General features: G+C 38.0%; 2 protein-coding genes across 3 annotated transcripts; one reads left to right on the top strand and one right to left on the bottom strand.

Moving 5' to 3' along the window:
• Window positions 1-23,611: 23,611 nt before the first annotated feature.
• Window positions 23,612-42,563, bottom strand: LOC149083547 (uncharacterized). 2 transcript variants are annotated; one of them, XM_089235376.1, is made up of 7 exons: window positions 42,368-42,563; window positions 39,522-39,592; window positions 35,217-35,288; window positions 31,482-31,589; window positions 29,974-30,003; window positions 28,352-28,387; window positions 23,612-23,738 (listed from the first exon to the last, which is right to left on the bottom strand). In XM_089235376.1, exons 1-7 carry the CDS (start codon window positions 42,483-42,485, stop codon window positions 23,676-23,678), a joined length of 498 nt encoding a protein of 165 aa, XP_089091502.1. In that variant the 5' UTR covers window positions 42,486-42,563; the 3' UTR covers window positions 23,612-23,675. The 2 variants fall into 2 exon arrangements, with proteins under 2 accessions (XP_089091502.1, XP_089091503.1); XM_089235377.1 differs by lacking the exon at window positions 35,217-35,288 and having other exon boundaries at window positions 42,368-42,552.
• Window positions 42,564-52,859: 10,296 nt separating this feature from the next.
• Window positions 52,860-66,779, top strand: LOC149083546 (protein D2-like). Its single transcript, XM_089235374.1, has 4 exons — window positions 52,860-53,131; window positions 60,205-60,325; window positions 64,846-64,980; window positions 66,542-66,779. Exons 1-4 carry the CDS (start codon window positions 53,000-53,002, stop codon window positions 66,700-66,702), a joined length of 549 nt encoding a protein of 182 aa, XP_089091500.1. The 5' UTR covers window positions 52,860-52,999; the 3' UTR covers window positions 66,703-66,779.
• Window positions 66,780-72,089: the final 5,310 nt, after the last annotated feature.

Here is a 72,089-nt window from a genome sequence, read left to right as displayed (position 1 = left end):
TAAATTGAAGGCACTGAGCTAAAAACTTATGACGAGTTGAGAGGGAAAAGTGATCTTCCCCTTTTTCAAAAATAAATTAAAAATATAACAACCCCTTATATAAGGATAAGATTTTATTTTTCCCCTTTATTGGATCATGTAAATCACCTGAAGACGCATTAAACGGTCATGGTGCTTAAAATTATTTAGTTATTAATATTTTAAAAGAATTCGATCCGGCAAAACACATGTTAAGTATAGGGAAAAGAGCGGTTTGTTTGGGCTTACTCGTCAGCCCATAGGGTTGCCACAACGGCTTCAATTTTCGTTCCTGATGTCACCTCCTGTTATTCTTTCCTCCATGGGGTGACCCGGATGAAAAGATCCCAAATTCCGATCCCCAACTCCCTTCCACGTCAACAGATGGCGCTACCACCGCGGCGGTCAATTGTATTGTAGGTAAGGAGAAGGTAAACAAACCGAACGATGTAAACAATGTAGCGGGGGGCGGCGACGTACCTGAAGACCCCGACCCGGATAACCCGAACCCGTGGAATCTGGTTAAATGTTCTAAAGGGAAGATTCCCCCCTCTGCATATCACTAAGTGTGACAATTGGAATGAGATAAATGGGCTACTGAAAGAATTCTGCGAAGCCCGCTACTCAGCAAAAACAGCTGGGAAAGAACTGATATTAAATCTTCAATGCGAAAACGATCATAGGGCAGCGACAAAAGCCTTTGAAGCAGCTGGCACTAAGTTCAGCACTTACACGCTTCCCTCTGCATAGCTGGTAGGGACCACGAAGGAATGCTTAAAGCGCAAGCGCGAATGGGCGTGATTTCACGCGTGACGTAGGAGCACTTAAACAATAAAGTTAGCATAGGTAGGAGGTTGCTTTAAAATTGGCGTCTAAAATTGGCAAAGTGGCTTAAAAATTACATTCGCCCCCTCAGGGGGTTTCTCAGCTAAAGAGCTACAGGGGCCGTTATCCCAACCGGGAAATGGTTCTCCTACCGATTTGGCTTATAGAGCTCCCAAAAAGTGCCAAGAGCAAAGAGATTTTCGGTCTCGAACATATCAATAGTCTCGCAGAATACAAATGAATACAAATGAAAAATTTTCATTTGTATTCATTTTACCGACGAATAAAATACAGGGCCCCAACCAATTACCCGGGACACCAATTCGCATACTTTTAGTGCACCCCAGACTGACTTTATCTCGGGCTACCAATGTTGCAAATTTTACAATATTAAACAAAAACAACAAAAAAAAAATCAATGAGATTCATCCAGGGGCCCCAAAAATGGAACCTGTAAATTTTTCCATGGGGGCCCCCGACCTGGAGGCTTGTCGGACATCCTCTCTGTGAGAGGCCACGAAAATTTTTCGTTTTTATCAATTTTACAACGAATAAAATCGAGGGCACCACAACCAGTAGCGGAGACCCAATACGCAGATTTTTAGTGGGGGACCCAGACTGGATTTATTTCGGACTTCCGTTGTTGAACATTCTGTAATGTTAAACAACAGAAAAGAGTGAGATTCATCCAGGGCCCCCGAAATGAAATGGGGCCCTGACTGGGAAGCTTGTTGGGTATACCCTTGTGAGGGTCCCGGCAAATATTCATTTGCATTCATTTTACCAACGAATGAAATCCAGCCCCCTCCCGCACGCAATTACCTGTGACTGAATTCTCAAATTTTATGGGGCCCCCAGACCGGATATGTCTTAGGCTTACGCTATCGCAAATTTTTCAATGTTAAAGCAGCAAAAAAACTGAGATCCATCAAGGGCCGCTGGAAATGAAACTGTTTAACTTCCCCATGGAGGTATATGTGCAATCCCCCCGTACCCTGTATGTTGGGAGCACTGGTGATATATGCATATTACACGTATACATACCTCTTGGCATGTCTCCCACAAGGGCAGGGCTGACAGGGGCCGGAACGATTCCTACAACTTCTTGATTTTTCACACTATAAATTAACCACAGAGGGGGGCCCCCCGTGAGAAAGCTAGTTTGGGGGATCGCCAACTATCCCACACTAGGGGTCCTGCATTGACGAAATTGATAATTTCAAAATTAATGAAAGTGATAGTTCCGGAATTAATGAAAGATAATTCCAGCATTAATGAAAGATAATTTGGAATTAATGAAAGATAATTTGGAATTAATGAAAGATAATTTGGAATTAATGAAAGATAATTTGGAATTAATGAAAGATGATTCCAGAATAAATGGAAAAAAAATTCTAGTTTTAATGAAACAGATAATTTTAGTTCCGAAATAAATGAAAGCGATAATTTCAGCATTAATAGAATAGAATAGTTTATTAAGAAAGAAGGGAAAAAAACAAAAAACAAACACTATATAAATATATAAATACAGTATTCTACTCAAGGGCTAATTTCAAGCATTAATGAAAGATAATTTCAGCATTAATGAAAGATAATTTCAAGCATTAATGAAAGATAATTTCAGCATTAATGAAAGATAATTTCAGCATTAATGAAAGATAATCTCAGATTGATGAAAGTGATAATTCCAAAATCAATGAAGGAGATTATTCCAGAATTAATGAGATATAATTTCAGAATCAATGAAAAAAATAATTTCAGAATCAATGAAAAAAATAATTTCAGCATTAATGAAAAAAGTGATAATTCCAAAATTAATGAAAAAAGAGATAATTCCAAAATTAATGAAAAAAGAGATAATTCCAAAATTAATGAAAGAGATAATTCCAAAATTAATGAATGAGATAATTCCAAAATTAATGAAAGAGATAATTCCAAAATTAATGAAAGAGATAATTCAAAAATTAATGAAAGAGATAATTCCAAAATTAATGAAAGAGATAATTCAAAAATTAATGAAAGAGATAATTCAAAAATTAATGAAAGAGATAATTCCAAAATTAATGAAAGATATAATTCAAAAATTAATGAGAGAGATAATTCCAAAATTAATGAAAGAGATAATTTCAGAATCAATGAGATATAATTTCAGAATCAATGAGATATAATTTCAGAATCAATGAGATATAATTTCAGAATCAATGAGATATAATTTCGGAATCAATGAAAGTAATAATTCCAGCATTAATAAAAGAATTTTGGCGATAATTGACGATGTCCCGTATTTTCCCGTATTTCTCTCTACGAAATATGGTCAGTTTGTCTGTATCAAATATAACTAAACAAATCCACCTTCTACCAATGCCTAAAACGTTGTAAAAGCCCAATACACTTCTCTTAGCTCATGATAATGTCTCGACATGTAAAGACTCGTTAGATGTCACTGCAAACAGTTAGTTGTCTGTAACAAATATAACTAAACAAATCCACCTCCTACCAATGCCTAAAACATAGTAAAAGTCCAATACGCTTCTCTCAGCTTATAATAATGTCTTAGCATGTAAAGACTCGTTAGATGTCACTGCAAACAGTTAGTTATCTGTAACAAATATAAGTAAACGAATCTGACTGTCTACTAATTAATGACGGTTTTATGTTACGGAAGTCGGTGACGTTTTCTGAGTGACGGAAATCAGTTACGTTTTTGTGTTACGAAAATCGGTTACGTTTTTCTGTTACGGAAGTCGGTTACGATTTTGGGTCAAGTTTTCATTTAACTCCTGAACACACCGGGAACTGCTTGACCTGTAGGGACCAAGTTTTGTGCATGTACCCAGAGGTATGTGGAGAGGTGTACATCACAGTGTGTTGAGGTCCGGGTACCCAAAGCGCGGCATTGGGCATATATCATCAATTGATGGAGTCGAGGATGATTTTCATTGTTTTCATGCTTTTCATTGTTTTCATGCTTTTCATTGTTTTCATGCTTTTCATTGTTTTCATGCTTTTCATTGTTTTCATGCTTTTCATTGTTTTCATGCTTTTCATTGCGCATTGTGCTGCATTTGCTTATTGTGGTGCACTGCAAATATTGGTGCATTGCTGATTGTACGGTGCATTGCATTTTGCGGTGCATTGCTGATTGTACTGTGCATTGCTGATTGTACTGTGCATTGCTGATTGTACTGTGCATTGCTGATTGTACTGTGCATTGCTGATTGTACGGTGCATTGCATATTGCGGTGCATTTCTGATTGTACGGTGCATTGCATATTGCGGTGCATTGCATATTGCGGTGCATTTCTGATTGTACGGTGCATTGCATATTGCGGTGCATCGCGTGTTGTATTGCTTATTGTAATGCAGCGTTATTGCGTATTGTGGTGCATTGCGTACTATAGATCTTTGCTTATTACGATGCATCGCATAATGTGCCGTATTGAGAATTGAAGTGCATAGGGTATCATGCTGCATTGCTTATTGTGGTGCACTATATTACTGATTACACGCATCTGATTGTGATGCCTTACGTGCTGTAGTGCACTGAGTGCTGTATTTCTCATTGTAATGCAGTGCTTATGGTATATTATGAGTCATTGCGTATTATGGTGCTTTGCTTATTATGATTTTGCGTATTGTGCTGTATTTCGGTGCTGCATTGCTTATTTTGTGATTAGCGTGTGTAGTGTATTACTGCTTTTGCTTAACGTAATGCAGTGCATATTATTATGTATTGCGGTCCATTGTATATTATGAAGCTTTGCCCATTGCGATGCATCGCGTATTGTGCTGTACTGCGTATTGTGGTGCATCACTTGCCATGGCTCGCTACTTATTTTGCTGTATTGCTGATGGTGGAGTATTGCGTTTTGTGCTGTATTTCTCATTGTGGTGCGCTGCATATAATGGTAGTATTAGGAACCCATAGTATAGTGCTTTATTGCCGATGATGGTGCTTTGGGTGTAAATTCACCGCGTATAGTGATGCATTCCTTATTGTGATGCACTGCATATAGTGGTGTGTTACTTATTGTGTATCGTCTATCCTTGTGTATGACGCATGCATTGTGGTGCATTATGCGAGTATTATGTTGTATTAAGATGGCAGTGTATTTGGGAATTGAATGACTATTTTGGTGCACTGTAAATATTAGTCAATTGCTCATTGTTATGCATTACGTATTTCAGTGCATCACGTGCCATATTGCTTATTCTAATGCAGTGCTTATGGTGTATTGGGACTGATTGCGTATTGTGGTGCACTTCATATTGTTGTGCACCGCATAGTGTGGCGCATTGTATATTGTCTGGTATTGCCTATGGTGGAGGTGTATTTCTTATTGTTCTGTATTGCCGATGGTGGAACATTTCGCATTGTGTTGTTTTGCTTATTGCGATGGTGGTTTATTGCTTAATATGGTGCACTGAATAGTGTGCATTGCTTATTGCAGTGCACTGAATATAGTGGTGGTGCATTGCTTATTGCGGTGCACCACCATTATATTCAGTTATATGTAGTGCACTAATTATTTTGCTATACTGCCGATGGATGGTGGTGCAATAAGTATTGTGCTGTATTTGCCGATGATGGTGCATTATTTAAGTGCTGTATTGCTTAATGTGGTTCTCTGAATATAGGGATGCGTTGCTTTCTGCTGTACCCTGAATATATAGATTGCACTACTTATTGTGCTGTATTGCCTATGATGATTGGTGCATTGCTTATTGCACTGAATCGCTGATGGAGGTGCATTGCGTGTTTTACATGCCGTATTTCTTATTGTAGTGCATAGCAAATGATGGTGCATTGTGCATTGTAGTGCATGTCGTGATGTAATGCTTATTGTAATGCCGTAATGCAGTGCTTTTGCTTTTTGCGTATTTTATGGTGCTTCGAATATTGCGATACATCACGTATTGCGGTGAATTACAATTTATGCTGTATTGCGGTGTACTGTAAATAGTGGTGCACTGCTATTTTTGATGCATTGCATATTGTGTGTCATGCACCTTGTATTGCGCTGCATCACGTGCTGTATTGCTTATTATAATGCAGTGCGTATTACGTACCGTGCTGTATCAATACCTTCCAGAACACCTGCTCTAGAAGGTATTGGCTGCATTGCTGATTGTGGTGCGTTGTGTATTGTTATGCATTATTCATTAAAGTGCATTGTGTGCATTTCTAATTGAAATGCAGTGCTTATTGCGTATTGTGGTGCATTGCGTATTGGGCTTTATTGCTTATTGTAGTGCACTGCAAATAGTTGTGCATCGCTGACTATAGTGCATCGCTTTCTTATCATATTTCAGTGGTTATGGTCTATTGTGTAGCTTATTGCGATGTATAGTGTTGTATTGCTTATTGTGGTGTGTTTTGCGTATTGTTATGCATTACGTGTTGTAGTGCATCGCACGCTTTCTTGCTTATTATTTTATTTTATGCAGTACGTATTGCGTATTGTGGTGCATTACCTATTGTGTATTGCGTTTTGGGGAGTATTGCGTATTGTGGTGCATCGCTGATTGTGGTGCAATGTTTATTGTTATGCATTACGTAATTTAGTACGTCGTGTGCCATATTGCTCATTATAATGTAGTGCCTACTGCTTATTATGCTGTATTGCTTATTATAATGTAGTGCCTACTGCTTATTATGCTGTATTGCTTATTATAATGTAGTGCCTACTGCTTATTATGCTGTATTGCTTATTATAATGCAGTGCCTACTGCTTATTATGCTGTATTGCTTATTGTGGTGCACTGCAATATGGTGAATTGCTTATTGTGGTGCACTGCAATATGGTGAATTGCTTATTGTGGTGCATTGCGTATTTTTATGCATCAATGCATTGTGGTGCAGTGCAATATGGTGCAAAACAGGGAGGGCGTAGATGTACAAACTTGAAAAACAACATAGCAAGAAATCTATCAGAAATTTATAGAGCGAGTTGCAGTTAAAAATTATGCACAATGGGGATAATCACACATTCTGTTGGCATTGATTCAAAACAATATAAAAAACATATGCGAGGTAGGAAATTATTGCATGTACAAAAGGAAGCAAGACAGAATTGTATAGCGCTATAAAATTATTACGCTTTCAAAAAAAAGGTTAATCTCTTCATCGAAAACAATTAGGAACCTGACTTGAACAACCAGAATTAATTTTAATAATTATTTGAATCACCATATGTCTCGTATTTTCAGTGGTGCCTTCTATGTTTGAAATTGTGAATGAAGTGGAATGATTGAATATTTGTACCGTTGTATAGCCCTGTTGCTCTCTGCGGCGAGTATTTCGGCTTGCGTTCACGTCCTGTAATTGGAAACCACAGAAAACCAACTTTGGCCGACCACCAAAACCCAGCCCAAGCGAGTTTGTCTAAAAAACCCATGTTTTTTCGGGGGGGGGGGGGAAACCGCGTTTTTTGCGCAAAATGGGGGAAATTGAATTTTCTTCCCCCCCCCTCCCCCACAACCACAAAATATCTAATTTAAACATGTATGTACATCCTGTACATCCTTTATGTGAACATCTTATACATTATGTCTAAATATACATTTTTGGTGCTTGCTAAACTATGGAATTAATCAATAAAATTGACCATACAATAAGGGAACAATTGCTCACACCAACTTCTGCGTAATTGAGTTGCATGCAGAACTGTAGCAGGAAGAGTGTTCGTGGTAAAATGAATGAATTTGGATAATGAAAATTCTGAGAAATCTCAGGATGGTGCCGGCATTTTTTTCTGCCCAGTTTTTTCAAACCCCGCAGAAAATGTATCAAAAAGTTTCCTGATCCGTCAAAAACAAAACTTTTTAGCTATGTAACCAAGAACCCCATATTTTTTTTTAAAATCGAACCCAAACTTTCAGGACCTAAAATCACGTGCTTCCCTTTTTCTTGAATTCCTTACAAGAATATCCCCTGCTTCATTAAATTAAATTCTGAAATATTTTTAAACAGAAGTAATAATTAGAAAATCTTGTTGAGAGGAGGAGATAAGTCATTCTGAGGATTCATTACTGTGGAGGTGTTTTGCACTTGTCCAAATTAGCCATTTTTGGGAACTTAAAACTACAGAATAACTTTAATTATCATTAAATACAAATGCCAATAACATTATTGTGCACACTGACATTAATATACAGTAACATTATTGTATATTAATATCACTTTATACAAGGCAACCTTTCATCTACAGCAGTAGACCTTCAGAATGGCTTCACCTGGCTGATGATTTTAACAGGCCAATTTTCGGGGTCAGACTTATATTATGAGCATCTTGAAAAATCAAGCTAGGGCTTATTTTCTGGGTCAGAAAACTTTCCTGACACAGGGGTACAACAAAAACGACGACAAGACCGCAGGAAAAAATTGCTACCGCAAGGAGTCCCCCCATCGAGGGGTTAGCGCACCAACCCCCTCGACGAGTATAAAAACAAGCCTGCCGTTCGGAATCGGCAATAAATTGTAGGTCCCGGTCTAATTAGCCCTCGTGTTCAGAAAATGACCGTTTTGTGCCAAAAATAATCAAATGATTATTTTCTGGTTAGGTCTTAGTTTCGGGGAAAAACTATACTTTTTGTTCTGTTTCACTTGAAGGTTTTCGCGCGTTGCCAATGTTCAATTCAAGAACCCCGCAAAGTTATTTTCTTTTCGTTATGTTATTTTTGTCTCTTGATATTTCAGTCATGAAAGTCTGATGTACCTCCGTATAAAACTTACGAAAAAGTAATGCAAACATGTAAATATTTCTTGAAATGAAAATTTTCAGTTTACATACATTGGTTTACTTCTTCGCAGAGGCTTAAATTTATTTTTCAATGATTTGTGTGTGTGTGAAAAATTATTGTGTATCATAAATAAGCAATAATTTCTGTGGATATGCTTATCTCATGTTACATATCAGGTATATTTGCTAAATTAAGGTCCATGATTACATTTTCTGCTTGCGGTTTCTTGTAACATATTTTAATATGTGAATCTCGTACCTGAATGCTTACATAAAAAAGGATATGCAGCAATTTTTGGGATATATAAACTGAACTCAGAATAAAAGTTTAACCTGAAAGCAACACATTTTCTTCGAAAACAAACAATTTTCCCCCCCAAAAAAACCATTTTCCCCAAAAATCCCCCCCCCCTCCCCCGCCGGGATATGCGTATCTACCAGGGGAGCAAATTTGACAACCCTGCCATTGTGGCACCAGTGAGGTGTCATTTGGCCATCCTTCTCAAGCAGTAAAATATTTCAGTTGCTCAAAATCTTTTACGATTTTCTCTGCTCTTTTTTGTCTGATCATGCCGACGTTTATTAACGCATTTCTGGCTCATTCAGTATGAAACCATTGCTATTCAAATAAGGCAACACCATTGAAATTATATTTTCCCTTCTGATTTAGCTTTAAGTGATGATATGAAGTTGTTTCACCAATGTTCTTGGTGATCTTTAAAGATTTTTCCTGATCGGCATTATAACTGCCACGATGGAGATAACGCATGGAGGTATTTCGGGGTGACCAAAATAAAGCAGATCAAGTTTGACGAAATATCTCGGGATTGCCACTGTAACGGTCAATGTTTGATACCTGAGCTCGAGAAATCCCCCAATCTTCGGTAATTTCAGTTTGAGTGTTATTATTGTTTTTTATTGTATCTAAAAATTGTTTAATTAGTTGCACAACCTCAAATTCTTTCTTTTCGCTTCCATTTTTTTACGATATCAAGATGGTACTTTTGTGCAGATTTTTTTTTTAGACTTTTATCAACAAAAGAGTGCCTTCTATTGGCTCGGCACAAAACAATAAAAGCTATTTGGATTTCTTGAAGGCTCTATAAGTCTAGACCATAGTTTCCCAACCTTTTTTTTGTCCCATCGCCCCCTTCTCCAGAAATTTTTTTTCTCTCAGCGCCCCCCAACGCAATCTAACGCATAGAATCCTATACTATACCCGTAGCTTCTATCGCCCCCCCCCCGGAACATTCCATCGCTCCTCAGGGGGCGTTAACGCCCACGTTGGGAATCACTCTGGGGTCTAGACTTGTTATAATTTTTGAATGTGTTATCTAATAAAATTATTATGCACATAGTGGTTAATATTTATTTGAAATTGTTATTGTTATATATATAAATGTATAAGATATTTTATTACGTAATTTTAGCCAGGAAAATGGCTGCTAAAAATAATCTTATACGAGGGGGGACGTCTAGGTGTGAGGAATTATGCAAGCGTAATTACACACAATCCCTACATTCTTTGTAACACAAGAGGCATTAGCACGCCGGTGATTGGTTATTACGAGCAAGAAAGATAACAAAACGTCACGAGGGGCAAAGTTTTTGGTGAAACTAAATTTCGGAGTTCATCATAGAAAAATGAAGGCATTTTTTTGGTGAATCAATAAATGATAGCAATGTCCAGCTCCGCAAGCCGTTATTACTGTCATCATGATGCACCTGAACCGCACTCGATCAAATCAGAAAAAATAATTGAAGCATTTTTTTAGTGAATCAATAAATGACAGCGAAGATGGAAAAAGAAATCTCGAAAGGGAATCGAGCGCACAACCTTCGGTACATGCGTCCTGTTCTCTAACCATTGCAGTTCTCTCCAACTGCGAATATCGGGCTCAAGCACAATTAAGTATATCTATTTTCAACGTCACTAGCAAAAATTTCACTGGCGTAAGGGTTCATCACTCATTTCGGCCAATCACCATGCCCTAAATTTCCATAATGTAGCTGGGAATGTAGGACTTATTTAAAAGCCGCCCGGACAGTGAGAGGTAGGTGAATTTTCTTTCCGAACTTTATCTTCGCCATCCAGCAGGCTTTTGTACTTCGTAAGGTTTGTGTGTATGTGGTTTGTTCTTATTTTGCCTAAACAAGCCTGTTAATTATTTTCACATGTTAAACAACTTTACAGCAATTTTTTTGGAAATGAGATATCAGTGCCATCTTGTAGCTTTCAAGGAATAATATCACCACGTGCATTCATTTTTTGGGGTAGGACTTCAAATCATAAAAAATAGCGATAAAGTCTACGTATAACTGAGGAAAACCATTATACTCAAAACTTTCACACTCGTTTTTCTCAAAATCTAAGTTTTGCTGTAAAGTCGTTTTTCTCCTTGACCCTTCATGTGCATAAGTTGAATTCATGTTATCACATTGTCACAGAATAAATTTGAATTTTAATTAAATAAAAAACACAAATTACCACACAAAACCAGACAAAATTCTTGATGATCACAATATATATTTCTTTTGTTTGTGGTGTATGCGAGTGATTTTTTTACTATTTCTTATATTTCATTTTTCATAAATACAAATATTTGTATTTATAAAAAAATAAAATGCACAAAGAAGTAAAAAAAAAAACCACAAATATACAACAAAAACAAAAGCAAATTCCTCCGAAATAAAACATGGAAGATTCAGAAGGCAATCAGTGTAAGTCAGTAAACATTATAAATGAGACAAAAAGAAAGTGTTTTTATAAAAATGAGGAGTAAAAAATGCCAATTTTTCAGGTGTCATCTGCTGTTGCAATATGCAAATAACGACTTGAATGCTTTAGGAACTGAAAATTCTAACAATGAAGCACTTGCAATACCAAAGTAATTTGCAGAAAAACATAGGTGGAGATAGACTCTGAAGTCTGGGGGGGGGGGGGCAAGGTCATTATTGCTGGGGGGGGGGGGCACGATGACAATGTCAATTCCTACACAACATATACATTAGATCTGCCCACTCCCTTTTTGATGCTGCCCCCCGCCACGCCACGCCCCGTATCTCCGCCCATGCAGAAAAATAAAAGACTTATAACTGACATTTTTGGCCTCTGAACCCTCTATGTACGTATTTGAACTTTTGGATTCCACTCCATAAGTACTTAATTGTTGGTGATGAGCAATAAAAAGACTTCCCATAATCTTGAGAAATTTATTTGGAGGTACAAAACACGCTTTAGAAAATCCCTAACTGATAAGAAGTTTTATACGTACGTAGATTCGAATGTTAATTTTTTAAACATGATATTTTTGGGCATTTTGCCTGTTGTGACCTTACATTTGTATTATACCGATAAATGTCCCTTTTTGTTTTAATTAACGGACACCGTAACCCTAGTTCTTAGGATAGTCAATAAATTAAAATTTAAATATTCTATTTTACACACACACACATTGATACACTGTGTTGAAATTTTTCCCATCAATATCTAACAAGATTCTAGGGAAACTAGATTATTCGAAATATAGTGAATAGATAGCAGCACTATAAGAGATTATTGAATCTTTTATTTCAGAGAAGAAATAGCTGAAAAAAGTATTAAATTGCTTATTTTATAATACATAGTTGTTAATATACTTGCAAGCTGGCAATTACATAAAATATGTAATAATAAGTAAATTATAACACATATATAACCCTATATAACACATATATACAGGGTGTTTCAGAAATCATGGCGAATACGTTGAGGGGTGATAGAACATAACGCATGGTCGGAATTCGAGTTGTTGAGCGCTAGAGTGCCGTGTCATGAAATGAAGAGAAACATGAAACAAAATGAAAGGACACCGAGGAATTTGAGGAATAACTTCCTATTGCACAGAGCCATCTCAGCAACTGCTCAAAATTGCGGCCATCAGCAGTGGCGCTGGCTTCAAGCTTCACACCATTAATGTAGCGTCGGGAAGCACCCTTCAGGGGTTAACCACTTGAGTTTCGGTCATGGGCTGTATTACATAGTGATTTGGCTCTTACCTAGTTTCTGTTCTATCACCATCTAACGTATTTGCCACGAGTCTTGAAATACTCTGTGTATTACATACATAACCTATATATTGCATATAGGCAATATATTACATACGTAACACAACGTCTGTCTGTCCCTCTGAAGGTGAAAAAATACTTGAATATTTTTATTAATAAAAAAGAATTTAATTAAGTATATTATAACATACACCACAGGGTAGTTAAGAAAGACCGTAGGCCTCATTTTACTGGTGAACCGTTGATCCTAGAAACTATACCTCTAGGTTTTTTTGCTCAGGTACAGGGCAACAACTTTCTAATTGGGTTTTTGAGGGCAGGGTGTCCGAATAAAAGGTTTGTTTTTGCATTTTAATAACTATGCTACCCTTTGCAACATGAATGACGTATCTGAGGTCTACACGTCATTTTGATACTTTTTCTAATTGGAAGTATGCCTCTAGGATCAATGGTTCGCCAGTAAAATGTGGCCTACGGACTTTCTCCTTCCTACCCTGTATAATAAAGAATATTTAAGGGGGTGTTACGAAGTCGATTTCTCAAAATTTACTTTAAAAGAATATCTCATTATATTGCAAATCGAATGCAAGAAAATAACAATGGACGCGGAATTTTTCCGCATTCGATTTGTATTTGAATGAAATGTTTTTAAAGTCATTATTAAAAGCACGATTTCAGGGTTCGTGACACCTCTTAACATGCACAAAATTCGAATTGGACAGTTACCCTTTTCATATAAATACTGTTATTCTAATGATATGGACTCGCAATATTAAATCAATTTACTCGCGGATTTTTTTTCAAATTACCTACTAATTATCCTGAATGAATATCACGGACTTTCCCGATATGAATTTCTGAATAACTCACCATCTATATCAACGGTTTCATTAAACTCTAATGAAAGCGAATTGTTTACGAAATTTGAAGTTCCACTCGCGTTGCTGTTGTTACCTTGAGGCGGTTGGAACTGGGTGATGATGAGCATAGTGTAACTGATAAAAACACCGGCGAACGTTAGGATAATGCTCTTGTTGATTTTGAACATGTCGGCGGCCGTTATGTAAACGACATCTCTGTCGACGATTGATTTCAATGCTTGTGAATAATCACCCTCCTCAGTGTTTCTTTGACCAAAGAAAATGTATTTCTCGTAGTTGTTTCTGGATGTTTCCTTCACCAGTTGCTGGGCATCGTGTATATTCGAAGACGCAAAGATCATCCCAATTATCGCGCAAACGTTGTACATCACGCTCATCACCAAATCAATCACAAATAATGGAGTTCGCACGTCATAATTGGAATCAAAAATTATCAAAAAAGTCATCAGAAAGAAGTAAAGGTAATTATGCATGAAAATAATGAATAAAGTTACCGAGAAAGCGTTTTTCATTTCACGCACGATGCATAAAATCTCTTTATGCAAATGTGACGTAACGTAGACGTTTCGATCCGATACATCGTCGAGATCCATGGAGATGGCTCTGAAAGCCATTAACATAGCATAAATTCTGTCGCTGAGCAGGCAGTACACCAACGTCAGAACCGAGGGGACAATAATCAAGAGATGAACATGCAAGACACTTCCTAATACAGTAGCAAAAATCTTCATCGTTCCTGGGCATTCCTTAAATTCGGAACAATAATATCGGAAGGAGAAATCTTTGTCATTTAGAGAATAAACGATCCTCAGCCCTATCTTTGTTACCACATAGAGCAGCGTGACGAAAAACATCTGATTAGATACGTAACATCTTGATGTTGGGAAATTGTCCTGCTTGAAAATTTCATCAACGTGAAGACAAATCTTGATTATTTTACTGGACTTGACCTGCATCGTCAACCAAGTAGCCGTGGAAAGCAACAACATACATGAAGAGGTGACCTCCAAGAAGAATGCGAAGAAATCATAAACGTATATGATCGATTTCGTTTGAAGAACCAGAATGTATATGTGACTCATCAGGCACAGAATCGTCAGTTTCGTAGAAAACAGTTTGCACCAAGTCATCTGAGGAAGATAGCGGGTGTCAATGCAACATATCCTCATCAATAGTTTAATACGACGAGTGTCCGTGCTGATCTCCGATTCTCCTAAGATGTCATTTGATTTCCACAGAAACTGAAGAGGATTCCTCATTCTGTATCTGTTGATGATTTCAATCCGCTTGGCAGCACTTATATTTTCTTCAGTGGATGTTGGGTACGATATACACTGGCTGAGACAAATATTGTTCATCGACGATTTTTTGGTGATCCTTAAAATACGATTACTGGAGGTGTTACCTCTGGAGATAAACACGTTCACTGTGTTCACATAAGAGAGAACACGAAAAGTATGAAAGAGTCAAGTTGTGTGTGCGTGATGACGGAAATGCTATCGTTCGTACTGTCAACGAAATATGCCATTTTCTGTGATTAATTATTGTTTCGTTAATTGGTTTGAAGGTAATGGTCGCTGGGGTGAGTAATACTAATAATTGAATGGACACTATTCTCACGGTATAATATGCATTTCGCTCTCATAATATAATCACCTAATCCAGTGGTTCTCAACCTAGGGCCATATGACCTCCCTGTGGTCCTGAGGTGTTGTATGGGGGCCACGGATGAAAATAAGATGAAAGAGGAAGCCACGACTAGTGGTGAAGTGGGCCACAGAGAGCTGTGAAAAGTAAAGCTTTCAAGTGAAATAGCGTTGGAAAAAATGTGGCTGCTTTTAGAATCCACAGCAGAGCTGTCCATAGAGCCAGGGCCATGTGGGCATGCATGATCAAATATGACACTATGATTTTCAAATATAAGTGTGTAAATATGTAAGCTGGTATTTTCAGCTAATTATAGGGGCCCAGAACATCACTTTGCATGGAAATGCATGATGTTGAGATGACCATGCATAAAACCCTCACAAGTAGGAAGCTCACTGAACTCTTCTAGGTCAGGGCAGGTGGTTCTAGCCCGGGGACCCTACAAGGGTTGGAGCTAACAGGGCCCGGAACGATTCTCATCATTTTTTTTTCACTACATAGAGGGCCAACCAGCCTAGGGAACCTTCTCCATTATGTAGAGGTCATGGTAAGTAACGAACTCGGGGGAATGAGTCGAGAACTTCGATTTATTGTGTAGGTTCGTTTTAACGTTAGACTTATTTTACTCACATAACTCAGCTCTTGGAAGGGATCATCCTCTCCCCTTCCCCACTCCTTCTGCATCAGTGTCTGGCCCAGGGCCTCCACCGTTCATTTTTATTTTAAAAATGTTTGTTCATTATGAATTTGGTTTTGATTACTTGCAATTCGATAAGTAGAAAGGATCCTGGATGGGAGTGGTTTGGGGGGGAGGATGGATAAGACATTGGGGCCACGAGAAGAAAATATGGTCCAAAGGAGGCCGGAGGCCATGGGCTTAAAAAAGATTGAGAAACACTGATCTAATCTACATTTATGGGAGAAATGAAAACAAAAATTTAATTAATTGTATGTTTGGAGACACACCCACATTAACACTTCGACGTCATATTTTCATATTTTAGTGGTGTTTAAGTGTTGTTACAGTGTCGTCTGCGATGCACGAGTAAAGGTTCAAGGTGAAAATATCATTTCTCGTTTTGCGTGCGTGTGAAAGAGAGAAGAGACCCCCTCCCTCCCGTTTATATTTTATTATATTACTTTTTTCGCGGGTATGCTGAAGTGTTGCGCTTGATGTTCAAAGCCGGTGTTAGGTGTGTTACGGGTGTGGTCGCACCAGGACTTGCGGATCCGGCCCCCCCCCCACACTTACGGTAGAAGAAGTCAAAAATATAGTTATATCACAAATATATTTTCAATTTTGAGATTTTCTCTTATTAATTCCGAAATTTGATCATTTCTGGGACTAGAGAGAGATGGCTTTTTCTCAGTTCGAGATATTTTCCGGATATTATGCTGAGGTGAACTCGGAAATGACTTTTCTTTCCGATTTCACCTCAGCATAATATCCGGAAAATAACTGTTTCCTTGATTTATGGGATTTTTTTCTTGAATTTTCATTTCAATTCTGGGATTTTTTTTGTCTGATTAATTTTAAATCTTCATTGATGAGTAGTTATTTTCCAGTATTCCTGTATATTCTGTGATGATGCATGAATCGTCGCTGATTCTCTTCTCCTACAAAATATATAAAATCGGGGCTCAGAAATTATTTTCTCACCAGTCCCCGCGTCTGATAAGGGCGGCCCTGCATGTATTTATTGACTTCCAAGAACCCGACGCAAAAGGCACACCATTCGGAAAGGCGAGACCTTCCATAGGAACCATACTTGCCATAATCATCTAATTCGCGTTCATTCAGAGTGAACTCAGTCCGTTCTCAGAAGTTAAGCTTTTTTGCCGAAATCTCCGTACCCGTGGTACAGCATCTAGTCGAAATGAAGAGAGAAACGATGCCACTCTCCGATGTTTTGTACGAAACTAGCTGTTGCCCGTGGCTTCGCTCGCGGGGGTTCGGGTCGATGATTCCCCCATATAACATTTGTGTACGCCGCAATACGGGGGTTCTCCGGAGCGAGCATTTATTTTCTCAATTAAAAAAATAATAATAAAAATAAAATTCCGTATGTTTAAAATATATATTCATTCTATCCCCGGAGCACCATTGGCCCAAGGTTGACAATTCACCTTACGAAACAATTAACATTGCATTACAATTAAAATAACAGTGTAAAAGATTACTACTACTATTACAGCTTACATTATATACCTCGGGCAACACCATTAACATCACGAGAGCAGGAATTTGATGCTCCCGAGGTTATTACATTAAGACATCATTATTGCTTTGATGCAATGCGTTTTATCAGTCTCCCAAATGTTCAATATGTGATACATTCATATTACGTAACATGGACTGGAACATACTGCTACTTCACCAAACACCAACTCTGGCCATATCGCTATATTGCAGTTTACTGCCACTAGTGTGCCGCTGTCTATCGGTGGTCGCCTCGAGTTCGTTAGGGAAAATATCTTATCTATATCCTCCCTTGGGTTCGAACCCGGGACCCAGACAAAAACCTTCACGATGGTAGACGAGCATCTTACCACCATGTCACTCGGGCACCGGCGTTATTGGAACATACTGACGCAAACCAGTTCGAAACAATACAAATTTATTCAAATAATATGTCATGAATTAATAAAATTTCTATAATAACATGAATATATTCAAATATTAAAATGAAAATTAACAAAATTTTAACATGTTACTTGTCACCATTCACGCAACACTTGCTATATGCACATTGTTATATTCATATTGCTAAATGCATGTATACTGATAAAGAATATATACTGAGAAAGAATAATTATCAGGATAATATTTACACGTTATCCTGAGCCATATATATACAGTATATCTTTATTTGGGCATATATACACTGCTCAAAACAATTAGGGGAGCACATGGTTTTAACAAACTTACGCAAAGATGTATACCGATAAGTAACATAAAATGAATCATCCATAATTTAAAGCCTAGCAGGAAACGGAAGAAGAAAACTTCATATGCAAATCAAAGTTCATGACGTCAAAAACCAGAAAAGGGAGATAAGGGCAGAAATCGGGATGTTGCAGAAACGTCTGTTTTACTGCCGTAACTGGGAAATTCGATTGCGCAGTATTTTTTTTTGAGACAAGGTGACTTGAGGATGTCTCAACAACGTGATTTACCGGAATCCATGGCATGGCGTGTTATAGGCAGAATGGAATCCGGGCAAACACAACGTAGTGTCGCGGACGCTGTTGGAGTTGCCAGAAGTGTTGTTGCAAGGCTGTGGAATCGATTCCAAGAAACAGGAAATGTTAGACGTCGACCAGAGCAAGGTCGGCCACGCGCCACTACAGCAACTGATGACCGGTATATACGGTTAACAGCCCGTCGAAACAGAACAGATAATGCTACGCAGCTGCAAAGACGGTTGCTCTTGGCAACAGGACGAAGGGTGTCCAGCCAAACAGTACGTAATCGGCTTCATGAGGGACGGCTCTATGCACGTAGGCCAATGGTCTGCATTCCGTTGACCCCACGCCACCGTGCGGCCCGAAGAAGATGGGCTGCTGAACATCGAGATCGGGAGCAACATGATTGGAGCCAAGTGCTGTTTACAGACGAGTCCCGATTCAGTCTGGAGTGTGTCGCCCGACGTGTTCTGGTATGGAGGGACAGGGGCACTCGAAATAACCCCGCATTCGTTCGTGAAAGGTCACAATACAGACGAGCTGGTTGGATGGTATGGGGTGGAATCAGCATAGGCGGACGTACGGACCTGCATATCATTCGGAATGGCACTTTGACGGCCTGAAGGTATGCAGACGAGATACTGCGACCTCATGTTATCCCTTACGCTGGAGCCATTGGAGATTCCTTTGTTTTCCAGGATGATAATGCCCGTCCGCATAGAGCTCGTCTGGTGGAGAACATGCTTGAAGCTGAAACAATACAGCGTATGGAATGGCCAGCGTGCTCTCCTGACCTGAATCCAATCCCTGAATCTCAAACATGCTCGGACGACGCATTGCTGCGCGACCTGTTACTGTCCGAGACTTGCAGATTGCACTTCTTGAGGAATGGAACAGTATTCCCCAAAGTCTGATCCATAACCTCATCGCATCCATGGCAAACAGGTGTGCAGCAGTCTTAGCTGTTCGAGGAGACCACACGCCCTATTAAAACTCATGCATCATGTCTAAACAGTACTTTTTTTTATCGTTTACATGTAACCAAATTGTTGCCCTAAATCATCTTTTCATGTTTTTTCCATATTTTCAAAGAATTAAACCGTAATTCCAAAATTTTTTTACGTCTTTTTTCTGTATTGCGCATTGATACGCGTGTACTATCCATTGTATGCCAATACGTGGCTGTCTCGCACGGTTTTCTTCACTTTTTTGCTTGCTCCCCTACTTGTTTTGAGCAGTGTACTTTTATAAATATTTATTAATTACCACTTTTTTCAATCTATTTGCTTCTTTCGGGAACATTTCACTCTGTTCTTAAGTATTTTTGTATTTCCAAGTCCATTATACCAGAAAGAAGGGTTCTCGTTTTTTGATTTTTAATCAGTGCCGTAATTAGAATGTTAGTGCTTGGGAAGTTTATCTTCTTTCTCTGGCTCCCCCAATATTCACATTGATATGCAAAATGTTGGGTGGTGCCACTATCTTTGTTGCAGAAAATGCACATCGGGGACGTTCCATGAAACCTAGCTTGAGCAATTCCTGTGGCACCATGTTGTGTGATTGTAATTGATTTATATAAGTCTCCTCGAATTCTTGTGGTGCTAATCTTAGGGAAGATAGCATATGTGAACCTTCCTCCGTGTTGCTATCATCCCAATATTCTCGCCACTCTTTGAGGATGCCTTTCTTGATAACTTGCCGTAAATATACGATTTTGTATATTTGTTGTTGATGTCTACCTCATCCTTTTGCGTGGCTTGTTTTGCTCTTGCATCAGTATAGTCATTTTTAATGTTTTCGTGGTGTGATTTAATCCAATGTAGAGTTTTGTATTAAATTTTTTTTATAAGATCTTCTGCATTATGAGAAGCATATGTTGTTTTTGTAATTTGGATTACCGATTGCACATAAAGTTGATTTTGAATCTGTATAGATGTGGGCCTCGTATATTTTATTTTCAAGAATACGTTTTGCCACATTATATATATTGCTAATAATTCTGCCAAAAAGACGGTACTATTGACTGTCTGACAATCTGTACATTTTTTTCCAATGTTCTTTTGTTTTCATGATAGTACGTGTACGCACAGCCCACTCTGCTTAACATTTTGGAGCCATCTGTATAAAAGGAATGTGTGTCCCATTCAATCTTGATTCTATTCCATAGTGGAATATTTAGACAAGTCTGGCTCTTGTATTTGAGAGTGCATTATAGTTTTGTTCTTCAAATAGTGTAGACTCTTTCCATTTATAGCTCTTTTTATTTATAGGTTTAGGCTCGACGATGATGATTCCGTCAGTCATTTCAGTCAAGACATGGTATTTTATAGATATGACAGACTGGTTACCAAATGGAAATGAAGTTTGGAAAGGAAATTAACAATGCTTCTGTGGGGAATCGGACCGCCAACCTCTTACTTCTTTTTTTTTTTTTTTTGAAAAACTTTATTCATCGTGATGAAATATTACATGATAACGAGAAGTTTTTCATCACCGTAGACCTGTATTTTCTTTCAAACTGATCACAACTCAGGTCTATCCCCATGGGCAATTTACTTCCTAGTGAGTTGTGCCGGAAGTGTGATTGTGTGTACCTAACAGTCTGAATGCGTATCTAGTGTTGTGTTTTTGATTTATCAGTAGTGCCATCTATATTTCAGAAGTGAAGTGTAATGATTGGAGAACTGTTTGTAGGCATGGTGCTGCTTGCTTTCTGTGGCGAGACTTTTTAAAGGGGAGATCGGCTCGCATGAGCGCCTCGAAGTTGGGAACCACAGAAAGCCAACTACAGCCAACCACCACTGTGGCGCCGGTGGACTTCGAACCCGGGTTCAGCACATCACCATGGCCACTCGTATCACCATAGCGACCGTAGATCCATACTGATGAACACGAAGTATTGATGAAATATTACGATACAATTTCAAGGACAGAACAAACACTTTACACACTCACAGCGGCTGCAAATTTCAATTTTCACAACCGAACTCGGCCCAGGCTCTGTTGCCGTCGGACAATTTAAACCAAATGCAAATTTTAACTGAATATCGGTCCAAGATCTCGAAAAATACGGCATTCAGACGGCCGTATTCACCGACATGGTTTAAACTGTAGTCACAATGTTTGGATAAGAGACCAACATAGATTGGTTGAAAACTTGAATTTAACCAATCCGTGTCGATCTCTTATCCAAAAATTGTGGCTACAGTCTAAACCAGTGATTCCCAACGTGGGCGTTAACGCCCCCTGGGGGGCGATGGAATGTTCCAGGGGGCGACAGAAGATACGGGTATATCATAGGATCCAATAGGTTGGATTGCGTTGGGAGAAACAAATTTCTAAAGAAGGGGGCGATGGGACAAAAAAGGTTGGGAAACTATGGTATAAACCATGTCGGTGAATACGGCCTTGCCCTTAGAATCGTAGGATGATCCTGGAACAAAATGCGGGACAGCTCCTTTAAACCGGACGTATGGTCACGGCATTTTTGTACAGTTAAAATATTTGTGGCGTTTTTTTTTCTGCTAAAAAAATCTGGTTTATACCAGTGTCTCCTGGGCTATGTGTCCAGCCCCCGACAGGGTTGTTTTCAGCGGCGACACATAGGCGGAGATAGATTTGAAAGTCTGGGGGGGGGGGGCGATGATCATGTGATGTCAATTCATATATACAGTCGACTCAACCTTTGACGATGGTGGGGGGCCCGTATCTCCGCCCATGGCGACACATGAGGCTTTTGCGCCCAGGGTACAGATTGGCTGGAGCAGCCCCTGCATTTTAAGAATGCGTATCCACTATTTAATTATCAATTTTATCAACGTCACAGATAAAGTAGTATAACCGAGTTCTAATCTTATCATATAACCTGGTGTGTATTTTGAGAGATTGAAATTTTTTTTTTACAAAAATGCAGAAACATTGCTCTAGAGCAGCGGTTCTCAACCAGTGCTCCGCGGAGCCCTTGGAGCTCCGTGTGTACTCCACAGGGGCTTCGCGGCCGATCGAGGAAAGTAGAAAAAAAAAAACCCCCGTAAATTTGAAAAAAAAAATTGTTAAAAGTATTATTATCCCCTCCACTCCCCCTTGTCAGCAAAATTTCGTCATCAGCTCTGCCCCTCTGAATCCAACTCATTTTTTCATAAAGGATGGTTGATGACGCTAGCATTATCCAAACCCCCTCCCCCTTGTCATCATCCCTCAATCCCTCTTCCCCCCCCCACATCGATGATGACATAATACTTGAACGGCCCCTATATAAAAAGAACCAGAAGAGGAAAAGGGGATTTTCTCTCCCTCTCCCCCCCAAGATACGTGTAAGAACCAATTGTATCGAGTTTTTTTATCAAAGTAAAAAACTCGCATGAAAAAATGCTGCTTAGAGCGTTTACCGCCTTTACGGAAAACCATAACTTTGAAACAAATCAATAAGTAGCTACACAGGCCGACGCGTGCGATCGATATCTTTACGCTTTTTGCAGTACATCGAATGACTATAGGTGAAATAACTTCTCGAGTGACGTCACGAGCTTCGCGCGGAGGCCTTCTGCTATAGATGATGTTGCCTGCACCCACTATAGCTATGACACTGACGTTACACTTCGCACAAAGGTAGTGAATAAATCAGTCTGGGTGTCCAAGAGCTCTAGGGCCACGTATATACGCACACGACACTTACAGGCATCCCAGAAATTCGCACAGGAATGCTTACGAGGATTAGCGAGTCCAGAGATGGGACATGGGGCGATCGTCCCTCCAAAAAGAGACGAATAATATGGAGGAAATTTCTGTGTCCCGTAAAAGGATGATCCGATCCACCTACACAATATGTGACACACCGCCGTGGATTCGCCTGCTGTGCTCCATTCGTAGCTGAAGAGGTCTGTCTTCGCTTAAACGCAGATCCAGCCAATGGCGATGTGAACGACCGCCCTTCCTGAATAATATTGAAAAATGTGTTTGTCCCGTAAAATACGGGACGATCAAATCAACTTACAAAATACGCCCGTCCCGACACATCGTCCTGGATGCCTTCCCCCCCCCCCCCGTTTACAAGGTACGTTGTATCGTTTCGCCCCTCTTTTTCAACCAGAAGTTTGTAATAACATTTTAGTTTACAATTTCTATGCATTTTTTTTCATCTCAAAAAAGCAAATTATTGAAACGCGTGTGTCGTCGAATGCAAGTGTGGCGTGTGATACAATAACTGTGACAATAAGGTAGTGTTGTGGATGAAGGAAATTATGAATGAACAAAACAAGGCTCAAACATTTTGCCACTCAAACGTTTATTTCAGATCTTGTCATGTCAGGATTTCCAAATCATTTCCAGCTCATCCTGCTGTACTATAAGCAAAGAAGCATCCGTTTTGTTTAAGAAATCTTCTCAGGCATCCCTAATTCCAAATAAACATCTGAAATTAGTTAATATATTGGATTTCAACACTGGAAAGTCAGACACAGCACTATATACGCGTTCAGACACTCACACTTCCCGCAGAACGCATTCGGTAGTAAATTGCCCGTAGCAATAGACCGGAGTTGTACTCAGTTTGAAAGGAAGAAAAGCCCTAGAGCCACGTATACGGGGTGTCCTTGAACTGACGAGCCGGTCTTTAAAGGGAATGTAAAATACACACAAAGAAGCATTTTTTGTATAGCAGTATGGAGTCGGAAATGAAAAGTGTTAGCGGGAAAAACACGAAATACTGAGGAAATGAAAGGAAAAAAAAATTTCATTTTTACATCATTGTGTGTGAAAGTTCTGCTAAGAATGGTTCGGTACGCTAATCACTTGCTAGACGCTGCCAGGCCTGTATCCATTTTGGTGGTGGGACATTTGAGCTCTTACTGCAATTATCAATGTAAATAAAAAGCGTTTTTAAATTTCCACAGCATTTCGTGTTTTTCCGACAACTCTTTTCATTTCCGACGGCACATTGCTATCCAAAAAATGCTTCTTTATGTGTGTTTTGCTTTCCCTTAATGAAAGTTTGGTGCTTGAGTTAATGGACACCCTGTATACTTACGACATTCACCGGAATTCCAGAAACTGCCTTGAACGATGTTTACGAAGCACTTTTTACGGTTACTAGTTTCAGTTTTTTCAGTTCGTTTCAGTATGGAACGTATATTTTGTTCTTATCGCCACCTTTTCCTCTACCAAAATTTTTTTTACAAAATATTAGTTTACTATTTTGATGCATATAAATATACTAGCTATAATATCCGGCGTTGCCCGGGCTTTCTTCAATGAGGCTTTTTGGATCAAGCGATATCTCCCTCTTTCTTTGAAGGACATACAAACCGTGTCTAAGTTAACCAATATGGCGACTTCCTGCGTGACTCATAAAAGAAACAAATCTAGATTAAGGAAACGTGTAGAAATTAATTTCCCCCCCCCCCCCCCGAACTTCAAGTTATCTATCTCTGCCTATTTCACCTTTCAAAAATGCTTTATTAAAGCTGTGGAATTTTTTCGATGCACTTTTTAGGGGCCCTAAATCAATTTCAAAATATCCCAACCCACATGGATTTATGCAGTTGAATATCAAAAGACAATACGGAGACATTAATTTTCGTGCTTTAGAAAATATAAATAAAAAGTTGAAATCAATGTTATTGCATGGATATCCAACTCAAAAGTAGGTCCGGCTAATTACTTCATTTTTAATCTCCTGGGCTTCGTATATCTCTAATCGAACTCAATATTTCAGAAATCGAGAATTCTATACAATTTTTAAAATTATTGATGTGACAGAAAACACCACCAAATTTCCGCATTTCTACAGTAAAATCGGCAATTTTAACACTGATTTCTATGGGAATCACCCTTTTCCTGACCCTCAAAGCGATGCTGATGATGATTATGACGTCTATTCAAAAAGTCTCATTATTGGGAGTATTGAAAATGTGGCAAACCATTTATAAAGGCATAAACTATTGTAAATATACTGGCAGCATGAAAGAAGTGACAAACATTTGTAAAGGCATATACATGTCACAAACGCATTGCAAGGGAACCACGGTAAAAAAAGTAAACGTTCCGAAAGTGATTGTTGAGGCCCAAAAACCATTGTTGCCCGATAGTTTTTTGCCCATTTGGGGCATTTGCGCTGCTCTGACGATATTTTAAAGTAGCCTGTCGTTCAAGTCGGGTCCCATTTGCTATACTCTATATGCAAAATTTGGTGACGATCGATCTAAAATTTTAGATTTGTATAGAGAACATACGCACACACACAACAGATACACAGAAAATCAATTTTATATGTATAGATAAAACATGATAAATGTTTGCAAAATTGCAAATCACATTTTAGTTGTCATGCTAAGCATTCAACAACTTGTATTACATTCCTAAATCAATTTTCTGAAATCACTAAATGAGATTTCACACTCATTGCTGACACATAATCTCAGAACTCGAGACGGAACTCAAAAATAAATACAAATACAACGCCACAACAGGCAAAATGTCCAACGAGGTGGCTGAGAAAAAGATGCCCATAAAAATATGGATGTCATATATTTCAAAAATACAGCAACCCAATTAAAAATGCAATTAACACAAATTATAAACAATATATACACATGATAAAATATTATACAATGCCCATAAAAAATACTTATGGTTGTCTTATACTAAGTATGTATATATACTAAGTATAGCTTCTCGATTTACCCCAACATGTTTATCGTATTTCTTTGTAAACGTGTCAATTGCGTTACAATTTACTACCTCCGGGGGTAAGCTATTCCATTTATTAACAACCCTATTAGAGAAAAGTTCCCCACGACATCATAACCTTGCATTGTCCCTCACCAATCGATACTGGTGTCCCCTTGTAAAAGCAGTCGATTGGCGGTGTACTAAAAGTTCATGGTCCATCCTATCCATCCCATTGAAAATTTTGAACACTTCGATCATATCTCCTCGACACACACACACAGACAGAAAAATCAATTATATACATATAGATCAGCTTGAAAAAAATAAATGCCGAAATGTTCCTCCCCGAGTATTTATTAATTTTTTTGTAATTTTAAAAATTCTTTGCATATTTGATGCTGAAAAAATGTACCAAACATAAAAGTCGGCAAATCTTAGAAATAATTAACTTCGTTCACACACACAAATTTTTTCAGCCACGATGATGCAGGGAATATTCATCTTCAGATACAATTTACTTCAAAATTTTATTACTAAATTTTATGTAACAAATCACACTTTTGCAGGTGGCACTTTTTCCTTAAAGAGACCCATGAAAGTTCAACTTCAAGTGCTGCCCTCTGATGAAAGCTCCGAAGTTCTAATTCAACCTAAACTTAGACAATCCTTTGAGAAAGGGCTTAACTCTCTGAGGTCGAAAGAAACAATTCTACAGTGAGAAAAAGCGACCCACTCATTTGTGGCACCAGGGTCTGAAAGGGTTAGGACGGTATTCACCGGCATGGTTTAAGCTATAGTCACAATTTTTTGATAACAGATCGACACGGATTGGTTAAATTCAGGGTTTTAACCACAATCTATGTTGATCTCTTATCCAAAAATTGTAACTGCAGGTTTAAACCATGTCGATTAATACGACACTTAGGAACGTAGCGAAGGTGATGGAAGGAATTTCTTTGAATAAGACATGAATCAAAAAATATCGTGCAATTCAAACGTTTATTTCGGATCGTGCTATTTCAGGATTTTCCAAATCAATTCCAGCTCCTCATTTTGTAGCACATATAAAGGCGTATTTGTGTTGTTCCAGCAATTTTCTCAGACAGGCATCCCTAATGCTAAATTAATTTATGTAATTAGTTAATATCCATAATCGCTGGTATAATAAAATCTTGAGATGAGCACATACACAGAGATGCCCAGCGAAATGCCTACAACTCGGCGTAATGGAGTTCGAACCGACTTAAACAAGGCGTCACCGCCATTGCCACATCCACGCAATATCGCACCGTCTACTAAAGCACAGAAAGACCGCGTCCATATTCCTCTGTGGGAATTTCTAATGAATGAGTACATGTTGGAATGCGCGTGTGTTTCGTGAACCTAACGGGAAGTTTGTTTCTGTATAATGCTTGTTATAGTACTGCCATCTACCATCTGTCTGTCTCACTTGGGAAACGTACACGATGGTCTAAATCAGAGGTTCCTATAAACTTTTTGTTCTATCGCTCTCCCTCCCCACTTCTGAATTTTTTTATAACCCCTTCCCCCTCCCCTCTGGACCATTCCATCGACCCAGGAGGTTATATTTCCCAATTTGGAAAACAGTGGTCTACATGACTTACGGAAAATTCACCGCCATCCAAATAACCGAAAATGAAATTTAACGATAAGAAAATTCACCCAGATCAGTTCTGTTCCATGAATGAGGGAATAGAATGAGTGAATCACATTACACTCACTTCCTCACTCATTTACTTGTTCAAACAATTGGTATATTCGAAGTCGTTTTGAAAGCATGTTGTTGTTCTCATGAAGGGGAATTTTTTTAGTACAATTAAAAAATTAGTTCAAACTTTTCTCAACTGACGACACTGCACTTACGAAAATCGCAGGATTCTGTACCTGAGCCTTTCTTCAATCACTTCTGTGCCCGAAAAGTTCGTAAAGCTTCAGCCGGCTCGCGTGACTGGGGTAAAACAACTCCACCAATGGCACTATCTCACCAATGTCAGCATCGGAATGAAAACCTGATGTCAGCAACAGGGATATTCAGAAATGAGCTGTTGATCGTACCCCCTAAAATTTGTAGGACTCCGATTTGCATATATCCAGTCATTTGATTTCGTGCAGCGCTGTCTACCGACGAAAATTTGAACTAATTTTTTTTTGCAGTAAACAAAAAAATCCCCTTTCGTGAGAATTTCCAAAGAGACCGCATTCACCCAAATGTTCCATTTTTAATCATTTTCAAACTGTTCAAGAATTTATGTGAGACCACATTGTGTAGTTAACATAATTAAATGCAATTTATGATGATAGAGCAGCTATACTTACGTTGAATGGTTGTGGTGCCAGCAAATCTGTTACATTCTACGAAATAAAAAAATTCATGAATTTTCAATGATGGAAATTGCTAAGTTTTTTGGAAAAATACCGTAAACGCGGGCTACTTTGGCCCTAGGGTGTTACTTTGTCCCAAAACGAAAAAAATGATTGCAAAATTCGTGTTACAAGCTGATTGCTTCAGGTTCGCATGGCACCCGACGATTCCGCCAGGCCGTAGCACTAGTTAGGCAAGCCTAAGGATGGCTATAGGCAAGCCCACCTTCAATATAGCTCTAATATTCTCTGCTAGGGTGTTTCATAATCCTGTTAAAAACACGTGTTTTGTTGTTGTCAAAATTTCGTTTGTGCAAGGAATCCACAATATACGTGTTTCAGTTTAGGTAAGTACCAAATTTTAAGGCTAATATCATCATGATTAAGTATATACAGGGCGCGTAAGGTAACAGGGCGTATGACATTTTCTGGCGAACCGTTGATCCTAGAAGCATACTTCCAACTATAAAAAGTTTCCAAATAACTTGTAGTACTCAGATACGTCATTTATACTGCCCGGGCAGCACCTCCTAGAGATAGAAGGCGTCTGCACCGTTTGCCATAAACGTCATTCAGACTACCTAGCAAGTTTGCCACATTTTAAAACATGGCATCCTATTTCGTTTCTTCTTATTTTGGCGTAGAATTTTCCTGATTGGCTCACAAATACCACGCAGTGATTGGATGTGGGGCATAGAAATCGCCAATTCTGAGCCCCATCATTTCTTTTCCTCACAACGATGATACTGGCACGAGCAGGGAATTTTTTTCCCCCCCTGAATATTCTGAGGGAAAAAAGAACTACTTACTGACGTCACAAGTAGACTGCGGAAACCTTCTATCTCTAGGAGGTGCTGGCCGGGGAGGAGGGACCCGTGGAAAAGGATCGTAATGCGAGACTGTGACGTGAGACTGTTCGGTAAAAAAAAGGAGAAGGATTATGACGCCACTCAGGCTGACTTTTTTCCTACAATAGATTCTTTGTGAATATGCTAATTTTTAAAGAGTTGTTTCAAAAGTATATAAGAAGATTGTTGAATGCTGTTTTCTTGTTGCTCACTTGATTTTTATTTGTACTAGCGCTGGTCCGTCTTATTCAACTAGTAATTTTAACATTTTACAACTGTTTGATTAATTTTTTATTAATGCAATTTGTGTTCTTAGTTTGAATTAAATCCTTCTAATTACTATGGAGTCGTAGAGTGCTGCATTCCAACTCGAATTGAAAATGAAGTTTCGCACTTGACAACTTCATTGCGAACTGCAATAATGCAAACTACGTACGGGCTAGTTTGGCCAAAATAAAAATAAATTTCATAAAAATATTATAGAAAGTGAATCTGTTATATCACATTGTTTTAGAGAAAGGTTTGAATATCTAAAAATTGTCTTAAATCTCGGTGTTTATTATTCGGTATTTTCTAACATAAGATTAAACGAAAGTTTTATAAAAGTAAGCTAAAGTAACCCGTGTTTGCGGTACGTAATTATCGAAATATTTCAAATAGACCAGCAGTGTGATATGATGATCAACACATTACGCTTCAGTAAATTCGGAGATGTCTAAGTACACTTACTGGATGGAAATTGTCCATGCACAGGAGAACCTATTGGAACAAGAAATGCACATCATTAATGAAAACCTTCTATATATGAATTTCTGTACATCTTCGAAAAACACTAATGAACACGGCAGGTAAAAACTAGGATGTGCTGTGTTATTGAGCTCCTGAAAATAGACTTCCAACAGCAAACACTACGATCTATGAAACCTTTGGTAGGGATCGGACGCACTTTCTCGTGCTCCGAGTCAATACCTTCTATAGAGTCTGCTCTAGAAGGTATTGTCCGAGTACGATCTCTTCGTCCCATTGTTCGGGGATTAGCTGCTGTGCACTCGCGGAGATAAGGATCTGGTATCGGCACGAGTATGTCCGAGAAGTTAAGTAGTCCTATTTTTTATTCTATGCGCAACATTTTTCGCATTTCTTGCATTTTTTCTTGATATTTGGCTTTTTTAAAAAAATAAAGCATTTCATTTTTGGGGTTTTGTTTCTTCGGTTTAATTTAATTAGTGCTTATTAAGGGTTAATTTGTGAGATAAGTGTATTTCTTCTTTTAGTTTTCATTTGCATATTTTCCGATCGGTCCATATTTATTTGCTCTCTCGGCCTTCATTTAATTTTCTTTGTTCTTTGCCAGGTTGTTCCCGTCGTTTATTTGTGCATATTAAAATATACACGATACGCTAAACATAATTTCGAAAAATTCACACGTACATCAAAAAAATTTGTGTGTAAATTATGAGCATATCATACAATCCTTTAAATTTTGATTTCACAACCTGCATCATTACTAGCCAAATGTATTGTGAAAACAGCAAAGCATTTCATTCATAAAATTGATGAGCGTAGATTACAGTATCGCAGTAGTAGTGGAAATGTTCAAGACAAAGAGTCGAAACAAAATTATTTCTGGTCTTGAACAGCGAATGAATGAATGAATGAACGAACGCCAGAACTTTGCCAACTGGCCTTATCCCGTTGCCAGCTTCGTGGCAGAGTCTGGAACACTTTATTTTGTGTCAAAAAAAAACACACACACACAAAATAAAATTTTTACAACATATTTTCTCCGGACAACAGGGTACTGTCACGATTAACAAATTTTGTGTTGATTACAGACGAGATGGGGTTGGGAGAAAAGTTTCGGGGTTTCGTCAAGACGGGTGAATGTAGGTCTTGAACAGCGAGTAACTCTCACTACATGGAGCTTTTGCCTTTTCACAATCTATCTATTTTTCTTGGCTACTGAAGAAGGAACTCGATACAGTTCCGAAACGCGTCTAGCTGCTGTTCTCTTCATATTTTGGGTTTATTTCCGTTGTTTCTCATGTGTTGTTTCCAATCTCACCTAAAACGTGATTCATTTCCATCATAGTGTGTTTGTACGTGATCGAGCACTTGTTTGTCACGGGATATAAAAAAAAATTATATAAAAATCAACGATATTTAAAATGCAGACCAGAAAGAGTTTTAATAAAACAGAATCGAAGAATGATGGCAAATGAAATGAATTCTATCACCTGATTCACAAATTGTATGTCATCGGTCACCTTGTGGGAATTTTCGCAAATTTCTTTTATTACGCCCATTGAAGTGGATATTTTCACGTGACATGGCTTGTCTGGATGCTACAAAAAATAGAATGAATAGTATCAAAACTGGTTCCACCTATGGAGGAAATAATACAAAGTTACTCTTTCTTCCATGGGTGCCACCAAACAAAATGCCGTCCTTTGTGTGAAGTCAGCATTCAAATTTCAATTAGTTTACTTTGCAATCACAACTCCCGACCAGGGGCGTACGCAAGATCGACTTTTGGAGGAGGGCACAAAAAAAAAATTCCGAGAAATTCTGAGTTAAAACCTTTTAAAAAGCACATAAATCAACTGAAATGTGTTGGAAATAGCATTTAAACGGTATTTTATTTCGGTATTTCAATTTTCCCACCGAAACATTGAATTTGTTTTCTAATTTTTGGTTGGTTGGGGTCCGTACGCCTCTGCTCACAATTATCACGAAAGTACATGCCTGGATCATCAGCAGCCTGCTTGAGATTATTGGCATCGATGTCTTACGAAGGATTTAACAACTGGCTGTTGCGAAGATATATTTTGCATGGGCAGTTGAATTTTCTCTCTTTCCAAAATATATCTTCGCAACAGCCAGTTGTTAAATCCTTCGTATGGTAGCGGAGAGTGACGTCATCCTTGCATCGATGTCTTACAACGAATCGATGTGTTGAGCGATTTATTATCGGATGAATTCTGCCGGCGGTACGCATGTGGACCAAACAGTTTTTAATAACGTGTGAAGTGTTGTGCGTGATTCAAGTGCTGCCATCTACTTTTCAAACTGTGAGCGAAGTGCAATGATTGAAAATTTGTACCGCTGTATGCCTAGTGCTCTCTGTGGAGAGACACTTTAACTGGTAGATCGGCTGGCATTCACGCCTCGATGTTGGGAACCACGGAGAACGACCTTCAGCCGACCACCAACTGTGTTCCGGGGGGGGGGGGTTCCAAACCACGTCCCCGCGATGTGGGTCCGCCACTATGACCACACGATCATACAGTGGCTTCCATTACTTCCCGTCGTCAATCTCAGCTCCTTTCCGAAGAAGTAACCAGTAGTTTCAATAACGCGAAAATAACGAAAGACGCAGAGTTATCGGCACTCGTGAAAGGGGTTCACCATTCGAAGAAAGTTGAGTGCCGCTATGACCATAATGAGAGTATTGTTCACAGATAGTTGCAGTGTTTGTGTTCACTCAAGCATAGTGTGCTGAAAATTTATCACCAGCCATTCACCATTAGAAAATTCACTGAAAACAATTCATCGAAAAGAAAATTTACCGTCACACAATTTACCGAAAAGAAAATTGGTCACTGGGACAATTCATCGACAAAATAACATAATGAGTGAGTGGATGAGCATGTGAGTGAATCAGTGATCAAGTGAGTGAATCAGTGATCAAGTGAGTGAATCAGTGATCAAGTGAGTGAATCAGTGATCAAGTGAGTGAATCAGTGATCAAGTGAGTGAATCAGTGATCAAGTGAGTAAATCAGTGAATCAGTGATCAAGTGAGTAAATCAGTGAATCAGTGATCAAGTGAGTAAATCAGTGAATCAGTGATCAAGTGAGTAAATCAGTGATCAAGTGAGTAAATCAGTGATCAAGTGAGTAAATCAGTGATCAAGTGAGTAAATCAGTGATCAAGTGAGTAAATCAGTGAATCAGTGATCAAGTGAGTGAATCAGTGATCAAGTGAGTGAAAGTGAGTGCGAAACTGAGAAAGTGAGTGAGGGGAGTTAGTAAGTGGCACAATGAAGTGTGTATTGCACAGAAATGCTAAAAATCATCAAATGAATACAATAAACGAGCATTAGTGAAAATCCAGATATGAATGAAGAACATAATTTCAAAATCGATGAAAACCTAAAACCTGTGAAAGAAATAACTTCAGAATCGGTGGAGAAGCTTTTAAATAATTTGTGGCCTCTCTATTCAATTCTAAGCCTTAGGTATCAGGCCCCGTCGGTGCACCTGCTAAGACAACATTAACTGTTTCCACTAATTTCAGAAAATGAACATATTGTTAATCATAAATATTTAATGAGAATATCCCAATAAACAATAGGCAGAGGGGTCGCGAATGTTATCGTCCTATTTGTTTCGGGTTGCGGCTGAAAAAAAATATATATTAGGGAAACTCCCTTTTTTAGCAGAATCAACTTACAGACAGGCAACTGGATCAAATACTCCAAATATTGCAATCTTCAATCACACCTTTTTGTTTTTTGCAAAAGAAATTACGATCAATCTGTGATAGCAGAATACAGACGCCAATAGGATCGAGAACTGCAAATATTGTTATCTTCAATCATTCCTTTCTGTTTCCATCACAAGAGTTAACGATCAACCTGTGCATAATGTGTCATTTTTTTCTGCATGTCATCAGCAAATCAAGAATACAGGCAAATTGCTTGCTCAGCGGATACTACTACAACCATTGACGTTAAATGCATTCAATAACAGAGAGTTTACAAATGGCACGCGGTTACTCAAAATGTCACAAATTTCCCAGGGGAACGTATACGTAAAAGAAATAAATAAATACTTTTTAGTGTAGACCCTGCTTGCAAAAACTAGTGGAATGTAAATGCGGCAGTGAGAAGTCATTTACAAAAATTTATTTTTTTTTAGTTGCAATAATAACGATGATATTTGACTTCTAGGTTTTCAGCATTTATCGCTGTACCATTTGAGGGCATGGTTCACAAGTTACGAAACATGAATTCAAAGTTGTGAAAATCCTGTAATTATCAAAATTGTAAACAAATGTAATTTTTGTTTATTTGTGGATAAAAAAATGAATAAAAGTTGTGTGGTGTCAGCACTAGCTTTGGTAGAATGAAGCTGCTATTGGTTGTGTGCATTAGCGTTAAAATAAAAACACAAAGGCCACAACAAATAAATTGCCCAGTCAAATTTCAGCCTTCAGTCAGTTTTTGTCTTTTTTTATAGTGCTAATTGGTGTTTCAAAAAACTAAACTTCAAATTTTGGGCAGTTTCTAGAACGAACTATTCACTTCACGTAGAAGGTTTTGGTAAGAAATGTGGATTATCCTTATCTAACGAATCGGCGATAAATCTGGTAACCTTGTCGTAACCTAAGTTTTCTATAGAGAGTTCTCTTTCTCTCTTACATGTTATACCGTAGAAAGATGTAAAGAAAGGGGGAAAGAAATAGCAACTTCCGTAGAAAAGGTTGCTATAAAGCGTGAAGATGATGAAGAGAGAGGAAAGAACACAGAGAGCTGTTTGAATTTATATAATTTATTCCACTAGTGTTTGGACGTAATATTACGCCCGTGATCGTAAAGAGGTTAAACGATTTCCCAGAGAAACCTATAAGAAATGACGTTTCGACTAGCCAACGTGATTCCGGAACGAATCGTCTTCGCTAGCCGAGATATCACTGTACAAGTAAAACGTGTGGCTGAATGTGTAATTTACTAATAAAACGCTCTCTGGTGGCGAAATTATATATTTTTTTTCTTTCGCTGACAGAAATTCCCGTCCATTTATATATTTCTTCACAATTTTCTGGTTTCAGCTGTGGACAGCTTTGAAATAGGGTTCTTTAATTATGGATATACCCTGTATTTTTCTAAAGTCAACTTCTGCAGAGATATCAGCTGTGCAAACAATTTGGAACAGTATGCATAATGAATGAACGAGTATCTAAATTACGTCTGTGTGATCGTAGCAGAAATCTATCATTTCAGCCTCCTCCATGATGCACTTGTTACCAAGCTTTATGAACTAGGAGAAAAAAGAAAAGTGGAAAAAATAAATTGATAAATTCTATGAAGCCATCATCGTTCAGTACACAATACAGTAGAACATCGATTATCCGAATAACTCGGTCAACCGAACACCTTTTCAACCTAACTCATTTTCAGTTTTCTATAGTCAACGATGCTGAACGCAGTTGGTATTTTCTTGGAACTTAAGTCATCTCATCTCCCAACACTCGAGGACTTCGTTCTATTGTACAATAATCCACTTCCAAACAATTGTATGTACATACCGTACCTGTTAGCTATAGATGTAAACAATGGCGGATCCGCGGGTACAGTGTATGTACATACATACACTACATGGTTATAAACGGTTGGCAAGCAAACAAACGCGTGAATAGGAGCAGATTTAGCTGTGGATATGCCTTAAAGAAGGGGGGGGGGGGTCTTCTTGACAACAAAACTGTCTAGGGGTTATCTTTCCTGGCTTGCTTAAAAACAGATATTTTTGAATCTTTATCTTTACTAGTGCCAACGCTTTTCGTCTTTTTCAAGTGCAGAATGACGAAAAATGAAAACGCGTTGTTTCAAACATCGGAAAAAAAGAGTGGAAATTGTGAAAAGATTGAAAAAGCGGGTGATGGTAGAAACTTGCAGCTGAATACGGACTAGGTTTTGGCAACCATCAGTGATTTAAAAAAAAAAAATTGCGATAAAATAGAAAATTTTGCAGCCAGTTTGAAAAAAAGCAGATGGACCAAAGTCTCGCGAAGTTTTTTTTTTAGGAAGTTATGCCCGTGTGTATTTTCATGGTTTTCAACGCAACCGCTGAAGACGATCAAAATCTTCCAGATTCGAAAGAATGCTTTAGATATGCTCGAGGAACTCGCTGTATTCCAGTCCTGTCACGAAGAGGATGAGTCTCAGTGGTTGAAAATTGATAGTAACGATCCGGGGTATCATTTTTTTTGGATGACGGAGAAATAATTACGAAAGTGAACGATCAAGTTGATGAGGATGACTGCGAAAGTGATGAAGATGAACCACAACGATAGATGTAATTCCTCACAGTGAGGTTGGACAGCGTTTCACAAAATGCCTTGCGTGGGTAGAGAGAATCGCAGCCTAACTCTGACCCGCTTCAATTTTTAATGTTGAAACTATTACGGGATGAGACTGCATTTTACGCAAGTTGAAGCAATTACAGATGGAATCATTTTTTTTTTAATGGTTTGACTGCATTATTTACCATGTGCGTATTCGTTTTAGCATTTTATATTTTCCTTTACAATTTTCTCTTTTGTGATACGCAATCCTTTTTTCATTTACTTTTCAGAATAAGTCGGTTGATTTTAATTATTTTTAAAGTTTTCGTGTTGCTGAATTTCAATTTCTTCCATTGCGTTATCGAATTCGTTTCGAAATCGATTTTTTTCCGAACTTTTCACTTTTCCGAACACCCTTCGGTCCCGATATGTTCGGATAATCGATGTTCTTACTGCATACCACGGATGCGCGAATTTCTCAGTCTACGGTCCAGATATGCTGCACTTCTCCGGCTCGCGGGCCACAAACTTTGTACAGGGTGTCCCAAAAATTCGTAAGTACAGCCCACGACACTTAATGATTACATCGGAACTCGGGTTTCTGATAATAATAACCGAATGGTAACTGTATAGCAAGAAAGTCGCGTTTGCTAGTACGGTGACCAGAGTACGGTGACCAGCAGAGGAATGTGAATGAACTTATGTATGGTTTAGCAGATGTACGGCGATCATACATCCCGTTCCACCAAACGGGATGTATGGTATTGTCATTTGGTATGGTAAGCAGGAATTGGTGAAACGCGCCAACTCTGTCTTTCCCACATTGGTTGCACAATGTTCATTTTTTTTTTCTTTATTCTCTCCGAAAACGGGACTTTTTTTTCGCCCTTTTGAGATAAAATCGCGAATTTTTGTTACTTAGCAATTGTGAGGCATCTATGTTTTTTAAATGTACGATAAGTTACATAACTTTATTTTCCCTTGGGAAATCTCTCTCAAAAAGGAATTTGAATCTGGCCAACTGAAAGAAACTGGTCGAGAACTGAAGGAAAGAACACTTTTTGTCATACATTTGCCTTCTCTGTAGGAAGGCCGTTGCAAAAGCAGCTCCACACGTACATGCAAGCCTCCTACTTAGTTTTGCAGCCTGATAACTATAACATGCAGGGGAAAAATTAAAATTGGTGAAACCTTGGCTTCAGAATGCGCAAAAAACACTTTCGTGGGCCCGAAAATGGATGACATTAACCGGAAACCCGATAGTTATAAACAAATTTTTTTCCACGTTATGATACTGGTCCATTCTGTTTTTGCAAAAGTGATAACAATACCCGGATAACGATATATTTGATTATAATAAGCGGTGTCGACTGTAGTTTAAAAATTCACGAAGGACTGTATGTATATTTGAATGCCGTTTGCGAAAATTTCGGACGTCTGTCCAAGTCAAACGTCGTGGCAAGAATGAAGAGATTTCGTTCCGCTGAGCAACCGAGATTGAAGATTTGGTAATGAATCCAAGTGGAAAACTCGGTCAGCGTGATATTCTTATCCTCTAGAGAAAACTAGCAAATATGACTGAAAATTTTCATGTTATGCATATAAGTATTGTGTTGAAGGGCTGCCTGCTGTTTGAGGAGAGACTTCGCCGGAAAGCGGAAAGAGACATGAAAGGATTACCGTGAATTTCTGGTGAACGTCTGGTATTCCTCAGGGATCGAATCTTGGTCCGTTACTTTTTCTCATCTTTGTAAATGACTTACCGTTGTATCTTCAAAATAGCCATTGGCTCATGTTCGCTGATGACCTAAAATTTCATCGATCAATTCAATCCATAGAAGACTGCTTGGATCTTCAAAATGATATATTGCATCTGAATGATTGGTGTCGTGACAACAACCTTGGTCTGAATGTTTCAAAGTGCAGTGTCGTTTCATTCACGCGAAAATTACATCCATTGCTTTACGATTACACCGTAGATACAGCAGCTATGGAAAGAAAGAGCATGGTAATGGATTTAGGTGTAATTTTCAAGAGTGATTTGAACTTCGACGATCACGCGGAAAGTGTCTTGTCAAAGTCCAACGAGTCACTTTTCTTTCTCGTAAGGTCGTCTCGCCATTCACCTCAGTTCCAGCGATGGTACGATTTTATTTCGCAAATGTCTTGCTCTCACTTGAGTATGGCTCAGTGATATGGGGCCATATTCCTGCAGTGATGAACGTACGTATTGAACGTGTACAGAAAAAGTTTTTGAGGTCATTATTCCGGAAAACTTTTGGTGTGTACGTCCCAGATGCGCCTGCTTCGGATCTTCTCTCTTTTTTCAGGATGACATCTCTCGATAGCAGACGTACAAAGCGCGAGATCTATCATTCCTTCACAAAGTTCTTCACGGCAGAATCGAATCCGACAAGCCTAATTAATATCTCCGTGCCATCTCGAGAGCGATGGGTTCATAGTTCCCGAAATGTTTTTTATTTACCTCGTGAACATTTTACTTTGACAAAAATTATAATACGGGTGAATTCCCAGATATTTTTCACAAGGATTCCATGTTCTACTAGGTGCTGCTCTATGAATTTGTATATATTTTCTTGTTTTCTCATTTGTCTTCCTCATGCTGAATTCTCAATGTGTGCTTCCGTTGCGTGTGTATATTTTTGTATTTTAAGTTTGTTGATGATCTTATTTTTAACGTGTAAATTCGGTGAATTATTATTATTTACTTTTCTATTAATTCCCATTGCTTGTATTTTTGTATTCTTATGTCCGTGTGTTTCCCATCTCTGTAATTAGCCTGTTGAGATATGTAAATAAATAAATTTGGAAGACTGCGGAAAACCAACTTCAGCAGACCAACCTTGTGCCGAATCAGACAGAACCTTGGGAACCAGAACCCTGACGGTGAGAATCCAGCATGATCAGCCACCTATGAACTATACCGCCTTTCCCATCTTACTTATTTTCTTGACCAGATCACTCATTCCTCAAATTTTCTGCCCTTCCGGACTTGCTGCCCTGGCCTATAGCTCGCTAGCTTTCCCCTGCAAAGACATCTTTGCGCACAACGTGATGAAATTCAGGCGTTATACATGAGAACATCTTGTACTATCGTAGAAGAACGACAAAATGCGACAGAGTTAAGAATATTTAATTTTATAAAATTATAGAAAAAATTTGTAATTAGATAAAAAACAAATGCTTACGTCCGGATCCAATGATTTCACACATTCCTGGAACGGTTCTTGAAAGGCGACGCCTGGCGATTGTCCCTTGGCTGGAAGTAAATCAAAATTAAAGAAATTATTGACAATACTGGCTGACTCCAAATTCATGAAAGAAGTGATGAGAGACCCCTAAACCATTTTTGGTCATAGTAAAAATGTGTGGCGCGTGTGTCCATATAACATGTGAGTGACCGAAAACAGTGTGCAAACGTGTGAGTGAACAAAACCAGTGTGCAAACGTGTTAGTGACCGAAAACAATGTGCAAGCGTGGGAGTGACCTAAAACATTGGCTTAGAGACAGGTGTACTAGCAGGAGTGGGGGAGACCAAGAAAGCTATAGCAGAGGGCGGTGAATTCTAGGAAAGATAAGTAATAAAAATGTGAGTGGGAGAAGGGTGGCAAAATTGGTGTAGCTCACAGGCAGCAAAACCATGAATGCGCCTCTGTGTAAGATGTCTAAAAAAGCAATTTTTTGTCATAGGTCGAATCGCAGTAGTAAAGAGGCAGATATTTATTTCCCACACCCGTCAGAACTTTTCAGCAGTAATTAGCAAATTGCATTTGAAGCAATAAATAGCAATTTTTTGAAAAAAATTAAGTAATATCCCGTATTTAGGATCGCCATTTTCTGCATCCTCTTCGATAAGGTTTACGGAAACTTCACCGCCGGAAAATGAACAGCTAGGAAAATTCACCGACAACAGTTCAATGCGAGTGTGTGAGTGATTAAGTGAGCGAGCGAGAATAACGGGGGATTGTGTTTGTTTTCACCGAGTCACGTGATCTTCCGATGAATGATGTTGAGGGACACCGTTCTCAGCACTGCCAAGGTGGGGGACCGCTGACGTCATATTCTCTCCAGTAATATAAGCCCGATGGTCACCAGGTCCGAAGCAGGGCCATCATTTCAACTTTTTCCGAGGGGGGGGGGGGGCAAAGCACATGTACTCAATGCATATATATATATACACACACCATTTTTAGTGTATTTTCAAAAGCCAGGTCCCCCCCGACCTCCTCCCAAATGACGACGGGCCTGGTCCGAAGACGGAGAAAGGAGGACATCTGCGCGCCTCTTAGGGACGTCACTTATCCCAATTCCCAATAGATGGTGCCAGTACTGCGATTAATAAAACCAATCACAATATAATCATTTTCAACTCTTAAAACACAACCGCCAAAAAAAGCAGAAGCAGAAAATATTCTGGGAATTTCGACGGCTATTGGTGAATAAGTATGGGTAAAAAAATCACGAGAACACTCGTACAAATGAAGAACTATGTGTTTCAAAGTGGAGAAAAAAAATTTCCGAGAAAAAAATTAAACATAATTCCGGAAACCTGAAAAGGACAAAAAAGACGAATTTTCCGAAAGGTAGGACGACGCTCAAAATCACATAAAAAAGGAGGACAGTTGGTAACCCTAGCTTTAGAGGAACCACACATACTCAGAATACACATTATGGCATGTACCAATTCATTAGAAATTCAGCAGAGGAATGCATACAAGGTGCATGTAAAGTTTAGTAATAGTGGTTCTTAACCACGGGTCCTTGAAGAGGTTTCAGAAAGTCCGTGAGATTTGATGAGAAATCAATTGCGTTGTAAAACGCAAAAGGTTAAGGACCCCTGGAAGGAATATATGGTCCATGCTTGGTAAATTTTTCATTTTAGTGTACGTTTTGTTTTTATTTCAGTGCTTGAATAGTCCTACCAATAAGAATATGAACAAAAATCATCTGTTATACGTTACATTTCGAAGGAAACAAAATTATATACCTACAGCCAAAACGAAAATTACTTTCTTGTATTGGGTAAGAGATGCTTTTGTTTTAGGCGGCGCTGTGTGTGTGGCGGAGAATTGAAAGAGTATTGCATTATAGAAGAACAGGTGCTGAATCATTTTTGGTATTGATTAATGGTGCATTTTGAAATATCGTGGAAAAGAAACAACACTTCCTCGACATTCTGACCCATTTCCATTTGAGCGAAATGAGTTTCTCTGAACGAATTCGAGTCAAAACTTATTCATGGGTGTAAAAAACATAAAATAAATCATGATTCCACGGATATTATAAAAAAAACAACAACATGCACAAGTAGAGAGAAATATAATAAAAGGAAGAATAAAAGTAAGCAAAATGTGAAATTACGAAGCATAAGCATGACGTGTTTACACTGCGCAAACACTATAATGAGAGACGTTTAAAGAATCTAAATACAATAAAGCCCCTCTTAACGGACACCCCCCTCAGATGCGGTCACACCTCTTTTCGGGCCAAGTAAGGATTTCACTTTGTGTAATAAAAGAGCATGCATTTGAGTGCATGTATGTTGGGGTAAATCGAGAATCTATCCATACTTATAATAAGACAACCATAAGTATTCTTTATGGGCAATGTATAATATTTTATCATGTGTATATATTGTTTATAATTTTTATTAATTGCATTTTTAATTGGGTTGCTGTTTTTTTGAAATATATGGCATCCATATTTTTATGGGCATCTTTTTCTCAGCCACCTCGTTGGGCATTTTGCCTGTTGTGGCGTTGTATTTGTATTTCAAACTCTTTATTAATGGTCACCCCCTTTTTCAAGGACGAATTTTTTAGTCCCGCCGGTGACCGCAAAAGAGAGGTTTCACTGCACAACTATTTCATCAACTATTCATCTAATATCGACTTAACCCTGTCATTTTGAACATAAATATTCGGCCATTTACGATTTATTCTTAATAAATGGGCTCGAGAAATCAAAATACATCGATTTCAAATCATTTCTCGGTGAAAGGAATAGTCGGAAAAAAAGACATCAGTTACTTACGGCAAAGCATGCACGGGTAACTTTCAGGCATCATATAAATTTCATCTAAGGTGTGATTGAAGCCGTACAGCAACACCGGAAGCATGATCAGAAACGCGACGCACAAATTGCCGTTCATTTTGCGACTTCGATAAACCAAGCGATAATCGAGTACCGAACTCAACTCCGCTCACAGATATGAGACACGCAATAACGTGGCTTTTAACACTTTCCGAAAGCCGTAAGGTGGTGTTTAGGTCAAGTGCGTACGCTGTCTCAGCTGACGTCACATAACTGAGCGTCAAAATGTCTGCGACGCCTCTCTTTTCTTATCATTCGTCTGGCGATTCAAGCTAATACAGTCACGCTGCATAATGTGATCACATCAGGACTTGAGGTTTCTGAGAACAATAACGGAATGATATGTACAGGGTGGTTATAATTGAAGTTCCCGTACCCCAGGGCCGTAACTTGGGGGTGGGGGGTGAATTTTAGGAAATCGCCATATTGGTTACCTTGTATGTCCCTGAGGAAAGAGGGAAATATCACGTTAAAAAGAAGAAAAACCACTCATTTCTATGTTTCTTTAATTTAGATTTGTTTCGTTCATGAATCGCACAGGAAATCGCCATATTGGTTACCTTGTATGTCCCTGAGGAAAGAGGGAAATATCACGTGATCCAAAAAGCCTCATTGGATAAAAGTATGGAATATTTTTATCAACGTGTCTTATTTGTTTGACTGAAAGTCGATTGCCCTTGTAAATGATTATGGTATTAAGGAGTTTTTCAGTTTGGTAGGTCTGAAAAGTATCTATAAATTCAAAACAAGTTCAGACCTAATGGATGCTTTAGATGTGTTAGTCAAGTTTGAAAACAATATTTTCATAATATCACACGAGGTAAATACTAATCTATTTCACACATATTCAGAAAACAAATCATTCGTGTGAATCGTTTAATTTCTGAATAACGTTCCACAAGCAATTAGAGCATGATTCCAACAAATGCAACATTTCTGATAATCCCTTTCTCGTAGAAAAGCATTTTTCTATTGACTTAACATTGCATGAATGAGCTCGGAAAAACATCTGTCAAAAATCAAATATTCTTTCCAAAAATTTTAAATAAATGTCTTTTGGTGATGGAGGACATTTGAGGCGTCTGCTCAAAAAAAATTAATAATATTTAGAGCATAATTACTCTGGTAAAGAAATCATCAATAAACAGTGGTTTTACGTTGCTTTATCATTAGAAGACGTCGCGCGATGAATCTGATGACGTCACTCGAACTTCGAAAGCGAAAATTAAAAATCCAGTTTTACGGCCCAACTGACGAATGACGTCATTAATCTCTTCAATGATTCGTTCCTCGTTTCTTCGCCCCACCCGCAATTGATGACGTTGCACGTTCTGCGTCTCTCATTCGTTCGATGATGACGTCATGAAGTCCTTACGCTGAAGCTCGACTCAATGCCAGTCTTTTGGGTCACTTCATTAATTTGAAAACTTGTGGAACACGCGGACCACTTAATCAAGTGATCTTATAAAAAATGCTGTAGATCAATTAAGTCATCAGCCTCGGGGTCACTTGAGTGATCTGGTGATGTGCCGCGGTGATCTGTAAATACGCGACGACTCACTTTACTCACCTGGGAAAGGGCCGACGAATATTTTAGGGGTCTGGAACTGTGCCGCGATCACTTAAGTGATCTGAAAATGTGCTGCGCTGATTGAGTGTTCTAGAACTGTGCGCGGTGATCTTCAAATGTCCCGTGGGTCACTTGAATGATCTGAATCCACGGATCACTTAAGCGATTTTTAAATGTGACGTGTGTGGGTTGCTTGAATGATCTCGATCTGTGCTACAGGTCACTAAAGAGATCTGGAACTGTGCAGCGGGTTCAATAACGTGGTCAGGAAATGTGCTGTAGGCCACTTAAATGATGTTGAACTGCATCGCAGGTATTCGTGAAGGGCTCCGGAAATTTTGTCCCTGACTCTTCGTTCCTCTCAGTGACTGTACGAGTATATGAACATGAGTGAGTGAATATTCATGTGTGAACGACCAAGTGACTGACCATATGAGTGACCGAATGATATGATTGACCATATGATTGACTGATTGACGACCTGATTGATCGTATGAGTGACCAATTGAGTAAATGAGTGAGTGGCCGATGGATCGACCATACGAGTGACCAAGTTGGTGACAGTATTTGACTGTATGAGTGACTGAATTATCGACCATATGAGTGACCAAGTTGGTGACTGAGTAATTGACTGTATGAGTGACTGAATTATCGACCATATGAGTGACCAAGTAACTGAGTGAGTGTCTGAGTGATTGACCATATGAGTGACAGTGTTGATTGAAAGCTGGAGACCGAGTAATTGACTGTATGAGTGACCAAGTAAGTGACTGAGTGATTGACTATATTAGTGACTGAGTGATTGACTATATTAGTGACTGAGTGATTGACTATATTAATGACTGAGTGATTGACTATATTAGTGACTGAGTGATTGACTATATTAGTGACTGAGTGATTGACTATATTAGTGACTGATTATATGAGCATATGAGCGACCAGGTGAGTGACTGAGCGATTGAATGACCAAGTGAACACAGAGATAGTCTAAGTGACCTAGCCTATGAGTGACCAAGTGAGTGACTGGGTGAGCGTGAAATCGACTTTATATGTGAGTGAGTGACCATATAAATGACGAAGTGAGTGACTGAATGAGTGACCATATGTGTGAGTGCGCAATTTACTCACTCAGCCACTTGGTCACTCATACGGTAAATTACTCAATCACTTAGTCACACATACATTCAGTCATTCATAAGATCAAACGTCGCATCTTTTCCAATTCCAGAGATATTTTGAAACAGTTGGCATTGGAAATCTTGTGCCGTATTTCCGGCAAAATTATAATGAAAATGGCATGCGTATTTCTTATCACTTATAACTTTCACCGTTAGGCGTCCTATTGCTTATCGCGTTTCGATAGAAAGAGTCATCTTCACTACAGGGAATACCCTTAGATGCTGAAAATCCTATATAATAAAGTCAAGTCAAGTCAATCCCACAAATAGGGCCGGAGCTGTCACACTGCAACAAGTTGCAGTGTCTCAACGTTAAAGTTTATTTATATATATTTATATTTTATATATATATATATATAATATTCACACTTTTTTTTAATATAATGAATCACAGATGGCGCTGTATTAAGACAATACCACCATAACCATGTCTCTACTGTAGCTTGTTTCGATAATTTTACATATATATATATATATATATATAATGTATATCATATACATATATATATTAATATTATATATAATTATATAGATATATGTTACGGTAAAACGCCGGAAAACGCTTGTAAACAAATACATTTCGGACTTTCACCACGCACTTTGGTAAATGCTGTGAGTTTTCTGATTTTTTATAAATTTTTAAATCTTAACATTCCTTAATCACAGTGATCCTGATGCTAATTAAAATCATAATTAACTAATTACTCATTCAAACTCGTGAAAATTAGTGATGCGATTTATCCAACTTTCATAAATTCGAAAGATTGTCATTTATCAATCACAACGATCCCGATGCTAATTAAAATCATAATTAGTTAATTCATTAGTCATTGAAATTCGTGAAAATTAGTAAAATTGTGAATTTTCTGATATTTATAAACTTGCCATCCCGATGAACGCAGGCGTTGGGGAGATATGATCGAAGTGTTCAAAAAATTTTAAACGAGATGTGTAGGATGGACCATGAATTATTACTACACCTTAAATCGACTGCTTTGACTTCGGGGACACCAGTATCGATTGGTAACGGACAATTCTAGGGTATGGTGTCGCAGGGAATTTTTCTCTAATATGGTTGTTAATAAATGGAATAGCTTACCCCCAGAGGTAATAAATTCTAACATAACTGATACGTTTAAAAGGGCATACCATAAACATGTGCGGGGAAGTCGAGAAGCTATCCATACTTAGAATAAGACAACCGCAAGTATTCTTTATGAGCATTGTATAATATTTTATCATGTATATATATATCTTTTGTAATTGCAATGTTAATCGGTTTGCTGTATTTCTGAAGTATCACATCCATATTTGTTATGGGCATATTTTTCTCAGCCACCTCGTTGGGCATTTTTCCTGTTGGGGCGTTGTATTTGTATTTGTATAAATTTTTTTCAGTGGATCATACCACAAAAGTTTAATAAATGTTCTTTTATAAAACTTCAAAAATGCAACCAATGAGCGCATTGTCTACATTCGAGCGAATGCAACCATTAGGCTTATTGGTGATTTTTTTTTAAAGTTTTATTACATAAAATCTTTTATTAAACTTCGCAGCCTAAGAAAACTACAATTTCAAGGAGCGACAATCTTTTGAAAGCAAAAGCCTCCGCAAGTATGTTCATAAAAAAAAAAGAAAATCTTGAATGATGATGTAGCATTCTATTCACATAATAATAATTAATAATAGTATAAATCAATAACTCGAGGTGTCTCCGTACTTTTCGAGAAAAGAATCAATCAATTCTTTTAAGAAACGTATTTTCAACATTTTATTAAATTTTGTTTCTGTCTGCGGGAACATCGTTTCCGTGATGAGTAGTACAGACGTAGATAACCTGCCAGCCTACTGGCTGCCGCACACGTAATAGCAATTTATCCTCCGCTGAGGGATGGAAGATACGCGGATTCAATTGGGTTCCGTCACCGGCAAAACTGTACAACTGGACAAGTGTATCTAGTTGCATAGCTGCATCACTTCATTATTGATGCCCCGGCTATAGCATGGTATCTAGCCCTTTTTATAGAATAATATATGGCAAGTCCCATTGTTGCATACTGTTGTGGGTTGTTACTTAATTCAATTGTTGGGATTCACTGTCCGCGGGACAGAGTTCTTTCAATTGTTGCCACTTGTCAACACTTGCATTTCGTGAATCTACGAGTTTTACTGTAGATTATAGTGCTATCCATTCCAAAAAGAACAAAAGCACTTCCCTGTTTGCGAGACAAATACATCACACGATGCTGTCTTTCTTTGATTAAAGCCAAGCACAACTGTGGTCTCTCCTTATGCTACCGATGAAGCTGTGCGGGAAATGTCTGCATCTAAAGGTAGGACTGACTAACAAACTTACCTTGTGATGGCTCGGTTCATATCCTGTGGGACTTGTAACCGTAAACTCATCAACGGGAAACATATTTTCGATGTTTAAATTGCGAGAAATGAAATATTACATATATACATCCCATACACATTTAAAAGTAAGGACTGATATCGAAAACTAAGGACCTGGAGAGGACCGATGTACGGTTCTACGAAAATGACTAATACCGATCAAAATGACCGGAGGTTGATCTTCGCTATAAACTCTTGACACTTTAAGTTTCATCATGTTTATTTATGAATGGTACTACGTTCAAAAAGTTTTCAGACTTATTTCATCACGGAAGAATGAATACAGATAGAACCTGTTTATGGGGTGTTTCCTTCGAAGTAACTACCCTGTGTAATTATGCATTTTTGTCATCGTTCATACAAACATGTGCAGATCCATATAGCAAGATTTTTTCTGTCAAACCCTCTAGTGACTTTGTCGCTGGTCGCTGCACTTCTTCGTGGCCCACCTTAAGAAAATTCTTTACCCGGGGGTAAAAAGGAAAAAGTCACATGGGGCATGGTCAGGGGAATAAGCTGCTTCCGGAAGTATCAGAATGTGATATTTTGATAGAGAATCTGACGCAAGGAAAGACCCGTGAGTCCGCTTAAACGTCTGCATGATTCGGTGAGACGCGATCTTTAGAAGGCCAAGTCGTGGGTACTCCATCACGATAATACGCCGACTAATGTCAGATTAGCCGTCAAAACATCACTTTTCAATATTTTTACAACCACCTTATTCCCCTGGATCTGGCCCCATGTGACTTTTTCCTTTTTTCACGGATAAAGAATTTGCTTGGGGGGGGGGGCAAAGATTCTCACGTTCCGAAGAGGTGCAGCGATGACGGCACTCGAGGATGTGACAAAAAAGAATTGCAATTCGCCTTAACATCCTTGTATGAACAATGGCAAAAATGCATAATTAAGCAGAGTAATTACTTCGAAGGAAACACCAAATAAACAGGTTCTATCTGCTATTTGATCATTTTCATTAATAAAATAAATCTCAGAATCTTTTGAACGTATTAGTATGAGTGTAGGTAAGCAATAAAATATTAATTTTCAGATTTTTTTCCCGAGGAATACAGTCGAATCCCGTTATAGCAAAAAAAAAAAAAAACAATGTCGTTTTAACAAAAACTTATCAAACCCCTCAGATACGTTTACATAGGAACAATGCTGAAAACTGGAATTCCTTTATAACGAAATGAGTTCTGTGGTCTTTTGGAGTTCGTTGAAACGAGATTGGACTATCATTCAATTTTATCATAGTCCCAAAAATTTCCTTGAGGCATAGCCGGGGAAAAATGTTGATGTTATTATTAAATTATATTATATATATTAATATTATTTTTTATTATTTTCGTAATTTCACGTTTTCATATTTCAATGAGTAAGAAATCTGAGAGCAGAAAATGCGTTTCAACGAGACGAAGGTACTGTAAAAGGTGAAAAATGTGATATGTGAATGCAATTATATATTATTACTATATAGTTTCATTCGCATATCACACTTTTCACATTTTTCAATACCTTTGTCACATTGAAACGAATTTTCTGCTCTCATAATTCTTACTCATTCAAATATTAAAATATGAAATTACGAAAATACATCGCTTGTTTCGTTATTGCACGCAAAATCCGACATCGCAGTTTTTTTCCCATCGATATAGTAGCGATTGTTGCTGTTGATGTCGGGAAAATTCAGAGATTCCCATATCAAATAAGATTTTCTCAGCTTCCTAGACAATTTCAACAAGAAGGAAATAACCTTATTCAGTTGAATTTTCCTTTCTACAAATTATCACTCAAAGCAGCACCCCTTAGAGCAGCGGTTCTCAACCTTTTTTGACTCGCGCGCGGAGCGCTTTTCAGTAAAAAAATTCTAAAAATGGCGGAGCCCCGTAGGCCCATTTTTTGATTATTCATTAAAGTTACTGATTTCTTTTTACTATTTAAAAATATTTATAAATGCTTTTCTAAATTGTACTGGGTTTTTTTTCCAATTTCCTCGAGCGGCCGGGCTCCGCGGAGCACCGGTTGAGAACCGCTGCACTAGGGCATTTCTTTCTTTCAAACCGAGCACAACTCCTGACTATTGCTACGGGCAATTTACTACCGAATGCGTTATGCCGGAAGTGAGAGTATCTTACAATCTAAACGCGTATATAGTGCTGTGTCTGACTTTCCAGTGTTGCCATTAATATACTAATTAATTTCAAATGTTTATTTTGAATTAGGGATGCCCGAGAAGATTTCTCGAACAACACGGATGCTTATTTTCTTATACAGTTGTATTACATAAGGATGAGCTGGAATTGGTTTGGAAATCCTGATATATCACGATCTGAAATAAACGTTTGAGTTGCATGATGTTAAGTCTTGTTTCGGTCTTTTCATTGTGTTCTTTTCGCTCGTTCATAATTCCTTTCATCTACAACGCTACCTTATTACCACAGTTATTGCATCACACGCCACACTTGCATTCGACGAAACACACGCTTCAATAATTTGCTTTTATTTGATGAGATGAAAAAAACCGATGCATCGAAGTTGTAAACTAAAATTTTATTACAAACTTCTGGTTGAAAAAGAGGGGCTGTTCAGTAGGGCCACCTGCTTCTGTTCCGTACACGTAATACAGTTTATGTTTTTCTCCCTCTCTTTACAACGCCACGTACGTATGTATATATGTAACCTCGGCGATGAAAGAATTCTCTTTCATCGCTTAGATTGCTTTAACCATTGCTTTGGTTTTTGTTCCCTTTCTTTTTCTTGTAGATATTGTATGTACTTGTGTAAAAAGTCAGTCTAATAAACGTGTCCGTGCGAGAAGGTGGTGTTTTTGCGTCTCTTTTTATTGTAGGAGTTTCGTTGTCGTATTCGCGCTTTTTTGATCCTCACCCGAGCTATCGACAGGACATTCGGTCCAAACAGGGGCGACACCATATAAAGTACCTCGTAAACGGGGGGGGGGGGGGGCATCCAGGACGATGTGTCGGGACGGGCGTATTGTGTAAGTTACGTTTGATCGTCCAGTATTTTGCAGGACAAACACATTTTCCGCAATATTATTCAGGAAGGGCGGTCGTTCACGTTCCTTTTTGCTTTTTGGGCCGCTCCTGAAAAGTTTGCTCATCATTGTCTTAAACATTAGAACCTCTCGATAACGGGCGCTAAAAATTTTAAAAATTTAAGTTTAGGCGCTAAAAATAGTCGAAATATTCACTGAAAAAAGCATTTATAATTTTTGGAAGGAAGAAAGAATTACTAAAAACAAAGGTATTATAATATTATAAGGCGCACACACACACACACACACACAAAATCTAGCTGAAAAAATGAGTTGCACTTAATCCGTCTGTCGTTTTAATTATTTAAAATGTTATCAAATCCTCAGGATTAGCCAATTCTAAGATCACCATTACCAGACGCGAAGCCGGCAGAGAAAAAGATCTGTGGGGGGGGGGGGGGCTCCCTCTTGTTGTGCAATAATTCTGTTTTATTTGTTGTATCACTTGAAATAATCGTTACGCTTTCTATAGTTGAAACACGGCCATCTTGTATTTGTGTAACAAAAAAATAACTTTCTTTTTTTATATCACCACGTATGCGGAACTCCTTCAATCGCGTGGCCCTGTGTGGTCACTTCTGTCAAACGATCTAAGGGCCACTCCGGTCAATTTATATAATCGAATACCAAATATGTATGTTCCATGAATACCCATGGTTGTTTGCAGTACAAAAAATAAAATCAAAACAACGTGGGCCCCTGAGCCCTGTCTGCTCTTACTCCGCTTTATGTGAGGCATGACATCAATTTTTTACCTCCTGGGACAGTCATCGGTCCGCTATACACATACAACGCAAACCAACCAATGCCTGAGCGAGACATATTATGTAAAGCGTGTGTGGAAAAAATAGGAACAAAAATTTCTAGTTTTTTTTTTCCTCTCCTTTTCTAACACGGGCCGCGTTCATCTGAAACAAAATCATTCACACCTAACGCCATCCGGTCAAAGCAAAGTTAATGCAGGGCAACACTAATGGAGCAACATTAATGGGGCAGGAAAAGTAGGGAGGGGGGGAAGGACTTTCTGATGATAATTAACACTGAGAGTTGGAAAATTTTAACAAAGACCTGTTCTTTTGAAGTTTTCAATTCTCCAAATATCCAAGTTTTGCAGATTATGGCCTCTCAAATTCACAAAGAAATTTAAAATTATGTTAGAATAGGCACGCACACACATTTATGTCACGAAAATTTCAAAAAAGGCATTTTTTACCAAAAGTTGGAAAATAGGCAAAAAAAAGGCATTTATGGCATTTTGCCTGAACTTCCAGGCTCTATTCATAACAATATTATCAGTTATGTTGGCTTTCTTCACACGTATCAACATGAGCAAACAAAACCAACGTTACCATTCGGAATCAGCATCCCGGACCACAAGTCCTGGTTCAGTTAATCGAATAATTAATTGACGGATTTTATCATATTTACCAATACGAGCTTGGGATTGTACACAATCACCGTTGAATATCATAAATTCCCGATTTATGAACAAAAATTCACAAATTAGAGTTTGGAAAAAAATTAGATTTTGCTTGATTTTACTGTCCGCTAACGAAGAGTGAAATACACTCACGCCCTATTACATGGGACCGGGGATCAGAAAAATGCCCGTTTAACTGAGACTGTCACTTAAGGAAGGTTCCGCTGTAATAATTTTCGAATGCGTGACACACGCCAGTTTCGTACTTAATGTTTGCGCCGCTATTGTGTTGTTCGATGACGCTATACTTAGTCAAACTCAAACTAAAAAAATGAACCTTCATCTTTTCAAGGAGATATTCAACATTGTATTCTCGCATGTGTTGCATGAACGTTGTTTAGATTCAAAATCAGACATTTCTTGCGACGCTCCAAAAAAATCGCGCCGTTTTATAAGGTCCCATATTCACGTCAAATTACAAGAATTAAGCCACAAGATATCCAACAAGGTGGCTTGGAAAAACAACAAGGCATAAATAAAAATAGCCATAATAACAAATATAAATGCCCGTAGTTTCAAAATGCAGCAACGCTAACTTAAGAACTATAAACAAAGAAGTGAAAGAAAAAATACACTCTGCCCACATCAAAAATGTGTTTATCGTTAATCTACGAACAATATCGGCAACTTCCTGGAGTCGTAAATGCTAATAAACTGAAACGACAGAAACTCAACAGTTACCAAGGCACAAAACACGAACTATAACTTCGGTTACGGAAGCGATTCCGCGCACGCGCTTTGAACGTTTTGAACATATTTACTTTTTCGTTTGAAGAGCTCTTGTCGTATTCGAGGGCGTTCACTCCTCCATTTCCTTACGTGATATAAACAAACAAGAATCCGATACACATTGAATCAACGCGGGGAAGGGTAAGAAAAGAAGAGAAGGACATGAATTTGCTGTGGATTTTTAGCTTCGTGATTTTGGTTCTATGCGCGTTCGCAGATACGGGACCGGAACGTTACAGGAAGTTCAAAATCGTACCGAACGTCATTGATGAGACACCTGCCGGAAAAGTTGAGGTGGGTTCTTCGTATTTTGTTTATGATTTTAATTCGCCGATTTTTAATGAGTCTTTTAATTAATGAATTTGATCCCGTAGAAAAACTTTTTGGGTCCGAGGCCGTCGTCAGAAATTCATTTCGAGGGCTAAACAGCTTGTGCGGTAAATGTGTAATCATGTTATTCCATATGAACCAATCGTTTTGCAATTTCCGTGGGTAAGAGCCCCATATGCGGTAAAAACCCTTCTTAACGGACACTCCTCATAAGCGGTCAACCCTCTTTTACGGCCAAATAATAAATTTCGCGTGTATAATAAAAATATGCATTTGAAATCACTGATTAACGGTCCCCCTTCTTTTACGGATGAATTTTTTTGTCCCGCCGGTGTCCGCAATATAGAGGTTTTACTAGATTTCTTTCGGTGTGAGAGATTCTACTGAATGCTGCCACAGTTGTCTTCCATAGCACACATAACACGAACCGTAGACTAGGAAATGAAATTTCAGTCCGCTTCCATTAGTCATTTGATTCTTGCTCATAGGAAATATATTTGATCTTGGGATTCAAGCAATTGCACATCGAGTTTTGTTTCACAGAATTATAAGCAGGTTGCTGAAAAATGCAAACTCTTTTCAATTTTATCGTTGCAGTATTTTTCGGAATAAGAATTTTGTCACGTGTGCACCGCAAATAAAGGGGAAAACCTTGGAAATATATTTCTGTCTTAACACAAGCATCGCATTTTTCCAGGACGAAATTTTTTTGGCCAAACTCCGAATTGCAGAAAAGATTCGGACTTTGGCCTGTTATTTCGCATTCTACAAACAAATATTCCTTTGAGAATTCAGTACTTCCCAAATGCTCGGATCTAATTCCAAAAACCTGAATTTGAGTTTAATTATTCGCATTTGAAAACTGATTATAGCCAAGTTCACGGAGATTGCGTTTCGTGAATAAAAAATTGGCGTAGGTTTTTTTCATCGCCAACGTGTCATATACGTCTATATATAGCAGCTGTATTGGATCAACTCCATGTGACGAGAGAAATACAAAAAGGGAAAAATTTAAGAGAAAAACTATAAAAATAATTATATAAACATAGTTTTTTCGCCCAAATTTCGGATTAAAAAAAATAATTACAGCAACGTGACTGCGGTTTGATGGGTTGCCATGATAAACGTGGGCATGATTATCACGGAAAAATACGCCAACTTGACGATGAACCCGAATCATGTCTTTTGTTATCTGACTTTGGCCAGGTATCACCGGCCACTTCCCGAACTCGGTGGCCAATGTCAGAATTTCAGACATTGACCGGGTCAACTTTCAACGAAATTGGTCAATTCGCGAAGTGGCCGGCCCCCATCGCGAGTTGGTCAAGTACAAAATATTTAGTGAACTATTTTGGGGAGCCTCAAACGAACCACGAATAGGCAAGGGAGCGACAAGAGACAAAACTTTGAGACTCGCTGCTCTAGAATTATTTTTTTGAAACATAATAACCTAAGCACCGCAGAGGGTAGGCCAAGAAATATGATATTTTGGCGGCTAAAAATCTGTATGAAATGCTGTAAGAAAATTATACGTGCTAAATAATTTTCTTGCAACGAAGTTTACTGACCGTGACCATACCCTGTCGAATTTGAAATGCAGATTTTGGGATTAATTTCTAGCATATTCTCGTCATGAGTATATAAATGCTGTCATACAAGAAGATTCGTGGAGAGTGTTCAGAAGGAATATAAATGCTGCTGTAGACAGTTCCGGACGGGCCCATGCGTTAAGAGAATGGGGGGGGGGAACCTAAATGAGAACTGTTTGGAATTTTCAAGAATTCGCCAGGTAGGGCCTCAGAAAAAACACTTGGACCTGGGACCCATGATGCTCTTAAGACGGCCCTGACTAACTTCAAATTGAATGTGAAAAAATAACTGCAAAAAAGAAATTCAAATGCATTGCCATTCACACGATTCTGTAAATGGTAAAAAAAATAAAATTCAACGAATTTAAAATGAGAAAAAAATTCAATAAATAAATTTAATGCCTCTCTTCATAAAACTGCAAGAAATTCACCGCCGTTATATTTAATTGAAAATTCCCAGAAAAATTAAAACTATTGATTTTCACAACTTTTTAAGTTTCCTTTTCGTTTTGAAGTCTCTTTGGACTATGCTATTTTGGTATGACAAACAAACGTGGCGAAAATCTACCACTTAAAGCCCACGATATCTCGACAAATTTCAATTCAAATGCCATAGGGTAATTTTTTGTTTTGTCACTGCCATGAAGACGCCTGCAAATTTCACTTATTGACACCCTTGTTAACTGAGGGTCGTATAAGTAGTTTTTTCTACTTCCCATAATAGTCATTTTACGCCGATGTTAAAATCACAGTTGAATTTGACTTTTCTTGCTGATATTATTCCACATTTTATTTTAATTTTAGAATGAAAAGAAAAAATGCTTTTTTTTTTAATTTTCTTCATGAAACGTTCATTGATTTACGTGTGTCACAAAACATTTTTCTCGTACATGCATTATCACGATCCGCGCGCACGCAGAGTAACTCATTATACGCATCTGCATAAAAATATCGTTATTTAAATTAATTCAGACAATAATATATGAATAACTATATATTACATAATTTTTAGATGGATTCAAATTTCTTCATTAATTTTTCTTTCAATAATATCTTGAAATTACGAAATTTCTGTATAAAAAATAAAGTATTTCATTAACAATATATTTTTATTAAATCTTTGGAAGCGGAAACACGTCTATTTGATTGATGAAAGATTAATTCTGTGCTCCGATGGCGCGCAAAATGTTATGAGTCTCTTTTTTCCAAATTTCCCGATGGCGAATTTATAAATAATATTTTGCCAACACATGCGATACTGTGGCTTTTTGACTTATTACAATTTGTCTCCGTTGTTTAAACTGAAAGAGAAACATTGAATTTTGCCACCTTCCAAAATTTCAAAGAACGAGACACTCCGGAATGCGAGCAACTCAATTTTTTGGCAAAAGTGATTTTTATAACAGTTTACCATCTGAGCACAGAGTTTATATGAAATATGATAAATGTTTGTAAAATTGCAAATACATTTTAGTTGTCATGTTAAGTATTCATCAACTTGTATTGCATTCCTAAATCAATTTTCTGAAAACACTAAATGAGATTGCACACCCATTGCTTACACCATTATGTCAAAACTCGAATTTCTGAGACCGAATAACTTCTGCTCTTTAGCGTAATTTTTGCATTCTTTTAGCATTCAATATTGTTTTTTTTTAGCTACATAAAATTCTACATATATTTAATTAATGAGATTTTTTAATATTTTGAAATTTGGACTAGTTTTTTTTTTTAAATTATGAAAACAAGAAATTTTTGATTGATGTGAAAGTGAAGAAAATGCGTTTGTGTGCGTTTGAGGCTCTTTTTTTAAAGCATTAAGGCATCAACCGGCAATACATCCGTAGTTATTGTTGACTTCAATGCTTTCATCACATCTGAAAGAAATCAAAATGTAATAATGAAAATTAAATGTGTCCTGAAAATACCTTTTATTTTGTATTGAGCAATTTGTCGGACTGTGACTTATTTATTATTTGTGTAATCAGTTGCGATTTTCATTTTCAATTTTATTCTCATATTATTGTTACAAAACATATAAATCAAACCAAAATAAATCCATCAAGGGATCCTATAGGACCCGTACTTGGTGACACTTCAATTTCATAAGAGTACAATCATTTCCAATAGTTGAATTAAGTGAGGTGACGTAGGTACACGTAGCCTATCCATAATGTACAGTACCCACAACTTTTAACCGAACGATGGCGACATCTTGAGTTCTATTTATTGTAAAAGAAAGGTACCATTCTTCTTCGTTTGAGATCTTCCATAAGTGTATTAAGTTCACTTTTTTTTCTTAACTAGACATCTAAATGTTAAAACTAGATCCAACTTTTGAAAGTTCAATAGCAACCCCATTTTTTTCTTCCATATTTGGATTTAGTATCTCAAGAAATGCCAAAATACCGAATTTCATAAATTTTGAACGAACAGTTAATGAAATATAAATTATTGAAAAATGAGTGTCGTAATGTTGAATAGAAACATAGAAATACAAATACAACGCCACAACAGGCAAAATGCCCAACGAGGTGGCTGAGAAAAAGATGCCCATAACAAATATGGATTTCATATATTTAAAAAATACAGCAACCCAATTAAAAATATAATTAAACTATCTAGACCAAATAAAAACTATCTGGTCGTGATTCATAGTGTTGACATACCCTACTTCTAATGATAACACGATTATAAACACGTTTCTCTGGCCCTTTTGATTATTATCATATAGGCTTTTTACTGTAGTATGTTCAAGTTATAAATTGTACAAAATGCTAGTCATTAGAATTTATGCATATAAAGAGGGGAGGGGGGCAACGAAAAAATAGTTTTTTACACCAACCTAATTAAAAGTGCATTGCAAGACTCAAACATTGATCTTGTTACAAGTTTCTGTTTTAACAATTCTTATTTTTCTTCTTTTAATTAAGGCTTGTTTTTGAGCATAATTGCTGGAATAATATAGGTATCTCATTACTTTTTATTTCAAATGACAGATTCCAACGGACCAAATATAATTTTACTACTCATTTTGAATTTGGCTTTTTTAAAAATATGAAATTATATTGAATTATTAAAACATATTTTAAAACATTATGAATAGAAGCATACATTAATTTTTAGTTCATTCGAATCGGCATAGTCGAAAACCCAACAGAATCAATTTTCATTCTAATCTGACCTCTATTTCGCGAAATATGAGCGATCATATGAAAATGACCACTTTTAGGGGCCATATACTAGATATAAATTTGAAACTCATTGAAAAATTTCTCGTGACAAATTATGCGACAATGTTTAAATATGGAGCTCATAACTTTACTGAAATGGGCAATTGTTGTTTTAAGTATACGGTGATACGATAAATAAGTCATCCATCCCAGTTTTTCAAACATTTTTCTTTTAAATATTCGAGTAAACAAATAAACAACGAAATTTTGCAAATTTTCACTATTTCAGAAATTCGTTTCATTCCTTAGACAATATTCATGAGCTGAAATGGCAAATATAATGATGTGCAAATAATTCACAAATTAATACTATACAATCAGTCAGCATTGAGTTTTTACACATCATGTGTAATATTGTTTATAATTTTTGTGATTGTGTTTTTAATTGGGTTGCTGTATTTTTGAAACATATGACATCCATATTTGTTATGGGCATCTTTTCCTCAGCCACCTCGTTGGGCATTTTGCCTGTTGTGGCGTTGTATTTGTATAATTATATTGATGTTGATATTTATGGAAATAATAATCGATAAATAACGGTTCTCCCAATAGCGTAAATCATCTTTGTGTGCGCCAAGTTTAGGGAAGTGGCTCTTGGTGGAGTCGTCTCTGTTAAAACCACGGCATTTCGTTTCATACGTATTTTTTTTTGCATTATTAAAAATCGGAGAATTGCAAAATGAAACAAAGTTATAACATAAAATAGTGCAATGTTCGACGGCAAATTCTTATTTTTCTAAATTGGTGAAATTGTCGTCACAAACAATTAATTTGTGACACATATCATCCTTTGAAATAATTATGGTATAAATATTCATTCAATCACGGATATAGAGTCAGTAAAATGAAGAGTGACAAAAAAAAAGTTTGTTTTTCACCTCCAGAAAATAAAAGCTATTTTTTAACAGGTCCAAACACTCGCGTAGCATATGCAGTATTTATCGTTCGAAACTTGCTTGGTGTGTGTTTTTTCCTTTGCAATCAATCTTCAAAAATTCAGTTTCTCAATGTTGAGAGCGTCCCCAAACACATTTTCACTCATATTTTTCGCATTTTTATACTTACAGCAATGCAATTTTATTTTTGGGGTAAATGCAATGCGATAAATCAGATCAGATGGAAAAAAAAAATAAGGGTTCATATTGAAGATTTTGAAGTTTGAATAATAATAGATATGTAGATAATCCCTCATTAAGACAAGTTGCACATAGTCGGGTAGAAAATCATAAACCATAATTTTTGGTGAAAACCGCTTCATTCTACAACTTAACCAAGATATCGCCATCGTTCGGTTAAAAGTTGTGGGTTACTTGCACCTGCCTAGTCCAGCACGCGACAAAAGATAAGGACACTCACACACGCTCTCTCAACTGTCTCGAGACCAGTCGGTCGCATGAACCAGCTCATTATTATGTTTAAAAATGTTTAATATTCCTGTGAAATAAATTGTATTAAATTTCAACTTCAAAGTACGCCAGCAAAATATGCGTCACAAGTATATAATTTATGAGGACAATACATACATTAAAATGAAAAGCTAACGAGAAGAAAATAATTACAAACACGGAAACATAAAAAAGCGGGGGGGGGGATGGGAGAAAGCAGAGTAATAAAGTATATATAAACAAATAGGTTGATATAAAAGTAATGATTTGCACAGATATTGATATTCATTGGTGAAATTGGTGTATGCAATGAAATTGTAATCATGATTGTGCGGCACAAAAGGAAAAAAATAATTGAAGACACTCACACAATGTAATTTTCTAAATTCTCAACAGATGCAAACTATTTTATGCTGATATTTCATTTTATAACGAGTAGTTTTTCCATCCCAAAATCCAGTTTTTCTCAAAGTGTGCGTCGCGGCTTCTACGAGGCATCACTAGCTTTTGTCAGTGGCGTTACGCAAAGCTGTAGATATTGATTTGTGTGCCTGTTTACGCTCTGAAGTAGTTCTTTTATAAGTGAAAATATCTAGTAAACTATTCTGGGGAGCCACGGATAACAAACATTTCAGAATCCACTGTCAAAAAATCCATTTGTCTCTAATTACTCCCTAATTTCTATACTAGGTTTAAAATAGCTCTAGTAGGTTTTGAACGTTTTGAATTCAAGTTGAAAGTTTTTAGGACTTTTTTTTTTTCTATCTCGAAAATGTGAATGTTGATTGAAATACTCTATTATTGAAATACATGTTAACTGTCTTTGACAGTTGTCTTTCGATGGCCACGCGGTAGATTATGGGAACGAGATGAGCATCGCCGACACCAAGAAAGAGCCGGAGGTTAATTTCGACGCCGACGGCAAAGGGCTGTACACCTTCGTCATGATCGGTGAGTTATAAATCACTCTTACCTTAATAATCAATATGAATATTTCTTTTGTGAGTTATCAATTATTCTCCCGATAGAAACACTTATGAATTTCTTTGATAACTTTGTATCGAAATCGGCCATGCTCATGCACTGATCACCTCGGGTCTAAACCCCTTTGAAATTTTCAATATAAGTTGAATACAGTAACATCTCTCTTATACAGACGCCACCGGCACAAAAAAAAAAGAAAAAAGATTCGTCTGTAAAAGAGGGGTTGACCGTTAATTAGGGGGTTTGAAATGCATAATTTTATTATATAAGAGCAAGGGTGACCACATCTGAGAAGTGCCCATTAAAAAGGGGGTTTTACTTATGCTTCACAAAATATTTAATACTGAAATATCACATTTATGAGATCCATAATTTTTTTTAGAATTTTTCCAGTTTTGAAATTAGAATTCCTTAACGCTCGCGGACGAGATATCTCGTTCAAACACGAGAGGAAGGAATTTATTCCAACTCCCCCGTTTTTTACCTCTTTTTCATCATCACGAAGTTTTATTGCTAACCCCATAAACGGTAGTTGCTTCCCCCCCCCCTCTTTCGTACTTTCTACACTCCTGTGTTTATGCCCCCCCCCACATATAATGTATCTTTCTCTGCTATAACATACACTACTTTTTAGTATCCCACACAATCGACTGACGATTTTCAAAATGGGATAGCAAGAAAGCTGTGAGAGATATTAAAGTGGCGTGGTGTAGGATGCAGGTCCACCACCGTGAAGGTCACTGTCCCGGGTTCGAACCCGAGGGAGGATATAGATAAGGTATGTTCCCTAACGATCTTGAGTCGATCACCGATAGACATCATCTTCCCTTCCGACCCAGATCATTAATGACAGTAAATTGCGATATAGCCAGAGTTGGTGTTTGGTGTGTAGCAGACATGAAAGTCATTCTGGTATAATATGTAACGCCATAAGGAATTTCATCTACGTCATTCATGTTGCAAGGGATATATAGTTATTGAAATTAAAAAAAATAAAATAAAATTTTGCATGGACACTCTGTGGCCAAAAGGAAAAAAATTGTCTCTCCTAATACCACAAAAAACGCTACGTTTTTAAGTGCAATATTCACTGAGATATTTCAATTCAAAATGGGAGAAAGTTTGGAAAAAAATCTTTGCCCGTTATTTTTTTCCCTGTGTTCTTCCCCAATTTTCCTCCGTTTTTGAATTCATATATCTCTGCGAATATTTCACTTAGGAATGTGAATTTTGTTTTTGTTCGAATCGAGAGAGATAGCGCAATAACTTTCTAACTGGGTTTTTGGGTACAAGGTGTCCGTAAAGAAAGTTGCTTTCTTTTTCTTTTAAAAGTCACTTTCTTTTTGCAATAAAGCTTCGTGATGATGAAAAGAGGTAAAAAACGGGGTAGCTGGAATAAATTCCTTCCTTTCGTGTTTGGACGAGATATCTCGTTCGCGAGCGTTAAGGAGTTCTAATTTCGAAACTGGAAAAATTCTAAAAAAAATTGTGGAACTCATAAATGTGATATCTCTGTATTAAATATTCTGTGAAGCATAATATTAGACAGCGTAATAAATGCAGTAAAACCCCCCTTTTAATAACTATACATCCCTTTTCAACAAGAATGACGTATATATCCGAATTTCCTGACTTCACACATTTATATTCCGCACGAGAATGACTTTAATATCTGTCATCGTTTACCCGTTTTGAAAACCTGATTGTGGGACACTCTCTACCTACTGTGATGTTTTCCCTTTCTTTCTTTCTCCCTCTTTTATATTTCTTTCTTTCGCCTCTTCTTCCATTTTCTATTACATGCACGAATAAGGAAGAATAATTCTAGAATTATCACCCGTAATGCATATAGAGATCGTTCAAATTCGTCGCCAAAAGCCTGCATGTGAAGGGGGGTTAAGCATGATCCAAGTTTATCTTTAGTTAATAAATTATCTCTCAGTTAATAATCTTTCGATTGTCGAATGAAGATTCGAATTGATTTACTTTATTTTATGTTCTTTTCCCCTTTCTTATCTTTCAGTTTATCAACTCACAGTAAAAAAAAAGAAGAATTCTGTATGTTTGTCTGGGCTTGCCCATCGCCATGGAAACAATATTAATTAAATTTAAAAACAATAAAATTAAACTTTATTCATTCTTTTAAAATAGGTTATTTAAAAAAATTCAGGGGGAAAAATGAGTTGATAGATAAATTCCATTCATTAGGGCCGAAATGAATGGAATTTTTGTTTCTTGAATTAAGTTTGAAATCTTGCTTTTTCAGAGGAAAAAAACCAAGTGTTTTAATGTAAGAAGTTGTTTTTCTTCCGAATTAACCTTTTTAGAATGGAGGACGCAATATTGCGTCCAAACGCCAGTTGAATAAACTCAAACACGTTCTGTCTGTTTTATTTCCTCTCTTTCCCCACCATCGCGAGGCTTTGTTGTAAACCTATAAAACACAGTTGTTCTTTTTTAACCACCGTTTAGTTCTGCACTCCTGTCACTGATTTATTTTCCCCCACATATGATGCATCCTTCTACAATATACATGCGAGAGACAATGAGAGCGGTGCAAAGAGAAACCTACACTTAGTACCTACTCTTTTTATCTACTTATCTATTACACTGTTTTCATTTCATTTGTTTTTTTATTCTTCCCTTTCTTTTCTTTTTTCTAACGTACTGTTACGCTAAGACAAGGTTACCAGATTTATCACCGATTCGTCGAATAGAGATCACCCGAATTTCTTGCCAATAGCTTGTAAGCCTTAAGGTTTTTCAGCCGCGACCCAAATGTTGACCCCACGCCACCGTGCGGCCCGAAGAAGATGGGCTGCTGAACATCGAGATTGGGAGCAACATGACTGGAACCAAGTGCTGTTTACAGACGAGTCCCGATTCAGTCTGGAGTGTGACACCCGACGTGTTCTGGTATGGAGGGACAGGGGCACTCGAAATAACCCCGCATTCGTTCGTGAAAGGTCACAATACAGACGAGCTGGTTGGATGGTATGGGGTGGAATCAGCATAGGCGGACGTACGGACCTGCATATCATTCGGAATGGCACTTTGACGGCCGAAAGGTATGCAGACGAGATACTGCGACCTCATGTCATCCCTTACGCTGGAGCCATTGGAGATTCCTTTGTTTTCCAGGATGATAATGCCCGACCGCATAGAGCTCGTCTGGTGGAGAACACGCTTGAAGCTGAAACAATACAGCGTATGGAATGGCCAGCGTGCTCTCCTGACCTGAATCCAATCGAGCCGGACGACGCATTGCTGCGCGACCAAAGCCGCCTGTTACTGTCCGAGACTTGCAGATTGCACTTCTTGAGGAGTGGAACAGTATTCCCCAAAGTCTGATCGATAACCTCATCGCATCCATGGCAAACAGCAGTCTTAGCTGTTCGAGGAGACCACACGCCCTATTAAAACTCATGCATCATGTCTAAACAGTACCTTTTTTTACCGTTTACATGTAACCAAATTGTTGCCCTAAATCATCTTTTCATTTTTTTTCCATATTTTCAAAGAATTAAAGCTTAATTCCAAATTTTTTTACGTCTTTTTTCTGTATTGCGCATTGATACGCGTGTACTATCCATTGTATGCCAATACGTGGCTGTCTCGCACGGTTTTCTTCACTTTTTTGCTTGCTCCCCTAATTGTTTTGAGCAGTGTAGTTCATAGTGTTTCAACATGTAGGACAACAGGTCCTGAGCCCAGGCCATGAATCAAACGTAGGGTTCCAAATTATCGAAAACTCCCATGTATTTAATTCTGAAATCATTTATTTCACGAATTTTGAATTTTCGTTAACTCTAGAATTATTTCTCTTATTAGTTTTAGAATGAATTTTGATTAATTTCGGAATGTTTTCATTAGTATCAGAAAAGATTTCATTAATTTCAGAAAAGATTTCATTAATTTCAGAAAAGATTTCATTAATTTCAGAAAAGATTTCATTAATTTCAGAAAAGATTTCATTAATTTCAGAAAAGATTTCATTAATTTCAGAAAAGATTTCATTAATTTTCGAACAAATTCATTTATTTTCGAACAAATTCATTTATTTTCGAAATAATTCATTAATTTTCAAAAAACATTCCATTATTTTTGATATAGTTTTGCACCAACTCTGGATTCATCTTCTTCTTTTATCAGTTTCAAATTCGCAAAAGGTTCCCTAGAATTGTCTGGGTTCCAGCCCATGCCTCTAAGACGTAAAGCGTCGAGATACCCCTGAAAGCAGTGGCGTACCAAATGGATTTATAATCGAATCGTAAGTGGATTCGTACGATGCATCTAGGGAGCCCCTGCGACCCAAGTTTGGATCGCGACCCATAGGTTAAGAACCCCTGTTGTAAGCGAAGGGGGTTAATAAAACCGATGTTCCAAATTGAGAACATTGGCCGTTAAAGGATAGTGTATTTGATTTCTTTACTGTAAACATTTCAAAATTCTTCGTATGAAAATAATTTCCATCTTATTTCGTGCAGACCCCGACGCTCCTTATCCGGACAATCCGCGGTTGGCGCAGTTCTTGCATTGGTTGGTCGTCAATGTTCCCGGAAAAAATGTCTCCAGAGGAAAAGTGATCGTTCCATACATGGGACCGTCTCCACCTCCTGGACGTAAGTTTAAACCATATTTTGATCTTGCGTAATTTTAAAAATTAATCTTTTAACAAAGTTTTCATAAGAATATTTAATCAAGGAAAGTATAGAGAGATATCAAGCTAAATTTGGGGATGGAAAAACAAATAAAATTTAACATCGTAATTTCAAAGCCAGAATCAAAACACTTCGAGGAAAATTTAAGACGCGTTGAGTTAAGAAGCAAATAATCGGGAAAAAATCTGTTGGATTGAGGGTCCATTTCCTCCATTAAAGTAATGCATGTAAAAGTATATGATGGCTCATCTCTACTAAAGTATAGACACGAATGTGGTAAGTAGCATTTAAAGATGCTATCAAAGACTTTGAACTAGAAAAAGTAGGAGAAAGCTTAAATATAAAGTGAGTGCTCAGAAATATCCAGATCATATATTCAACCTTAGACACAGTCACGGATCCACAGCGATGAGTCAGGAGGGGTGGCTAATTGTGCATGATCGTAGGATTACCCTGTATTTTACGGGACAGGCCAAGTTTTACCATATTATCCGAATTTTGGGAGGGCTGATTACTCTCTCACCCTACTTCTGGATTCACGGCTGGTCTTAGGTTAATTACTTCTGAAATGCAAAGTTTCATTCAATGTTTTTTTTTCATCGATAGATTCAACATTGTGTAAAATATACGTATGGGAGGGGCACCAAAATCATTTAGGTGCTTAGGGCCTTCAAACATCTTAATCCTGTTCACGATGGTAGAAAAGCATCTTACCCATGCGGCACTCGGGCGCTACCGCAGCTCGTCTGTCTCGTAACCTATCATTTCTGGCAGGAACTTTGTTCTCCACCCAATAGTAACCGAAGCGTTTACCGATGTATTTTCTCTCGAACTGGGACAAAAAAATTTTGCCGGCGCATAATGTGTTGAAACATAAATGATGAAAGCTTTATGACGAAGATTCATTTCGTAAATTTATTTAAGGATGTGATAAAGAAGATCGCTCCTATTACTATCGTAAAAGATTAATTCCCTCATTCATTCACTCACTCAGTCAGTCGCTTTTCCATCCACTCACTTAGTCGCTCTCTCTCTCTCTCTTCCATTCACTCACTCATTCGATCACTAATTCGCTCATCCATTCGCTCACTCATACATTCACTCACTCATCTCTCTCTCTCCATTCGCTCAATCATTCATTCACTCACACACTCATTCACTCAATCTCCCATTCACTCACTCACTCTCCCATTCACTCACTCACTCACTCTCCCATTCACTCACTCACTCACCCACCCATCCATTCATTCACTAAATCAGTCATTGACTCAATCGCTCATTTGTTCGTTCATTCACTAACCTCAATCCCTCATTGACTCGCTCATTCATCCACTCACTCTTTCACTTGCTCACTCGATCATTCACTCATGTCGAACTGTTGTCGGTGAATTGTTAGTCTGTGGACCGAACACGCAATAAGAATAAGGATCACAATAAATCACGTAAATATCACCGATTACTTTTTTGGAAACTTCAGACGTATCTACAAACGCAATGTAATTCTCTCGTTCTGTCGTTGCAGCTCGTCACCGTTACATCACCCTGGTCTACAAACAGAATGATGGACGTTGTGGCGCCCGTCCTTTCAAGAAGAGAACGAATTTCGACGTGACCAAATTCGCCAACGACCACAACTTGGGGAAACCAGTGGCTGGAAATTTCTTTTCCGCGGGTTCAGGCTAAAAACAAAACCCATCGAATGAATGCTCTGATATCGAAATACTTCCGAGAGCCTGGAATCATTAAACAGTTTTTACTTATTCCTTTCGCCCTTTTTTCCTTTGAAAACGCCATCGTCAAAGTTCTTACATCATTTCAAAACTGTGTTGGGAATTCGAATGAATAAATATTCTGTTTAAAAGAGTGACGTCAATGAATTCCCACGTGAATTTTCCGCATGTGTTTGAAGGATTCAAATATTTCATCGTTAATTGTGTATTGGAATACGTGATGAGGACTAACTATATAACACGTGAGTCGAGGGTGCTCCACTTTTGTTTTGAAAGTGCGGTCTAATTCATTGGTTTGGAAATGTGCCGCGAGTCGCACAGATGATCTGAAAGTGCGCGAGTGATCTGGATATATACCAAGAGCAACTAAATTGGCCTATAAAAATGACGCGGAGGTCGCTTAAGAGAATTGCTAATGTGTCGCAGACCACTTAAGTGATCTCTAAATGCGCTGCAAGCCACTCAAGTGATCTGGAAGCATATCTGGGGTCACTTTAGCAATCGGAAAATGTACAACAAGCCACTTGAGTGAACTGGAAGTGTACCGTAGGTCGCTCAAGCGATTTGGAAATGTGTTTTGGGTCACTCGAGTGATTTGGATGTTCACAGTTGTCAGATTAAATTATCTGGAAATGTGCCGCAAGCCACTAAACTGGTTTGATAATCTTTCGTGGGCCGCTTGAGTGGTTCGATAATTTGTTACACGTCAAATGACTCCAAGGGCCACATTTGGTTCGCGGGCGATGTGTTGAGCATATATGACGTATGCTATATCGAAATGCTTAATGATCTTTTACTGAGGTTTTTGAAAGTGAAGCTGCAGCAGAGATGCATTCACTGTACATGAAGAAGATAGCGTTGATAAGAGGTGAATATCTACATATTGGACGAACCCCCCCCCCCCTATCAAAGTGAATATTTTCAACTGAAAACCTGACATGCCATTGGCTTAATTCAACAAAGTTCTGCCTCCTTTCCCATAGCCATAGGGAGGAGAATAATTAATGAAACTTGCCTTAGATTATTAGGGTAGGTCGGATCTAATTGAAAAGAAAAACACTTTGGAAATAAGCCATTTTTTTTCAGCTCGAATATTTCCTTCCCCGTCGTAACAGAAAAGATAAAATCTCATAGGCCATAATAGGCTTCTGAAATGACACGAAGACATCACAAGCTCAGCTTTCACGAGCATTGCAATTACCTTCCGTGCCTCTGGATTCGACAGGAGGCACTGATGTGACAGTGCATAGTAATAGGCATCACTTTTTGTTATACTTGGATTATCGGAATCTCGAACCCAATAATTCACGAATACAAATACAAATACAAATACAACGCCACAACAGGCAAAATGCCCAACGAGGTGGCTGATAAAAAGATGCCCATAAAAATATGGTTGTCATATGTTTCAAAAATACAGCAACCCAATTAAAAATGCAATTAACACAAATTACAAACAATATATACACATGATAAAATATTATACGATGCCCATAAAGATTACTTATGGTTGTCTTATTCTAAGAATGGATAGCTTCTCGATTTACCCCAACATGTTTATCGTATTTCTTTTTAAACGTGTCAATTGTGTTACAATTTACTACCTCCGGGGGTAAGCTATTCCATTTATTAACAACCCTATTGGAGAAAAATTCCCTGCGACACCATAACCTTGCATTGTCCCTCACCAATCGATACTGGTGTCCCCTTGTAAAAGCAGTCGATTGGCGGTGTACTAAAAGTTCATGGTCCATCCTATCCATCCCATTGAAAATTTTGAACACTTCGATCATATCTCCTCGACACCTGCGTTCATCCAATGTAAACATATTCAAAAAATGAAGTCTTTCTTCATAACTCAAGCCCTGTGTGCCAATAAGGACACGCGTAGCTCTTCTCTGCACCCCTTCAACCAAGTCTATGTCCCTCTGTAGGTATGGTCTCCAAAACCTTACAGCATACTCCAGTCCAGGACGAACTAAGCCTCGAAAAAGAGGAAGAATGACTTTAGGAGAACGCGAAGAGACCTTTTTGAAAATGAGACCAAGCATTCTATTCGATTTTTTGACAACCGCTGAACAATGTTCAGAAAACTTAAGTCGCTCGTCAATGAGAATTCCCAAATCGGTGACTCTAGTTGCATCCGGGATAGTGACACCATTCAACTCGTAAGAGAACCGTGGGTTGTTCGAACCAAAATGAGCGACCATGCACTTATCTACGCTAAACGTCATGCTCCATTCATTTGCCCATGCTGCAATCTTGTTTAAGTTGGTCTGGAGCAACTCCCTATCGCTTTCATTCCCGATTACCCCCATTAGCTTCACATCATCTGCGAATTTGCTAGTAATTCCATCGATACCCTGATCGAGTTTATCGATAAAAAGTGAAAAAAGTATGGGGCCAAGGACACTTCCCTGAGGAACTCCACTTGTGACGTCTGTCCAACCAGAGAATTCCCCGTTCACCATAACTCGTTGCGACCTATCTCTTAACCACGATTCTATCCAATTCAGCAAGTTGCCCCCTATTCCAATCTCGTGTAAACGCTTCAAGAGTTTGCCATGTTGGACCCGATCGAATGCCTTCTGGAAATCAAGGTAAACAACGTCGACATTTTTGCTCTTACCCAAAGCCTTAGTCACGTAATCATAGAAGCAAAGGAGGTTAGTTACACATGACTTCCCCTTCCTGAACCCATGCTGATTATCCGACAATACATTATTCTCGTCTATCCACTTCACAAACTGCCTTTTGATGATAATTTCCAAAATTTTCGAGAGGGAGCTCGTCAAACTCACTGGACGATAATTAGACACCACTTCTCTACTACCCTTCTTAAATATCGGAACAACGTTAGCCAGTTTCCAATCTCTCGGGACGATACCCTCAGCAACACTACTCCTGTATATCTGTGCGACTGGCCCCAACAATTCATTAGCACCTTCCCTGAGAACCCTGGGATAGATATCATCTGGTCCTGGTGCTTTGCTTGCACATACATTTCTTAGAAGATTTAGGACCTCCACGTCTTCCCCTTGAATATCGTTGAGCGTTTTATTACCCCATGCAACACCCGTATATCGAATATCATTATCTCCATTAAAAACCGACGCGAAAAAGTCATTGAAAGCACTACACATGCCTACATTGCTCTCTACTTTTGAGCCTCCTATCGAGAGGGGGCCAACTGTCCCCTTACATCCATTATTGACGTATCGAAAAAATGATTTTGGGTCAGAGCCAATGTTATCTGCCAACCTAGATTCAACTTGCTTTTTACTATCCCTTATCGCTTTCTTCAACAGTCTTCTTTTATCAGTAAACAATGATAGGTCACCTCGTCCACTTTTATACTCTCTGAATGCTCTTTTCTTTTCAAGATAAAGGTTCCGCACGCTATCCGTGAACCATAGAGGGTGTGATGTACAAACACGCTTTTTTCGAACAAAGGGTATGACGTCGTGCAAAACAGAGGACAGCTTCGTACTAAATTCTTCCCATTGACTTACCACCCCTACTGATTCCAACCGGTCTTTGAAAACTTCCGCTAACCTTCTTCGCAAAACATCAAAGTTAGTTCTCCGAAAACAAGGAACCAATCTTTTGTTATCAACCTTACCCGAGGAAAAGTTACAGTGAAATCTGACGATACGATGATCACTGGAAGAAAACTCTTCCCCCACCGAAACATGTTCAACTAGATCCTCAGAACTAGTAAGAACTAAATCCAAAATAGCAGTACCCCTAGTGGCTTCTGATACATGCTGATACAAAAAATTTTCGAGCACCAACTTAAGAAAGTCTCTTTCATACTGATTTCCAGATGAAAGGTTCTCCCAATCAATACCCGGGTAATTGAAATCCCCTAGTATGAGAACCCTCTTTCGCTTACACATGTAGGAAATTTCATCGTGCATTTTGGCGATGTAGTTTTGATCCCTATTCGGTGGATTGTAACAAACCCCAACAATAAGCTTATGACGTCTTTTGTTCTCAAGTTCAACCCATATGGTTTCAATATCACTTCTCTGTACGTCACACTCTCTAGCCTTCAAACATGATTTCACGTATATCAACACTCCACCCCCTTTCCTATCAGATCTATTTCTCAAAAAAGTATCGTATCCGGAGATGTGTAAGAAAGATTCATCCCCATCGTTTGCCCAAGATTCTGTAATGGCTATAAGATCCAAGCCCTCCACAACTATCATAGTTTCTAAAAAATCTTTCTTGTTACCCAAGCTCCTGGCATTTATTAACACACATTTTAATTTGCCCGGTGGTTTACGATAAGGGCATTACGATAAGTACGATAAGGGCATTGTGTATTACCACCAGTAGAGGTGGCTCGAGCCACCCCAAAGCTGCTTGTAAGCCGCTCTCAATGCAGCTTTTAGCCAACCTGCCACCCGTGTGCAAAAGCCTCATGCGTCACCCGTAAAGACAACCCTGGCGGGGGCTTGACACAGGTATAAACCGGTTGAACAGTATGAACAGGTATAGTACTTTTGGGTCTGAGCTATTTTCACTGTTTGTCCCTGTGGACTGAGGGTTTTTGGCACTTTTCATGATTTTTTTCAAAATACTTAGAATACATACATCGCAACAGTTTTTTCAACTAGAAATTTCAAACTCTTTTCTTTCATGAAATTGCAATTATTTAAAGGCACTAATAACTAATATTTAATGAGAAATAATTAAAAAAAGTGTGTTTTAGAGTTTTAAAAAAAGTTCCGCATAAGAAAACATCATTTTTTAATGTAAAATTTCAAACAATTCTGAATAAAAACTTATCCAAATGTTGTACAAATATCTAAAAATTGTTTTTATTAAAAAAAAAATCATCTTGTCAATGAACAAACATAGCCACCTTACCTAGGAAGATAAATGTGTTTCAACAACTATACTTACTAATACATCATTCCATAAAGCTACATCCGTTGGCTGCTGCCCCATCTACATATAAGTATATATATTCTATATATACATATATATATTTTTTTTGGAACCAGAAGATTCATAGATAATGTTTAAAACACTGGGAACATATATATTCAGCCATTTTATAGCTACTAGAGTTATAAGTTAAGCCAGAGTCAGACTAGGGCTTAGTTCCCTTGAACAAAAACGACATCCCGAGTCAGGCTCGGGCTTATACCCAAAAGTGTTAAAGAAACTGTCCCACATTTTGCTCCAGAATCATTCTACCATTCTAAATCACGCCAGATCACTTAATCCATTGCAACTCTTACACTTATTCTGTAAAGGAAAAGTATAACCAGGCGAATTGTTTTTAAGACAATTATTTCAAATTTGCATATCCGGTGATCCCGAGCC

Source organism: Pholcus phalangioides, unplaced genomic scaffold (assembly GCF_987345545.1).
Source record: "Pholcus phalangioides strain wild (caught in Gottingen) unplaced genomic scaffold, Ppha-v1.0 ptg000008l_1, whole genome shotgun sequence".
NCBI lineage: Eukaryota > Metazoa > Arthropoda > Arachnida > Araneae > Pholcidae > Pholcus > Pholcus phalangioides.
Note: the sequence above shows the minus strand (reverse complement) of the source record. Positions and strands in the feature narration are given on the sequence as shown.

Coding starts and splice junctions, on each gene's coding strand:
- LOC149083547 (XM_089235376.1), bottom strand. CDS start 42,485: ATGAACGGCAATTTGTGCGTCGCGTTTCTGATCATGCTTCCGGTGTTG. Junction 28,388..29,973: donor GCATGGACAATTTCCATCCA/GTAAGTGTACTT, acceptor TTTATTTCGTAG/AATGTAACAGATTTGCTGGC. Junction 23,739..28,351: donor TGGCACCACAACCATTCAAC/GTAAGTATAGCT, acceptor ATTTGGAATTAG/GGATGCCTGAGAAGATTTCT.
- LOC149083546 (XM_089235374.1), top strand. CDS start 53,000: ATGAATTTGCTGTGGATTTTTAGCTTCGTGATTTTGGTTCTATGCGCG. Junction 53,132..60,204: donor CACCTGCCGGAAAAGTTGAG/GTGGGTTCTTCG, acceptor TGTCTTTGACAG/TTGTCTTTCGATGGCCACGC. Junction 64,981..66,541: donor ACCGTCTCCACCTCCTGGAC/GTAAGTTTAAAC, acceptor CTGTCGTTGCAG/CTCGTCACCGTTACATCACC.